Genomic DNA, 72,089 nt, shown 5'->3' on the forward strand with positions numbered 1-72,089 from the left:
GGTACCGGGGCCTGGAGTTCAACAAGCGTGGGGTTTTTTGAAAGCCGGAGGGCCATCTGCCGATCCAGGGCCCCGCTGGCTGCTTAAACCCAAACTAAAATTAGAAGTCCAATTACAAGGCATTCCTTGTAAAATGGAGCTAGACTCTGGCTCTGCAGTCTTGATTATTTCCAAAGAGATATTTAAACTTGTTTTCAGCCGGAGCAAGCAGTGGGTTAAATTGAGGCCCTCCAGCATCTTGTTAACTGATTTCCAAAATGCCCCAGTAAAAGTTAAGGGGGAGGCCACCCTTTCTGTGCAGTTTAAGAGGTTTCAGGGGCACTTGGATGTTATTGTAGTTGAAGGCCATAGGACCAGTTTAGTCAGGTTGGACTGGTTTGAGCCATTGGGCATCGTAATATCTGGCATCCACAGATTGCAGGGAAACAACATCGAATCTGTCTGCAAAGAGTTTGCAGACAGATTCAATAGTAAGCTGGGAAGGTACACAGGGCCCCCCATTTTATTTAAATTAAACCCCAGTGTATTACCCATTAGAATCAAACCCTGGAGAGTCCCCTTTGCACTCAAGCACAAAATAGAAAAGGAGCTAGACAAATTAGTAGAACAGGGGGTCCTGCAGCCGACAGATGGGGGAGAGTGGGAGACCCCAATAGTCACCCCCCTCAAAGCTAATGGGGAGATCTGTATCTGCGCCGATTACAAATGCACCCTAAATAAGGCCCTAAACCAGCACGCTTACCCAGTCCCCACGGTCAGCCACGTTCTCGCTTCCCTCCAAGGCGGTGCCATCTTTGCTAAACTAGACCTCGCGCAAGCGTACCAGCAGCTGCCAGTCACCATGGAGACAACAGCAGCAGCACAAACAATTATAACGCATAAGGGAGCTTTCAGAGTTAACCGCCTGCAGTTTGGAGTAAGTGTAGCGCCTGGGATTTTTCAGGAGGTAATGGAGCAAACACTTAAGGGCATCCAGGGGGTATGCCCTTATTTTGATGATGTCCTCATTGCTGGAGAAACAGAGGAAGTGTTAGCAGACAGACATAGGGCAGTATTACAGAGGCTTCGCTCTGCAGGTCTCAAACTAAAAAGAGACAAATGCAGCATAGGGGTTACATCCACAGAATTTTTGGGGTTCAGGATCAATGCCAGCGGGATTCATCCCACAGAATCCAAAGTGAAGGCCATTAAGATGGCCCCCACTCCCAAGAACAGGGCGGAACTGCAAGCCTTTCTGGGATCATTAAACTTTTACCACTCCTTCCTACCCCACAAAGCAGCCATAGCTGAACCCCTGCATAGACTCCTAGATAAAAAAGCTACATGGAAATGGACCAAGGTCCATGACAAAAGCTTCCAGGACCTAAAGGCTCTACTGTCCAACAGGTCCACGGTCACCCATTTCATAGAAACCAAGCCTATCTGCATTGCTTGCAATGCTTCACCATATGGAGTGGGAGCAGTGCTAAGCCATCTGGAAGGAAATGGTACTCAGGTCCCCATAGCTTACTACTCTAGAACTATGCACAGATAGACAAGGAAGCCCTGGCAATAGTGGCTGGGGTCAAAAAATTCCACGACTATCTGTATGGTAGGGAGTTCACTGAGTTCACAGACCATAAGCCTCTATTAGGCTTATTCACCACTGACAAGCAAACCCCACAAATACTCTCCCCTAAGATGCTCAGATGGTCCATATTCCTATCAGCTTATAATTTTAAACTGATTCATAAGCCAGGGAAAGAAATGGGCCATGCAGATGGGTTAAGTAGGTTACCCCTAGCAAACATAGAACCAGATCCGGTGCCAGCTGCACAGATACTGGCAATCCAAGAGCTGCTGGAATGCCCTCTCCATGCTAAAGACATTGCAGCAGAGACAGCCTCAGACAAAATCCTGAGCAGAGTTCAGTCTTGGGTATTCACAGGGTGGCAGGATAAAAATCCAGGCCCAGAATTCCAAGCATATTTTGTAAGGAGACATGAATTGTCTGCACATAAAGGATGCCTGTTGTGGGGTAGTAGGGCTATTATACCATCAACACTAAGACATAGGGTGCTGCAGTCTCTACATGAAGGGCACCCTGGCATAGTTTGCATGAAGGCTTTAGCAAGGAGCTACCTTTGGTGGCCAGGGTTAGATAAGGCAGTGGAAGAGCAGGTACAGGGATGCTACACTTGCCAAAGGTCCAGACCGGAGATGCCCCAAGCACCTGTCCACAAATGGGAGGCAACACATACACCCTGGTCCAGGATCCATATAGATTGCGCTGGTCCATTTCAAGGACAGCTTTTCCTAATAGTGGTAGACAGCCACTCAAAATGGCTGGAGGTAGTGCCAGTCCCAAATATGACCACGGCCAGAACAATCCAAGTGCTCAGGAGACTTTTTGCCACACATGGTCTGCCTGACGTTGTGGTATCAGATAACGGGGCTCAATTTACCGCTGCTGAATTTCAGGCCTTCATGAGAGCAAACTTGCTTAGATATGCCACATCCACACCCTTCCACCCATCGACCAATGGACAAGCGGAAAGGATGGTGAGAACAACCAAAGATGCACTCAGGCGCATTATCGTCAGTGATCGGCACCACAGGTTGGCAGAATTCCTATTATCACAACACACCACACCTTGCACAGCCACGAGGAAGAGTCCTGCGGAACTCCATTGGGGCAGATGCCTCATCACCAAACTGGACAGGCTTCACCCCAACAGAGTGGCTTTGGAGGCCATACAACCCAAAACCCCAAGAGAACTACACCCGGGTGACTTGGTTTGGGCCAGAAACTATGGTCTGGGACACTTGTGGATTTCGGGGGGGGGTGGTTGACAAAACTGGGCCCTTATCTTACGTAATAGGGGTGGAGGGGGGTCGTCAGGTCAGAAGGCACATAGACCAAGTAAGGAAAAGAGTTCCAGAATGGTCAACAAGCAACCACGGGGAAAATTACCCCTCATCGAGTTTCCAAGCTGGCACACAAGCTAGCTCACAATCCCCCTACCAGCACCACCAACAACCACGTCTGAGCCCGAGGAGGACCAGGAGTGCCCTGATCAACCTGGACAGCAACCCTCCTCTTTCTGAGCTTGGCTGATTGTTTGCAAATGTTTCATTTTTGACTATGTAACTTCATCAATGCATGGCACGTTTCAGATAATAAAATGTTTTTAAGCAAACAACCAGGCTCAGGGAGCGCCAAGGATTCACATTAGGGTGCTTTATTTAAAAGATTCAAAGGGGTTAATTTAAAAATTGCATGCTTTGAAGAAAGACAGAGAATTATCTTTCTCTGTCTTGTAACATAATATAGTATCAGGAGATGGGGTTATCCAATGAAATTAATGGGGAGTTTGCTCTGAATACAGAACAGAAACACTTTCTTCAGACTATGATGAGTTAACCTATAGAGTTGGGGACAGATAGGGGACAGCTATCATCTTAGGCATCTTTTTTAAAAAGTTTAGTCATGTTAAGGCAGGGATGAGCAATCAATCCATGACTGAAGCCACTGAAATTCAACAGCAAGATGGAGAAATTAGCATGATTGTCCAACCATGTAAGGCATTGTTTTAATGTATACCTACATTCTTCCCTCCTGACACTTCCATAAAAAAGATGCAGGCTTTTTCTGCCTTTAGCCATCAGATTTTCTCATATAATACCCTGAAGAGCTTGCAAATGCTGTTCTCCACACAGCAGATGCTTTGCTGTGTGCACTGACCTCGGAATGGATGATCGGGTTGCATCATAAAAAATTCAGCATCCGATTGTGAGAATTTCATAGTTGTAGAGCATCTGCTCCCAGTGATAACCAAATCAATGTATGGAAATCCTCAAAGAAATACAACATCAAAAGATGGAGGCTTTCTATCTCTTATAAATGGAACAACTTCTCCTTTTTTGTCTTTTACAGCTGAAAGCAACAAAGGTTTTAAAAATAAATATTTTTAGATTCAAGGGGGTGTATATCATTAAAAAAAACAGAAGATACTGTTTTAAACTGACCCAATATTAAGTCAAACCACTTGTCAGACACACAGCTATTTTGGTGAGAAGCCAATGATATCTTATTCACACTATATGCTTCAGCACTGCATTATAATTGAAACCTCTATCATTATACTAAGTGTGGTAGAGATGACACAAAGGAAAGGTCCCTGTACTATGACCCTAATCCTAACTCTTCAATCATTGATGATCCTAATTCAAATGCCCCAAACTCAATAACTTTCCTTGAATTTAAGCACCATCCTTCCTTGGTTCACTTGATTGATTGATTGATTGATTGATTGATTGATTGATTGATTGATTGATTGATTGATTCTTTTGATTGGAGAACATGAGCAGGAGGATGTTCTGGGCTTCATGCCCTCTTGGAACCTTCCCTGAGTGAAATCTCTGTCAAAATACTGTCTGTGGAGATGACACAAAGGAAAGGTCCCTGTACTATGACCCTAATCCTAACTCTTCAATCATTGATGATCCTAATTCAAATGCCCCAAACTCAATAACTTTCCTTGAATTTAAGCACCATCCTTCCTTGGTTCACTTGATTGATTGATTGATTGATTGATTGATTCTTTTGATTGGAGAACATGAGCAGGAGGATGTTCTGGGCTTCATGCCCTCTTGGAACCTTCCCTGAGTGAAATCTCTGTCAAAATACTGTCTGTGGAGAAGACACAAAGGAAAGGTCTCTGTGCTCTGATCCTAATCGTAACTCTTGCATTCTCTATGCTGCCCTTGTGGCAGAAACCCATCATAAAGATAAGATCCTCCATTGTCATTGTGCCTTATGTTCCCCTAATAGGCATGAAAGGCTATAATTCCCAGCAGTGTTCTTCTCCATCAGCTAATCGAGACTAACTTCATTAAATGAAATTAATATTCAGGCAAAATAAAGGGGAATACTGAGGTTCACCCTGAGTTCAGACCGCATTCTATTCCCTTAAATCAGATTAATAAAATTCAACTATTGATAGCAGATAACATGCTATGCTGACCCAATGACTCCATATTATGGCTCAAAAATACCAGGACAATGGCTGGTTCCCACAATACCTGATCTATAAAATAACCAGCCCACTCTAGTTTAGTCTCAGATGTGTCACACGCCCCACCTGAATACTTGGAAGAAAGTACCTCTATATTATAGAGCTTATTATCTGGAAATTAAGGTGGATGTAGTTACCTAATTTCTTGAAGATGTAAATTATTCAACTTTTAATAAAGTTCTCCTTAGCAGTCAAGATATAATCCTCTCCTGTTTGACTTCTTTTTTCTTGTTATAATGATAATTTCTTGTTCTATTTATATATAATAATTTCTTCCAAACTTTCATCCCCATGCTTTATTTGGTATAAAGTGGATTATGAAAGCTTGTCAGAGGTTTAGGATTGACAATGAGGCATCAATTAAAGTTCAGGTCTGCACAGGAAGTTTTTTTCATCACAGCCTCTGATGTTCCCACAGTCTCTAATCAACCTTAAGGTATCAATGGCTTGTTTTTATTTCTGAAACATTTATGATGGTATCTGACCTCCCAACTCATCTTGTCCTTTCTAAACATAGGTGGATGATTAAACAAAAGCTTTCTTTCTTTTTATACACCCAGCTTTTATTTTCAGTAAAGTAGGAACAATAATGGGCAAGGTTTAAATGCTGCTTTGCCCCAAAGTAGAATTTTTCCAACAAAAGAAAAAACTTCCTCTTTTCTTTTGATCAGGCAGACCAATTTTCAGAGGATTGGGGATCACAACTCACTCTCCCTAATAGGTGGAACATCATCATCATCATCATAAGTTGAAAGGGACCTTGGAGATCATCTAGTCCAACCTCCTGCTAAGGCAGGAAACCCTATACCATTTCAGACAAATGGCTGTCCAGTCTCTTCTTAAAAACTTCCAGTGTTGGAGCATTCACCACTTCTGGAGGCAGGTTGTTCCACTGGTTAGTTGTTCTAACTGTCAGGAAGTTTCTCCTTAGTTCTAGGTTGCTTCTCTCCTTGACTAGTTTCCATCCATTGCTTGTTGTCCTGCTTTCAGGTGCTTTGGAGAATAGCTTGGGTCCCTCTTCTTTGTGGCAGCCCCTGAGATATTGGAACACTGCTATCATGTCACCCCTCATCCTTCTCTTCATTAAACTACACATACCCAATTCCAGCAACCGTTCCCTATATGTTTTAGCCTCCAGTCCCCCAATCATCTTTGTTGCTCTTCTCTGTACCCTTTCTAGAGTCTCGACATCTTTTTTACATCGTGGTGACCAAAACTGGATGCAGTATTCCAGGTGTGGCCTTACAAAGGCATTGTAAAGTGGTATTAGTACTTCACATTATGTCATCATACTATCATCAAAAAGGTAATGATCTCACAAGAAGAGGTGGCACCTGTTTGGGGGAGAGGGTTGGGTTTTAAAAGAAGTGGTGTGGTAGAATGTAATCTGGATTCCCAACCGGGAGGGAGTGCATTCCAGAAAAACAAAAGACAACAAAGTTTAAATAGTTTCTGTGGAGAAAGAGAGCTAAGACGACTCCTCCATAGGAGTTCTCATAGTGTATGTTTAATAGTGCAATTAATTTGCCTTAATTTAGTAAGATTTATATCTATATGTGAGGAATAATAAAGAAAGCTGCTCAGAAGAACCTCAACATGTCTTTCTTGGGTTTTAGAGCCTGACTAGAGGGAAGCCTCTGAGAAGGTCAGCCACTCTTAAGTTCTAACTTAAACCCCCCTCCCCTAAAACTTGGAAAGGTTTACTACATAAATTTGTCAATGAAAATGGACAAACTTCAGTGACTAGATATTACAGTATATCAGTTTAGAGGAAGATTGTTTAGAAATGGAAATTACAGCAATTTGCTTCCTATACTAGCACGGACTTGTATGCCCTCAGGGGAGCCCCCCTCTCCTGGGTGCGACCCGCCTCCTTAAACACTTTCAACCTCGATGACGGGCCCGAGTTTTGGGACCCTGAGAGATGGCTGGGCAGGGGCAGGGGCCGTCAACATAAATTTAATAGAAGGCCTCTGATCATTTTTTTATCTAAATTTTTTACAGGGTTAGGGAGAGGGGTGGGTGATAAGGGTTGTCTGGCTTTGGGGGGTGGCCAATCAACCATGGCTCAGGCCAGACTTGGGTCCGACCGCCCGGGGGGAGAACGGGGTGTGGTTGTCTCCGGGGCTCATGAGCGGGTCGTGGGATTACCGATTCCCACGACGGGGAATGGCAGCAGGTGGATAGACAGAGGGCCGTATCGTTACCGGGAGGGCCGTCTCCGCTATTTGCAAGCGGTGAGGCGCTCCGACCCTCTGCCTCTTCCTCGAGGTTCCGGGGGCGAGGATGTGCAGCCTCCTGAGCTCCGGCTGGTGTACCTGAATGCCAGGTCCGTGGTTAACAAAGCTCCCCTCGTCAGGGATTTAGTTGAGGGTGAGCACGCGGACCTGGCTTGCATCACGGAGACTTGGTTGGGCCCAGAGGGTGGGGTCCCTTTGGTTGACCTCTGCCCACCAGGCTTCCGGGTGCTACATCGGCCACGAGCTCATGGTAGGGGTGGGGGTGTGGCGGTGACTATGAGGGAGACCTTATGTCCGCGGGAGACCACCGTTCCTCAGATAGTCGGGTGTGAGTCTCTCTTTGTGAGATTTGGTTCTGAGGCGCAGTTGGGCTTGCTGATGGTGTACATTTCGCCTAGTCGCACAGCGGCAGCCCTGCCCGAGCTGCTCGATATCCTCTCGGGGTTGGTGGTTGAGTTTCCCAAACTTATTGTTTTGGGAGACTTCAATCTACCATCCCTGGGAGGCTCATCTGAGCTAGCTCAGGAGTTCATGGCTTCCATGACGGCCATGGACCTGACGCAAGTAATTTTTGAACCTACTCATGAGGGAGGCCACACCCTTGACCTGATTTTTTTATCTGGACGGTGGTTGGATGATCTTGGTGGGGGCTCTCCATTTATTATGCCCCTGTCATGGACCGATCATCATCTCCTGTGGCTGGTCTTCCGTTTTGCCACCCCCCACCGTGGGGGTACGGAGCCAATTAGATGGTACCGCCCCAGACGCTTAATGGATCCTGATAGATTCCAAGAGGCGCTGGGGTCCCCACCTGCCTCCACTGCTCACAACTCGGCGGATGCCTTAGTGGAAGCCTGGGAAAGGGCAGCCACTGAGGCACTTGACCGGGTTGTACCCTTGCGGCCCCTGACCCGGTGCAGATCCCAGCGAGCTCCATGGTTCTCCTCGGAGCTCCGGGAGATGAAGTGTCGGAAACGGGGCCTAGAGAGTTGTTGGAGGTCTAGCCGATCCGAACCCGACCGGTTGCGGTTAAGAACCCATATTAGGTCTTATCTCGCAGCGATGAGGGTGGCGAGGTGTAATTACTTCTCCACCCTCATCGCGTCCGCAGATAATCGCCCGGCCGCCCTGTTTAGGGTGACTCGCTCACTTCTTAATCAGGAGGTGAGGGAGGATCCCTTGCAGGGTCGTGCCGAGGAATTTAGTCAACATCTGTCGGATAAAATCGCTCGGATTCGGACCGGTTTGGACTCCAGCTGGGCAGAGTCTGGCGATAAGGACACGGGTGGTCTTGTCAATGTTATCTGGGAAGAGTTTGATGCTGTGACCCCTGATGAAGTGGACAGGATTATGGGGAGGCTGAGCTCTACCACATGTTTATTGGACCCGTGCCCTTCCTGGCTGGTTTATGCAGCTAGGGAGAGGACACGAGGCTGGCTCCAGGCGGTTATATCTGCTTCTTTGAGTGAGGGTTATTTCCCCACCGTCTTGAAGGAGGCGGTGGTGAGACCTCTCCTCAAGAAGCCTGCCTTGGACCCAGCTGTATTGAACAACTTTCGTCCAGTCTTCAACCTTCGCTTTCTTGCGAAGGTTGTTGAGAGTGTGGTGGCGCATCAGCTCCCTCTGGTCCTGGATGAAGCGGATTATTTGGACCCCTACCAATCGGGTTTCAGGCCCGGGTACAGCACGGAGACGGCATTGGTCGCTCTGGTGAATGATCTCTGGAGGGCTCGGGATAGGGGATATTCCTCTGTCCTAGTCCTATTAGACCTCTCGGCGGCTTTCGATACCATCGACCATGGTATCTTGCTGCGGCGTCTCAGGGGATTGGGAGTGGGAGGCACAGTTCTTCAGTGGTTCTCCTCCTATCTCCTGGGACGCTCGCAGTCGGTGTTGGCAGGGGGGCAGAGATCGGCCCCTAGGTCTCTCGTTTGTGGAGTTCCTCAGGGGTCGGTTCTCTCGCCTCTCCTGTTCAACATCTATATGAAACCGCTGGGTGAGATCATTCGTGGTTTTGGAGTTGGGTATCATCAATACGCCGATGATACCCAACTTTTCTTTTCTACCCCAAACCACCCCAGTGATGCCCTCGCTGTGATGTCTCGTTGCCTGGAGGCGGTTCGGGTCTGGATGGGGAGGAACAGACTTCAACTCAACCCTGACAAGACTGAGTGGCTGTACATTCCGGCATCCCAGGACATTCAAAATGTTCCATCTCTTTCTATGGGGGGTGAGCTTTTACCCCCCGTGGATAGGGCGCGCAACTTGGGAGTCCTCCTAGATTCACGGCTTACTCTGGAAGACCACATAGTGGCCGTGACTAGGGGGGCTTTCGCCCAGGTTCGCCTGGTGCGCCAGTTGCGGCCCTATCTGGACCGGGATGCTCTGTGTACGGTCACTCATGCGCTCGTGACCTCTCGCCTTGACTACTGTAACGCTCTCTACATGGGGCTTCCCTTGAAGTCCACTCGGAGGCTCCAACTGGTACAGAATGCGGCCGCGAGAGTTGTCCTGGGAGTTTCCCGGTACTCCCATGTTACACCTTTGCTCCGCGAGCTGCATTGGCTACCAGTTGTCTTCCGGGTGAGGTTCAAGGTCCTAGTCATGATCTTTAAGTCCTTACATGGCATGGGTCCGGGTTACCTCAGGGACCACCTGCTGCCGGCGTCAACTTCCCTCTGCCCAGTACGTGCCCACAGAGAGGGCCTCCTCAGGGTGCCTCCGGTCAGGGAATGTCAACTGGTGGCCCCCAGGGGGAGGGCCTTCTCTGTGGGCGCTCCGGCATTATGGAACCAACTGCCGGTTGAGCTCCGGATGGCATCAGACCTCCGATCCTTCCGTCGCGGGTTGAAGACCCATTTGTTTGAATTGGCTGGTCTGGCCTGATGGGGGATTATGGGTTTTTAAATTGATTTTTAGTATTTATCATTGTTGTTTTTAATCGGGCACTGGTTTAATTTCCTTTTAACTTTTGTATTGTTATTTATATATGCCCTGTGAACCGCCCTGAGTCCCTAGGGAGAAGGGCGGTATAGAAATCAAATAAAACTAAACTAAACTAAACTAAACTAAAAGCATCCCTGCCCCTGAGCTAGAGACAAAATGTGTTCATTTTGGTACTATTATTTTATTGGATTTATATACCACCCTTTCCCGAAGGACTCAAGACTCTATATCTAGAGTTTGTGTACAGTACAGTAAGGATGTGTAATGACAAAAAGTACTACTACTATATTCTAACTGTATTTCCTTTGCCCATAAAAAGTTCCTCTAAGATATTCTTGTTGCACTGTTTTTCTGTATGTAAGAGAAGCTGAGAGAAATAAAGAAGCAGAGCGAGGGATTGGCGTCAGTGTTCCCAGCTGATTTTATCAGCTGATCTAAGTCCTCCATCCACCTCCACAGAAGACATGAGAGAAAGGAAAAAATACACATGAAGTGGAACCTTCAGGACTTTTCTGGGAAGTCCACTTCCATTACAGCTTCTCACTATGATAATCATAAGAACCTATGCTTGAATGTTCCTGTTTTAGTTTTCTCTTGCTGTCCCCCTTTCCTTTTGTGCCATGTCTTTATAATGTCACCCTAAATATCAGAACTGTCTGATTTTATTACTCCATAAACTGTATTGAGATCCTTTCAGAATGAGCAGGGAATATCAATGCTTTATGGCAGGTCGAAAAAAGCAGATAGAAAAGTGTATGCACAAAGAATCTGTCTTGGGGGAGCATCCTATTCTTTCAGTTAGGTCTGGATCATGCATCTTTTCTCACTGAGTTTCAAATCAGGGGTCCTGATGAAGTTACCCAGTTAGGGTAATTAAATGTTGCAAGAAAACAAGCCAGCTCAGAGAGCACCAAGGACCCATCATTCCAACCCTGAGCTACAAATATTCACCTTCATTGGTACTCCAGGGTCAGCTGGGGCTGGGGTCTGATGGTCGAATTAATATTCTGCTGTTCAAGACATTGCCACTCACTCACTTTTTGTCTCCTTTTCAGGCCAAAGGAAATAAATAAAGGTGGCCATCCAATCTCTTTAATGAATGAACAGTGGCAGCAGAGTGTACAAAGGGGAAGATTGGAACATCACCCTATCTGCTAATAGGTTCCCCACACTAGTATGGATCTCAGATGTGCTCCAACATTTTTTCCCCTTGACATTATATCTGTCCATTGCTGTCCAAACTGAACACCAGCATTCTGGAATTGTTTGGTTGCTTTAGGAAAAATCCAACTTAATTCTGAAAATATCACATGCTTAGTAATCCTACCAACATCTATCTGGCACAGCTTTGGAGGGAGCTCATGGAAAATCCAGCAGCAACTTCTGGGGCCCATAAATAGCTGCTGCTGAAAGAAGGGGAGAATGGGGAATCCTTGAATATATTTATAAGCCCTTGCATTGAATTTAGACCTTTATCACTGACAGTGAGTGATCTTATTCTGTCGTGCTTTGGTTTGTTTTTTCCTTTCATCCTTAACAGGTTAATCTGTCCTCCTCTTCAGTGTGACAAACACATTCCACTTCCCAGAAGTTCTAATATTTCAATATAGTTCTCCTAAAATCAAGCCATTCAGACCAGAATTAAATCCTGATTTGTGATCATTCAACTGACAGACTGCCATAATCTGAGGTTTCATTTCTCTTCATCACAGATGATGTTTAGTTTAGCAGAAGGCATTCAGATTGCTCTTTGGATTACCTGTCACCTAGGCTCATAGACTCATAATCTTCGAAGAGTTCTAATTTATCCTGCATAGTGGACCTGTAAATAATTTCTTCTATGGAAATGAGCAGTGGAACTCAATTACTTTGAGGCAATATAGTAGAAATGAAAATTAAACCAGCTAGAAGGTGCTATAAATTCTACTAAATGTGATCCCATATGACTCTTTGCAACTTTTGCCCAGATATTTGTTTCATTTAACCAGGACTTTATTAGCTAAAGGAGAAGAATACTGCTGGAAATTATAACCTTTCATGCCTGTTCATATGATACCATGACAATTAAGGCTGCTATCCCTACAGTGGGACTTGGTTTCTACTAACAAGGACAGCTTGTAGACAACTACAGTATAGGAGAAGTTTCTGAATAGCAGATACCTTTGCCTATTTCCCAGAACAGCCTCCCCTTTGAGATACAGAGGGCCTCTATCCTGTTTCCCTTTTGGAAGGCCATTTTTTTCAGATATTGGATCAGGATGGGAGATGAGACCAGCATTTCTGTCTATGAGAGGTTAATATTATAGCATTTTATGATGCATATTTTTTTAAAAAAATTATTTTATTATTTTTTATTTGCCAGAGGGCTATTTTATCAAATGTGGTATCTAATATGGTGGTCATATAAATCTAATAAATATTTGTATACATACATGCATACACAGAGTACCTCATGCCTTGTTTGAAGACAATATTGGAAGAGCTGTCCACATGGAATTTAGCTCAGAACTATATTTGATTGTAATCCAATACGTATTTAATTGAGGAACAGCTTAGTTAACATATAAGCTTACAGTGTTTCATAATTAACTAATTCTACTATGGGTTTAGGGATGCGGTGGCTCAGTGGGTTAGGACGCTGAGCCTGTCGATCGGAAGGTCGGCAGTTTGGTGGGTCAAATCCCAAGTGCTGCATAGCAGAGTGAGCACCTGTTACTCGTCCCAGCTTCTGCCAACCTAGCAGTTCGAAAGCACATAAAAATGCAAGTAGAAAAATAGGGACCACTACAGTGGGAAGGTAACAGCGTTCCATGTGCCTTTGGTGTCCAGTCATGCCGGCCACATGACCACAGAGACATCCTCAGACAAGCACTGGCTCTTCGGCTTTGAAACGGAGATTAGCACCGGCCCCTAGAGTCGGAAACGACTAGCATGCATGTGCAGGGGAACCTTTACCTTTACCTTTTACTATGGGTTTATATTTCTCAAGATTAATAAATTATTACAAGAAATTTATTTATTTATTTCTGATGGCTTTACTAATGGAAACTATTGGAAGCTAATTTATATCTTACTGTGGATTAATATTATTTATGTGTGGAGAACAGCATTGCCAAAAAATTTAAACCAACAAAACATTCTGAAGAATTTTCATTCGTTGAAATATTTTTGAAAAATTCTGTCTTCAGTCTTAGTTGCCTTTTTAAATTAACAAAATAGTTCTTAATGTGTTACTCCATTTACACAATCATTTGGGGGGAAGCATTAAATATAATTGTAAATAATTGTATGTACAATTATGTATTTCTCCTCAAATTTGCAAATGTATTTTTTATTTATTTTCATTCTGCCCTTATTATTTTTTTAAAATAACACAAAGCATCAAACATACTTAATACTCCTTCCTTCTCTCATTTTCCCCACAACAGCAACAACCCTGTGAGGTCAGTTGGGCTGAGAAAGAGTGACTTCCGAAGGTCATCTAGCTGGCTTTCATGCATAAGGCATGGCTAAAATTTATAGTCTCCTAGTTTCTAGCCTGGTCCCTTCAACACTAGACCATACTGGCTATTTTATTTTATTTTATATTTTATATTATTTTATTTATACTCCCTAGCTGCTTTTAGCACTAGATTTTGTGTTGTTTTCTTTCATAATGTTCTGTTTCATTTTATTTTTAATACTTTGTTGACATACCATTTGGTTTAATAAAAAATCTGCTAAGAAAGTGAGATATCCTATTAAATAAACACAATCATACAACATAACATCAGGAAAAAAAATGCTTGATTTTCCTGCTTCTGCTGCTTTGTTTCTTGCCCCACGGTAGCTCTGTAGCTGTGTGCCAACAATCAAATGCCTGATTATGTGTATGAATAGTATTTCAAGGAACTGCCACTGAATTAAAATTCAGGGAGAGGTGAAGTTTTATTACAAAGCCCACATTCATATTCAAGCTATGTTAATTCTCTTCTGCTAAGGTTCATTGGATTCAGTCACTTAAGAACAAAGGAGCACAAGGGAAAAAAATCCACAAAGCTGTAATACTGAGAGAGAAAGAAAGACAAAACACCGAATACATTTTCTACAGCCCTAAAACATTTTTCAGACACTGTTCTCCAATAGGTTGTTACGAAAGATTCAGATATTAATCAAAACAGAATGGATGAACAGCAGTGTTTTTGTGAAATGCAGCTGGAAGGTAATGAAAGAACTAGAATAAAGACATTACTTTTGCTCACTGGGCTTGGAGGAAATGGGGAGAATCAACCATCCACAGACCTCTAGTAGGTCCATATATACAAAAAACACAGCCTGTGAATCATAGAACCTCTAACCAACAGCCCAGCCAATTCTATTTAGGTTCTGTGGGTCTGATTATCCTTCAGTCAAAAGGATATTAAAGTTCCAATAAAACTGGAGACACATAGCTGGGTCACTCAGGACAAGACACAGTTTGGCAGGGATCATTAATTTCATCCAGCAGATCCCTTCTTATAATCATAAATGTATATCTATATATACCAGATTTCTTTTCAGCTCCCAAATGCTAATGTTTGATTATATTCCACTCTCATGCAAAATGTCACAGCATCACGACTGTAATAAAAGGTTGTTTTTGTTATTCTTATAGTTGTTAATGTATACAGAGATTCAGAAGAATTACAATGAGTTTTTATTTATAGCAATTTTTGCAGCTATGGTATATATCAGTACAATTATTAAGCTATTATATTTAAAAGGGAACATTCTGGGAAGGTGATTATTTTACTTAATGCAGTGCACATAACATGGTCATTACAAATGTGTATTTATTTTGCATTTTTATCCTCTCTTTTGTCTCAGAACATACGGCATCTTACATAGGATTTCCCCCTCACTTTATTCTCACAACAGGAGCCTGCTGAGGGACTGGTCCAAAAGCCACACGGGAACTGCATAGGCAAAACAGAACATGAAGTTGGATCAATCCAGTTATAATCAACACACTTGTACAGAGAGGGCAAATATAATATGTTGCTGATTTGAGTTGTGATTGAGATGTATTGTTTACCTTCAGTATTGTGGGTTTTTGTTTTTGTAACTGTTGGTTTTTAATCTTTGCATGACACCCGGAGTCACTACTGTAACATGAATGGTTATGATAAATTAGAGAGAGAGAGAGAGAGAGAGAGAGAGAGAGAGAGAGAGAGAGAGAGAGAGAGAGAGAGAGAGAGAGAGAGAGAGAGAGAGAGAGAGAGAGAGAGAGAGAGAGAGTTAAATAGATGAGGGAGGGAGGGAGGGAGGGAGAAAAAGAGAGAGGCGGACAGGCAGGCAGGCAAAACTTAAGAGGCTAGACCCTTTGCTGGAGAATGATGATACCTAGCTGGATAATAGAGAAGGGGAGGAAGACTGCTGGAATTAAATGGCCAATAGATTTAAATAATTAAACAAGATGCATCCGGCATTAAGAAGGTTAGATTCCTTCCAGAAAAGGGAAGAACAAAAGGAGACAACTGTGTCATCAATACAAAATATTGGTGCCACTACTACACCAATATAATAGGAGTACAAACTGCTTCTCCTCACAGGATCTCCTTGGATGGATCAACTCTGACTGGAGTAAGGATGTGGGAAGTGCCTATGCGCCAAGCCACATAGGGCTTTATCAGTCAAAACTAGCACTTGTACCCAAAAATCTACTGACAACCAATGCATGATGTGAAGAATAAACATAATGAGTCTGACATGCCTAACGTCTGTTAATATGCAAGCTGGTATATTTGGCACCAACTGTAGTTTCCAAGTGATCTTCCAAAACAAAACCATGGAGAATGCATTACAGACATTAATTGAACAACTGAACAAACCATGAATTATTGATGTCAAATACGTGGGTTCAACTTAAAAATCAAAGAGCAGGTATGCTAGGAAAACCTTACCTGCAAGACATACGTTGACACTACAAGAGCAATGTAAGGAACAAATTCATTTTGCTCAATGTATTCAACACAGGCCTGCAGAAGTTATAGAAAGAGGCAAAGGAAAATATTAGTGGGGTACTGGAAATGTCAAAGATGGAAAAATCCATGTGACTTGAAGAATAAATTATCACAATAGCAAAAAAAAACCCACTGAGGATGAACACTTTAGGCAACAAGAAGGATGTACCAATAATGTCAAATATGTATCATCCACTGAGAGAAGACAAAGAATATTTAGTCAAGAATGTCAATAACAAAGGAAAATAACCAAGTAAAGGTTAATGAGAGATGCTTTTAAGATGATTAGCAAAATCAAGAAAAATGTACTGCTAAAGTAGGTGTATTCAGTCATTAGGTAAAGGTAAAGTTTCCCCCGCACATGCGTGCTAGTCATTTCCAACTCTAGGGGATGGTGCTCATCTCCGTTTCAAAGCCGAAGAGCCAGCGCTTGTCTGAGGACGTCTCCATGGTCATGTGGCCGGCATGACTAGATGCCAAAGGCACACGGAACGCTGTTACCTTCCCACCGTAGTGGTCCCTATTTTTCTACTTGCATTTTTATGTGCTTTCAAACTGCTAGGTTGGCAGAAGCTGGGATGAGTAACAGGTGCTCACTCTGCTACACGGCACTCGGGATTTGACCTGCCAAACTGCCGACCTTCTGATCGACAGGCTCAGCGTCCTAACCCACTGAGTCACCGCGTCCCTCTATTCAGTCGTTAATAAGATCTAATAGAGGCAAATGAAGTTAAAGGAGAATAGAAACACTATACTGAGACATCTTACAAATGATATCATAGACTGACAGAAGTGTTTGCAGAGAGATAATATATTTTGGAACTGAGAAAATTAACAACTGACTTCTCAAATATCAGCTATCAAATAGAAAAGTACCAAGCATATATGTGCTTTGTTTATTAAGGCTTCAGGTGAAGTGACAGTTAAACTGTTAACATCTCCATGTCAAGATTCTGTGATTTGGAGGTTGGAAAAGTTCAGGGAGATGCTCTCTGGAAAAGCAGATACAAGTGAATATGCAAATTATTGAGTCATTACATTAATGACTCAAGCAACCAAAGTTTTGTTTAAGATCTTAGAAGAACAGAGTCATACCTGAACAAAGAAACATCTAATGAAGAGGCAGGTTTCAGAAAGTATAGTGAAGCATGAGATCAAGATAGCTCATACAAAGATGGAATAGTGAAGAATATAAGAAAAGAATATAAGTAGGGAGTTTAATTTTTTGAATAAAGCACAGCCCTTGTGTAGGTCATGCCAGAACATGGACAGTATTAAGCCTATGGGTCTGTCCGAATACTTATTATTCCTTTGAGGCATATTTACAATTATCAAGAAACTACAGTAAGAATTGAAACTAGAAAAATGGAGTTCAGAATAGGGAATGAAATGAGGGGAAAATGCATACTGTTCCCATCTTTGTCTACAATCTTATATTGGCTGTATCAAAGATTGGTAAAATTGGAAGAGATGACAGCTGAAATTGAAGTAGAAGGCTCAGTGTGAAGACTTTGAGTTGTAGAGACAAAAGCACTTTGCAAGCTAAAAGTAAATTTAGAAGTGCTAATTATGAAAGCAGTTAAATAAAGTATCTTAGTTAATAAAGCATCTTAGTTAATGCTAAATATTTAAAAGAGAAACTTGATGACAACTAGACAATGAGAAGAAGGTGAGATTAAGAATAAATAAAGATGGAAATGAGCTGGAGAAGATAATTAAATATAAACAAATGCCATCACTCAGTTCCTTTTTTCATACTTTCTCTTCTTGTAGTCATTCTACTTTTAATTTTTTTCCTTCCATGTCCTATTCCTGAGATGCACTCTTGACATAAATATCTCAGTATCTCAATTATCTCATTATCTCAACTTTTAATCATAAATAATCAAAATAAATTATTCTTTGCCCCATATACAAACAGGCATACTAAAGCTTAAACTATGCATTCATTTTATAAGCAGTTACTTAACCCATAGTAACTCTTTTTATTCATTTTTGGGACTCCAAAATGCCCCAGTTAGTTTTTCTGATAGTTTCACATCTTGTTCCCATCTATCAATGTAATGTAATAGCACAATTCATTCCTCTATTCATTAATTCATTTACCCTCTTATATTATAAATTACAATCTCACACATTATATAAATATAATGGGGCAAGATCAGAGATATTTACCTCTGACCATCATGGCTTTGATTATCAAAACTTTCTTGTAATGCTTTCAGGTATCAGCCCTACAAGGAATGCTAAATTAGGGAACAGTCAGATTATAATAACAAAACCTTGAAATCCTGTCAGAGTTTCTCTCTGGCCTGTTTTATACCAAACAGAATCAAAGTAAGGATATTCTGAGTTGCTTTCTCACCCTTTTCTTTTCCAGGTTTAAGTTAATATTTATGTAATCATTTTTGCATTCCTTCTTCAAGGTTATCTCTGTACATCTCTATATTAAGTGACTTTCAGACAGCCACTCTCTCTTAATCCAACCTATTTCACAAGGTCATTATCATGGGGGTAAAATTGTTGGAAGTATTATTATTGAGTTCTGAGGTCAAAAAGGTAAGACAAATAAGTTTTTTTTAAAAAAATAAGTAAAACTAAACAGCTTCCTTGAATGATGATTAGAATCTAGAAACTCACATACTTCATGAATGGACTAAAAACAATCCTGTTTGCCAAGGTTGAGGGAAATAGAAGAATTGGAAGACAATATATAGATTAGATTAATGCTGTCAAGGAGATTACAAAATTGTCCTTGGAGGAACTACAAGTTATTTCTAGAAACAGTTAAGATGTTGAGTCCATGCAGCGGTCTGTCCCAGTGGTATGTAATTTACTACAGTGAGTAACAGGTTAAATTCATTGGCCTAAATTTGTCAAGAAAACTGCAGGGACATGTCCAGATGCTCACCTGGAGTCAGGATTGACTTGAAGACACAACTTAATGATAGTTTTTACCATTATAAATTTTATATTCATTTGTGTAATCTAAAATGTAACTCACAAATATGAAAATACAAAAAGTCATTCTTATCTCAAGCAATTAATTCTGTGGATCTCATATCTCTCTCTCTCTCTCTCTCTCTCTCTCTCTCTCTCTCTCTCTCTCTCTCTCTCTCTCTCTCACACACACACACACACACACACACACACACACACACACACACACACAAATCAGCAAATAATTGGAAATTGCTTTTCTTTTAACTGAACAGCTGCTTTGGGAATGCTAACTGCTAGAGCCAAAATTGGAAAAAGCTGGTACAATTTCTCTAAACAGGTTAGTGTAAAAATAGATCTCACTATCTTAAAAATTCATTGGGAAAGGTGAGGATGAGGGAATACATGGGATGTAAATGGGAAAAAGAAATGTGTATGTATTATACCAATGTGATAGACTCAACAAATCACTGGAGAGGATCCAAGCAAGCACATATTTTCAAAGCTAGATTACTCTAGTGCCTGGTCTCTTACCCCCACACATTCATTTCAAGGTTACATAGATCTTCTGGAGAATGTTAGTACAAACATAAACACATGGAAAACGAGCCTGAATTTCAAAGGGCATTCCTTTACAATAAAATGAGAGCCAGTTTGGTTTAGTGGTGAAGGAATCAGGCTAGAAACCTGTGTGTGTGTTCTAGTTGCACCCTAGACATGAAAGCAACTGAGTGACTTTGGGCCAGTCACTCTCTTAGCCTACAACATGAAACTCAAGTGACAAAATGATGCATTAATTCATGTTACAACCAATGGTCACACTTGGTTAATCCAAGACTTGATTGGAAAAAAGCCAATCCTATCACTAGAAAAAAAATACTTTACAACTTTTTTTTAAGATAAAGGAGCACAACACATATATCCTTCAAAGAGTGAAAACAATTCATGAGCAATCTTTGAAATGTAACTGAGCAACTTTGATATGCAGAAGGTCCCAAGCTTCAAACTATTGTTCTAAATCAGGGGTGTCAAACTGCTGGGCCACGGGCCAAATGCATCATGCGGAAGCCATGCCCACCCCATTGCTGGCAATGGCAAAACAGTCCTAATGTGTCACATGACATCATGTGACGTTGTGAGTTTGACATGTCTGTTCTAAATCAATGTGCCTGAGTTAGTTGCACAAAGAGAGAAAGAGAGATAAGACAGCAGCAACCAGACATTCTTGAGTCTGATGTTTCTTACATAAGATGTAAATGTTTTTCAAGAAGTGTAGAAGAATTAACAGGGTGCTGTTTACCGCTATAAACAGAAAAGTCAATACCATTGTCAAGAATTTCAGAAGCTGTACTACTATGTATATAAAATACATTTTGTTCAAAGTTTTCACAACATTCTCTACTGTTTTTATTTATTCAGTGGTGCTCAAAATCCTAAGGAAGTGGGTGGACCAAGGGGGCCCTTAAGTTGACTTTTCTGCTGGACCAGCTATCACAAATAAGAAGAAAAAAACCATTAAAACAATGCAACAAATACAAAGAGGAATACCCTTTTCAATGACCTGGAAAGCCATGAAAGATCAGGCAGAAGTGATTGGAGCCACAGTTGACAACATCTACATGTTGTGCCATTGTGCTTAAGAGAGTCAACTGGCAATAGAGTATGTCACCATCACTTTATACCATACTGTGATCATTTATTCATACATTACAGGTGAATTGTCCAACTTGAACATAGATAAAGATTAAAGTTAGGAACTAAAATATATCAAGTGAAAATAGATATTATAGATATCTTGGGGCATGGACTTCTACGTGCTCAGGTGACACCGAATTGCTGACAAATGATAGACATCTGTTACAAGTTATAGAAAAGAAAAGAAGAATGAATAACATAGTCATAATTACCTGAGCTTGAAAATTAATGATATTTACCAGAGCCAGAACAAGAACACCAAAAAGATTATTTCTGTTTGTAAATTACGTTTCTAAGTTTGAAACTCAGAGAGAACATGAGTGTGAATACCAGGGCTTTTTCTTTGTCATAGAATGAATGGAATGGCATTCCAGCACCATTTTTTGAACAGAAGAACTTGTTCCTTCTAAGCTGCCAGCATGAGTACAGGTATGGCTACAGAACAATTTTGCAGACACCCAGCAGCCTGATCCAGGCTCTGGAGGCCTGGAAAAGGAATCTGCCGCCTGGATCTATGGCTGCAGAGTGATTTCGCACCCTGCACCCCCCCCAGCCTGCGCTCTGGAGGCCTTTTCTAAGCCTCCGGAGCCCAGATCCATGGCTGTGGAGTGATTTTGCAGCCCCCATGTGGCCTGATCCGTGCTCTGGAGCCTGGAAAATGCCTCTGGAGCCCAGATCCATGGCTTAGAAAAGGCCTCCAGAGCCGGATCGGGCCACTGGGGGCCCACAAAATCACTCCACGGCCATGGATCCAGGCTCAGGAAGCTTGGAAAGGGCCTCCATAGCCCAGATCAGGCCACAGGGGGCCCACAAAATTTCTCCACAGCCATAAATCTGGCTCCGGAGGTCTTTTACAGGCATCTGGAGCTCAGATCAGGCTGCTGGGGGACCACAAAATCGCTCCACGGCCATGGATCTGCGCTCCAGAGGCTTGGAAAAGGCCTCCAGAGCCCAGATCGGGGGTGCAAAATTGCTCCACAGCCATAGATCTGGGTGGCAGAGGACTTCTCCAGACCTCCAGAGCCCAGATCAGGCCGCGAGGGGTCTGTGGATGCATCCCCTGGCCTCAGGTCAGAGCAGCAGCAGGAACCAGGCAGAGATGAGACAGACCTTTTCCAGGTGAGTGATCTGCACCTCAGAAGCTCCCTAAAGCGGTTTCTTTCCCCACCTCCCCCCTGCTCCGTAAAGGGCTTTCTACTGGACCCAGAGCTGTGTGTAAGTTCCAGCACTTTTTTTTTTACAAAAAAAATATATGTGTGTAGGCATCTCAAATTTAGGGATACTATCAGTGGTTCTATTTTCCCATTCCAAATATCTTCTGTTCACCTTTAATCCTGTGATACAGTTTTGCAAAGTCTGGAGGCAACGCACTTGTCAAAAGAAAACTCCACTTTTTATTAACATTTATTAACATTTCAAGGAGCAGTGTTTGAAGCCAATTATGCTTTATGGATTAATTTCACAAATGGCCCATATTTTTTGCCAGTTAAACTGGAATGGCGCCCTTTGAAAGGCAGCCATTACCTTTGAAATGCAGAAATATCTGTGAAAGTTTCTGTTGCTTCATTCAATATTTGATTTATTTGGGAGTTTTCAGGTGCCCGAGAGAAGGAGCATAACATATCATGAATGAGATACCATAAACAATGAAAAACTTTGGAGAATTGCAAGCAAAGAACAAGAATCTCAGTTCCTGCAAAATTTGTCATTACTTAATTATGTACCCTGGCAATCAGGAGAGTCTAGAAACAAATTCAACAATGTCAAAATGGTAGGCATAGCTGGGTGTTGCACGCATCACATATTAAAATTTTGTTATAATTGAGCCACAGGTATGCAATGCCCTGTTAGTAGTATCTAGGCATTGTCAGTTACTTCTTGGACACCCATTCACACCTGCTCTTTTGCATGTTCATTTCTCATGGTTTTTCTCTCTTAGTTTACTACTAACACAGAGGCTGACGTCCATTTCCCTCTCTCTCACTGCAGTGACAACTCTTCCTTTAAGTAGGACTCCTCTCAGGAAAGAGGAATCATTGCTTACTCAGCCACTAAAGTGATTTAATCAGGCATATATTAAACCAAGATATAAAAAAGATGTGGTATAGGGTTTCCTGCTTGAGCAGTGGGTTGGACTAGAAGACCTCCAAGGTCCCTTCCAACTCTGTTATTCTGTTAAAGGTTGGAAAACTTTCATCCATAGGATAAGATAGAGTCTATGCATCAGACTCACTATAGCCTTCATGGAATCTCTTCCCCACCTCCTTGAAAAATGAAGATCCTCTCCCTTTCCTGATGTCCAACTCCTCTGGCTGAATGATTCCATATTCTTCTATTCCATGGAATAAGGCAGGACTTTTCAGCCAGTGGTATGGGTACCATCTGTGGTACATTGGCATCTGGTAGGTGGTACACGACCATCCTAGAAAAGTGGTAGCAGGGGAGGGGAATGAGCTGAACTGGTGGCAGCACCGCACAAGCCTGAGCGAGAGACAGGTGAAGCTGCAGGGCTGTCAGGGCTCACTAGAAGCGCCAGGATCAGTGCCAGGCTCCAGCTGGAGCTCAGCGCTGATCCCAGCATATCTGCTGAGCCCAGAAGAAGCGCCGATGTCAGAATCCATTTATATCGCATTCATAAATGTATGTTTAAAATACTGTGCCTTCCCTGGAATGTTGCAGCATCTCCAGGGTCTTGTGATTTCCATTCAGATGCTTGGCAACTGATTCATATTTATGACGGTCACAGTGTCCCAGGGTCATGTGAAGTGACCAAACCCTGCTGCAACCACCCAGCAGAGAGGGGGGGGAATAAAAACCAAACACCCCACCCCACCCCTGCTGCCAATCCTCAATAGAAATGCTCACAACAATGAAAACCTCGGACAGGAGGAAGAGCGCCGCTGGGCGGGCAGGCAGCTGTCTTGCTCAGCTGTGGCTTGGGAGGCACTTTTTTCAGTGCCATTGTAACTTTGAAGTGAGTGACTAAGAGAACTGTTGTAAGTCGAGAACTACTTGTACTTCACTTTTTTCCTTTTGGGGGGGGGGGTTCCTGAAGTTTTTGACACCTTGCTAGGAGACTGGTGGTACTCGGATATTGCCATATCCTAAAAGTGTTACAATGGGTGAAAAGGTTGAAAGGCCCTGGAATAAGGGACTGCCTTTTCCCTCATGTATGGGAAAAAATAAATAATCTGTTGCATTGGATTGTCTGAGTATTCAAGCTGAAACACTGACCAGACTAAACAGCCTGCTCTGCAAGAATTACTGAAAGAGCTGCACTTACAGTAGCTTTAGCTTGCACTTTTGCACATCTGAGAACACATAGGTGCAAGCTTAATCAGCTGATTCAGAGCCTGAGCTAAGTAAGGTCCTGAGGCAGCAACATATGAGTAATTAAGAAAAGGAAAGGAAGGAAGGAAATTAGCCGAACTGATAGTAAAGACTGTGAAAGGAAACTGCAGGTTGAGTGTTCTATTTGCTTTAAATTCGTTAGGTGAGTCAGCTGAATGGACTGAAACCTGATCTCCTCAGTATTATTTTAGAATGAGCATTTTTCCTATCTAAAAAGTAAGCTTTTGTGTTGTATCAGAAACTGCCCATGTGTGCAACTGGTGGCAGAGAACATGGATAGAACTTGGGGCATCGTAGGCTCAATGCACTGATGCAGCTACCTATGTTTTGCATAGCCCATCTTTCTAGTTATCTGCACAGGGACTTTTAAGTTGACAAATACAACCTAGTATTTTTCCATTGTGCTGTACTACAACTTAAAGTACACACACACACCCCAGATGATAGCTGGGGGAAAAATATTACAATTCACTCTACCTGGAAGGTACATAATAAGAGAAACTTAATATTTATAGTGTGTGTTATAAAACATGCACATATACATGCTCGCTCTTGCTGTAATGCAAAATAAATCTCATACCAGTTCTTACATCAATTTATTTCCAAAACTATATTTGTTAACTTTGGGGAACATCAGAATTATCAACTGAACCAGATTTCACATTTCTTTAGGTATTTAACTGGGAGAATGCTTCATGAAGATTACTTCAAAGTAAGGAGGAAAGAAAAACTGAAAATGCAAAGAGGTCACCTTTTCTGAAACAGCAGCCTAGTATTTAAAGATGAGAGCACTAAAAATAAGGGAGCCTACAAAGCTAGGTGCTGAATAGGAAATGGAGGTAAAAACCCAGGGGTTAGCATGCTTAATAAATGGAAAGAGAGATTTCTGCATATCTCTGTTGAAAGCTCTGTAAGTAGATTTACTGTTGCCCTTTAGGAAGCAAATAACCTCTAATGGTTATCCTGAAGAACAGGTGCCAAGTAGAGAAGACAATACAAGGCTGGGTATAGCAAGGATTTAATTTGCTCCTCCATTTGTAGGATGCTAGGTTGGACCAGGAGGAATAGGTTTTCACTATATTTCAATCTGGTAAGCCACATTGTATAAATGTCAGTCCCGCCATTATAAATTTAAGCCCATTACCGACATTTCGTTATGATCAAAGGATTCAGAGTATTGTATACAGTTTGTAAAGGGAAGGGTCTAAATAACAAATCTATGTCTCCCTTCTGTGCATTTAATTATAAAATGCAGATTTCCTGTAAAGATTTTGGAGACACTCTTTTGTAACTTGCAATGGCATTAAGTTAATATAAAGATTGCTTGGTGCAATCTTTATTAACATGCCTGCAAGTTGTTTTTAATAGGTAGACTACTGTCAACCCAGCTTGTTAAATGTTACTGCTTTTGTTAAACCCCATTGAAATGCAGATAAGCAAACATTCACATTTTAAGATTGGAGAAAACCTAAAAAGGGTGAGGGTGGATAAAATGTATTTCATTATTTGGGAGCCACATAAAATATCATCTCCTTAGACTTATTTGTGGCAGAAGTGGCTGGATCTGCAGAATGCTATAAAACAATGATATTTCATTTAAGGAATATTTTATGGTGACTCCTGTTAATCTTTTGAAAATGTTTGGAGAATATTAAAGTATGTGCATGATAAAATACTATTATGTGGGATTTGAAGATATCAAACCCTGCTGTGCCGGAATATAGTATATCAGTAAGCATATAAGGAGCCTTGGTGGAGCAGTGGGCTAATGCCTCCTTAAGTAACACCAGCTGCCTGCAATTAGTGCAGGTTCGAGTCCCACCAGGCTCAAGGTTGACTCAGCCTTCCATCCTTCCGAGGTAGGTAAAATGAGGACCCAGATTGTTGGGGGCAATTAAACTGACTTTGTAATAATGCCGCTTGGGGGGGGGCGAAAGCCCTAATAAGCAGGCATATACATAGAATGAAGGCTACTGCTAAGCTTTTAAGCCGCCCTGAGTCTTCGGAGAAGGGCGGGATATAAATGGAATTAAAATAAAAAAAATATTGTCTTTGTAATTAGTAAGGGAACTATCAATCAAATGATTCTTAAGTCATGGCAATGGAAAATCATACAATGCTTGTGATTTTGTCTTGTGTCAGAAATATTCAGCATGACCATGGGAGTATTAATTTCCTTCCCACCAGATAAGATGGGCCAAATGTTCATCTAATCCAGCTTCCAGATGTCTCTCAGAGGTAAGCCCTCTCTTCTTCATTTGCTCTACTGACAAGTATTTAGACGCATCTCATAGTATTATACTCTAGAAATGGCATATATTTAAGGAACATAACAAATCAACACATGCTATGATCATTTATAAAATTATTTTTATAATAATTCATATTGCTTTATTGATTCACCAAAGAAAGAAAGAAAAACTACTAGACATAGTAGACCACAAGACATATCTTGACCAATGGATCTCAATGGAAAGTGATACAATAAAGGGATATTTAACGACATGTTAAATGTGGTTGGCAGGCATTCAGCAAGCTAAGCATAATTTTCAATAACAACCTCTGCTATGTCTGAAGAGATAAGTTTTTGATCAATGTGTGCTACCTGCTCTATCATATGCCAGTGAAACATGGACACTAACCTCACAATAGATACAAAAGCTACAAGTGATGCAAAGAGCCAAGGAAATATACACGCTCGGTATTACAAAACAAGATAGAAAGATCTGCATGTGGATTAGAGAACAAATAAAAGTATACGATATCATTGAGAGTAAAAGAACTGAAATGGAAATGGGCTGGTCAAATAGCAAGAAGAACTGATGGCAGGTGGACCAAGGCAGTCATAGACTAGATCCCACTTGATAAAAAGCATCCACAAAAGAACCCAAAAACAAGATGAATCAATGACATCAGCAAGTATTGCAGGCCCAATTGGCAAAAGAAAATTCAGGACCGTATTGGTTGAGAATGTGGAAGAAGCCTTCATCCTGCAGTGGAAAGAAAGAAGAAAGGAGAAAGGAGAAGAGAGAAGGAGTAGGAGAGAAGAAGAAGAAGAAGAAGAAGAAGAAGAAGAAGAAGAAGAAGAAGAAGAAGAAGAAGAAGAAGAAGAAGAAGAAGAAGAAGAAGAAGAAGAAGAAGAAGAAGAAGAAAGAAAGAAAGAAAGAAAGAAAGAAAGAAAGAAAGAAAGAAAGAAAGAAAGAAAGAAAGAAAGAAAGAAAGAAAGAAAGAAAGAAAGAAAGAAAGAAAGAAAGAAAGAAAGAAAGAAAGAAAGATTATTATTATTTTCTAGGCAAGGTTTTTCAAAAGTGATTTGCCATTGCCTCCTTCCTAGGACTGGGAGAATATGAGTGGCCCAAAGTCATCCAGCTACCTTTGTGCCCAAGGGAGGACTAGTCTCCTAGTTTCTAGCCTGATTCTTTAACCATTACACCAAACTATACTCAAATTTTAGTCTCCTTTTGTTTGAGCTCAACTCTTGGTGACTGCATGGACGTACTTGTGTAGTTATAAAGTACTATGGAATAGAGAAGTGGGTTAATACTGACTTCTTCAAAGGCTTTTTTATTATTCCCCAGTCTTAGTATTTACTGGAGATCTCTAATCTGAGCACTAACCAGCTGGCAACATATATTTATCTCCCCAGCTTGACCAAGTACCATTGCCTAGCTATAATAAGTTAACAGTGATTTTGGAAAATTCAGTGGAAATCTTTTAAAAAGCAGAAGTGAGATAGGGAAATTGTGAGATCAAAGGTGAACAAAAGCAAAGCAGAGATTATGGTTGACAGGACAAGTTTGATGAGATAATACAGTTTCAGAATGATCTGATGTACTGTATGATATGAAGAAAGGAGACAGAAGCCAAAACATCCTCTTCTTTCAAAGCAGGGTCTGAGTTCATACACCTGTTCATGATTGGGAGCTGCCCAGAGTGGGCAGCTATACAAATGTTTTAAATAAATAAAATAAAATGCAGGGAAGCTGATTGGAAGGAAATGTAAATAGGAACAGAAGGGGAAGAAATGGAAGCAGTGGTATATTTCGTTTTCTTGGGCTCCAAGATTACTGCAGATGGCAATTGCAGCCATGACATTAAAAGATGCTTGCTCCTTAAAAGGAAAGCTATGGCAAACCTACACAGCATATTAAAAAGCAGAAACACCACCTTACTGACAAAGATCCATATAGCGAAAGTTATGGTTTTGCCTGTAGTAATGTATGGCTGTGAGAGTTGGACCATAAGGGAAGACTGAGCATTGAAGAATTGATGCTTTCAAATTGTGGTTGGAGAAGACTCTTGAGAGTCCCTTGGACTGCAGGGAGATCAAACCAATCAATCCTAAAAATAAACAAGACTTTTCTTTGGAAGGAGCAATATTGAAGTTGAAGCTCAAATACTCTGGCCACCAAATGAGAAGAGGGAACTCATTGGAAAAGGTCCTGATGTTGGCAAAGATTAAAAACCAAAGGAGAAGGAGACGGCAGAGGATGAGATGGTTACATAGTATCATCACACAATGAGCATGAATTTGGGCCAACTCCAGGAGACAGTGGAGGACTGAGGGGCAGGGATTTGGTGTGCTATGTATGGTCTATGGGGTTGTGAAGAGTCAGACATGACTTAGTGACTGGCAAGAACAACAAAAATAAAAATCCCAATCCGGATCAGCCCTTTCTTTGACAACAAAAGTTACAAAAAAAGAAAATGATTCTTTTCTTCAAAATTGAATGGCTCACTATCCTTCTCTAACTACTCCACAGTGCAGACTTGTTGAGGGCAGTAAACAGTAATAAAGTACACTTATGCACAACAATAGGTATCACACATAGATCCCACTGAGTGCCCTGTCCTCTGCAATTAAGTGAAAAGGTCAATTGCAAGTCAATTCATCTCACACTTCAATAGCAAACCACCACAGAGATTCACTAGTAACAGAGATTCAGAGGCGTGTGCCAAAATTCATCCCCCAAAGTTTCATTCCAGTCATGATTTTCAAGTTCTAGGTGATGCTCTTGGAATATATTTACCCATCTAGCCCAACCTTTCCAAGGCTGGGTCTATCTAAACATTGGGATACAATTCCCCATCATTCTTCAACTAGGAGGCTGCTCAAGTCAGCCGTTTAGAGCAGATTCTTTAGACTTTAGGCAAAATGTCATTTTGTCTCTTTTGTAAAATGCTTTACCTGGAGCAACCAAGAATTACATCTATGCTGTTCCATTGCATCTATGCTGTTCTATCTATATTAGAAATGTTGTAGGGTCTCCTGCTTGGACAGGGGGTTGGACTAGATGACTTAAAAGGTCCCTTCCAACTCTGTTATTCTATTCTATTCTATTCTATTCTATTCTATTCTATTCTATTCTATTCTATTCTATTCTATTCTATTCTATTCTATTCTATTTAAAAGGTATTTACTCTGTTGTCAAGCTGTGGGGTGAAGTCCTGTTGCATGGTAGAATTGTCCCTTTTATATATACTTGGTGGGGATGTTTTTATCATTATTCATCTTAGAAATCTAGGAACCTAAGGGATAAGATAGCTTCAGAATAAGTCTGATTCTTGCAAAGACTTCAGTTTAATCCTGCAGTGCTACCTGACATTGCCTAAGGAAGCCAACAGAGACAATTTGTTTCCCAGTACAGAATGCCTGGGGGGTGAGTTAATCCATTCCCCCAGATTATCATTTGTGGGGAGGAGCAGGAGGAAGAAAACAGAAATAGAGCCATTCATAAATTACCCAAATAATTACCTTCGATCTAACACAATGAACAATTTACAGAGTGATTGCAAGACTGGCATCAGTTGCCCATTCATGGGAAAATGAAAGGCAACAATGGGGGAGTATTTGAGAAACAAATAGTTCTCCATTGTGGTAGTAGCATCTTTTGTATTGCATTCATTTCTTCAGCATCTTTGGATAGGAAATTGTCAGCCAACTTTCAACAAATAGCAGCCTTTAAATGGAGGAAAGAGGAAAAGTGAATCTCCTGATTTGCTTCCAAGCAACTTGCTGTAAAATTGCAAGCCGGCCAACGCTTTTCACTCAATTGTAAAGAGCAAAACAAAAAGAGCAATTAAAGTCATAGATCTTGAGCTGTTTGTCCTGCAAGCCATACTGGCTCATAGTTGCTTTTGTATAACAAGATTGTCATGCCAGGGAAAATCAATGAGAGACCCTTGGGGGCAAAAAAATATGATTCTGTATGCACAAAACACTTCTTCAAGTCCCCCACCCACCCATGAAGCATGCAGAAACACACTAATAAAAAAGAAAGTTTTTCTTCTTTTCTTTGAAAAGCTTCTTGGCTTAGTCCTGAAATATGAGCTATCAAATAATATTGCTTGACAAACGAATGAAAGATTAAAACTGGAGAACAGAATTTCCTTTTTAGCCTGGAGTTCTTTTACTCTTCCTATTATAAACCTCTCTTCAATGTATCCAGCTATTTGCTTTCTGCACTCTTACTCTTTGAAGTAGAAGCTACACCCAGTGCCAGCCCAGGAACTGAATTAGGAGAGGGATGGGCAAAGCACAACATTCTTCTGATGTCATCATTTTTGAAGCTTGGAAGAGGTCTTGACCACTTTTCCAATTGGTGAGCCTGTGCAAACATCAACCTTTTAGTCTCATTTGGGATTTTTACAGATGTTGAACACCCCATTTCTAAATATCGCAGTGGTATCTTAAATTTCAGGAAAAAACAAGACGAGGGCCAAATGTGAAGGTTTGTGAAGAAAATGTCTATTGTATTTATCTCTTATATTATCCCTAACTAAATTGGAGTGTATACAGTGAGGGAAGTCAGCTCCCCAGAGAATATTAATATATATTAAAAGGGCAGAAAAATATATTTCCTAAAAAGATATTGAAGAACCAGGAAAGCATGCCCAGTTTTCTTAATAGTCCCAGGTCTCCTTCCCCCAAGCAGAAAACCAGTTCTATGGACATGCAAATGTAAAACACCAGGAAAGTTGGAGCTGGAAGCTTAGGAAGGCAGAGACCTAAAATCTACATACCCCAGCCCCAGGAAAGCAGGATATGACCTTTGGACATACTAGGATTGACCCACAACCATCAAGAATACCAGAAAGGCACACACAGATTCAGGTCAGAATATGTGACACAGGAAATACAAAGCCTGAAACAGGAAATAACTCCAAACAAAAGACTCCAAGGGGTATAAAACCCACTCCCTACATGTGCTCAGTCTTTTTTCTGCTGGAACCATTTTTCTGTCTGGCTTTCCTCTGCAATAAACGATAACCTTCTTCCTAAAGCAGTCACCATGTTGTTTATCCCCAGCTTAGATGGAACCATGATGAAGATTTTTCTTCCTACAACAGGTAATCCTCACTTTATAACCATTCAATTAGGGACCAAAGTTACAAGAGCATTGAAAAAAGTGACTTATGACTGATCCTCACACTCATGACTGTCACAGCATCCCCACAGTCACATGATCAAAATTAATATGTTTGGCAAACAGCATGTATTATGAAAGTTGCAACATCCCAGGGTCATGTAAGCACCAGTGTCTGACACCAAAGTCAATGGGATAAGCTAGGTTCACTTAACAACCATAACTGCAGCAATTTGCTTAACAATTCTGGTAGAAAAGGCCATAAAATTGGGCAAGACTCACTTAACAACTTCTTTGCTTAGCTATTGGAATTCTGGTCCAAATTGTTGTTATAAATTGAGGACTACCTGTATATTCTTCTAATGATTTCCTACATTAATCACCTTGTGCAAAAGGGATGGGCTGAGAGAAACTGACCTAAGGTCATCCATTGAGCTTTCATGGCTGAGAGTAGACTTGACTCGGGATCTCCTAAATCCCACACCAATACTTTAACCAAGTATATTTGGCTGGGAAATTCTAGAAATTGAAATCCTGACATTTCAAGGTTGTCAAGGTTGAGAAACACTTTCTTAACCTCTACATTACACTATAGCTCTTTTATCACATTGACTGTCCCTGGGATTGGCAGTCCAAACAGTAGGCTACCATTTGGCAGCATATGAGTTAATAAATCAGTCGTGAGACACGTTCAACTACATACAACTAGGACAAAACTGACCTTGACACATTTTTCATAGGAATGGAAAGTGCATTTTCAGCTTCCAGGATTGTTAAAACAAGAAGCAGCAGAGGGCACAGGAAGACTTTTATTAAATTAGGTAACAGTTGCCCCTCAAATCACTTTTTAACATTAATTAATAGAGTCAAATCCTCTCTCTCCCCATAATCTCATTTTTAAAGGGAAAGTTATCTATAACAGAAGTCATTAGCAATAGATTTGCCTAAATCCCCAATTATATTATTCATCATCTGGGTAAATTTGAAGCTGTTGATGTTCCATAAACCCAAGATAATCCCTATTTTCTGCTTCTGTTTACTTTTGGCATTGCAGGACTGATTTTGATCCTTCATCTTTCTGAGTTCAGCCAGTGTGGTCTAGTATTAGAATAATATGAGGAATTAATTTCCTTTCCTACATGTGTTCTGATTTGCTTTGGCAGACTATGCTCTGAGGGGGCATTTGGGACTATTAATCTGTTTTTTCTCTCATTCTCAGGGCAGCTGGACTTTCACCCCCAACTATCAAAAGGCAAGTTATTTTTACTCTATGAAAAGATGCAATGGTATATCCATTAAAAGTATTATCATCAATTATACATTTGCTTTTATCCCACAAACTCCTCAGCTTACTTAGATCTTTTCCCTGTCATGTGGAACTGGGATACCTGTTGTTGCTGAAAAAACAAAGTGCTATGGACACTTGCTATGTGCCAGGTAAAATAATGCCATGGGACAATGAGGTTTGATTCTCAAGACCACATTCTGATTACACGGGATAGGTAGAACGTGATGCACCCATTTTAGATTTTCACATGCTCATCAGAAATTAAAAAGGGATAGAAAACTTGCCACCTCTAAACCCCTAATATTTTGTTCTATGTGTGCATTTTCAACAACCAAGGAAAGGTTGGCTGCCTCAGTACTGGATGCTTTGTGTTTGGCTATTGTACGAATCAGTTCTGCTGATTGCCCAGTAGAGAAGAATAGATCTTTACCCCACAAGGACCCACAAGTAGGACCCAACTGCCAATCCAAAGTCAGCAGTGATTTTGTTGGGGAACTGACTAACTGCTATATGGCAAAGTAACTGATTAAACTGAGTAAAGGGATCAGAGAAATCACAGTCAAGACCTCAATATTCTTAGTCTCAGGGAACTTTATGCTGAGGTTGCTTTAACAGATGCAGCTTGGGGTTTCATATTCTCCATGTCATGTCACAGGTGTTTTCAGAACCTCTCCAGAAGTAGATCATATTCTCCATCTGGCTTTTGTCAAAAAAAAATTTTTTTATTGAAGTGTTTTACATTACATTTTATCTTTAACAATCCCTCCCCCTCCCTCCGCCCACCCCTTCCTAGCCCTCCCTAGCCCTCCCCCCCCTTCCACCCTCCACCCTCCCCGACTTCCCAGAGCTAAATACAAGGTATAAAAGCAAAAAACAATCATAAACAACCATATGCTAACAACAATAAACTATTAAGTCTATCGCACTCTAGCTCATATGAAATGACTACAAGCAATACTAATATTACATAAAAAAAAGAAAAAAAAACTTATTCAAATGCTAAGTGAAACTTTTTAGTCCCATATTTGTTCTGGATATAATCAATCCACTTTTTCCACTCCATAATATAACGTTGTTGCGAATGATCTTTCAAATAAGCTGAAATCTTTGCCATTTCCGCCAGGTCAGAAACTTTTAGAGTCCATTCTTCTATAGTCGGGAGTTCCTCCTACTTTTGTCAAAATTTTCTTGTATTGCTATAAATTGTCTTGAGGGGTGAAAAGTAGAGCAGCTTTGCTAGATCCTTAGAGAATCAATGCCAGTTAGAAGATGGTTCATGGATCCAATTCAAATAGCAACTGAGCTACAAAGTCCATAGTTCAACAATTACAGCAACCTCTTTGTGTGCTGAAGACCCTTGCCTCAGCCACAGGCTGAAGAGAACAAACACTTCATTGATTCTCTGGAAAACTGCTACCAGTCTGTAGAGAATATACCAAGCCAGAGAAACTATCTACAAAAGGCCATTTCTATTGCTTCTATGCATCTGGTCCAAGGATCTATTTCTGCTGGACCAAATTCAGAAATCCCAAGTAAAAGGACTAGAAAAGGTAAATTTGACTGAGATTTCTGGCAAGTTGTCCCTATTCAGAATAGACAACAGTAATCTAGGAAGCATGTTTATATTTACTCATGGGCAATGGGCTTTGGTTTTCACAGAATTAGCTAATTCAGATCCATTCCAGGAGATACCATAGATGTTTATGTGTGTGTTGTCTCTGTCCCAGTTTCCTAGAGTTGGACTCTTCAAACTCTGAACTTGAGCAAGCTTTTTCTGATCACTCAGCCTTTTGAAAACTGGACAGCTTTGTTCTTGGGTCTGCCTTTGAAGATAGGTGCTGTGGAATTTGTTAGCACAAGAAGAACTTTTCTTTTTAAAGTAAGGGAATTAAGAATATAAAAATTAGATTCTGCCAGTTGCATTGGGCTGTTCTTTGATTTGACAGAGGTGTTGAGTTTCTTTATTGTAATCTTCCTCAACTTGGCACCTGCCTTGTGCCTCTCTGACTGGAATGATGGGAGATTAGTCCAACAGTTCTGCAGGCACCCTGTTGGGGAGAAATGGGGAAATTCACACAGATAAAAGCAAGAAGGGGAGAGGTGTTCCTTTTACCTGTCATCTATGAATACAGTTAGAGGTTTTCACACAAAAAAGGTGGGAGAGAGAGAGAGAGAGAGAGAGAGAGAGAGAGAGAGAGAGAGAGAGAGAGAGAGAGAGAGAGAGAGAGAGAGAGAGAGAGAGAGAAGGCAGAGCAGAAATCAGTTTAAAGCTGTTTTTCTTCCTCTGAGCTGAAACGTGGTTCTCAAAAGGTCCATTTGCTACTAGATTTCCATAATGCGAACAAGGAAAGCAGCAGCCAAAAAAGATGTTTTTTTTCTTTTTTTAAAAAAATGGCAAGCATTGGAATATCATGCTCTTCAGGAATATCTGTAGGGTGTAGCGGAGGGGGAGTTAAGATGGAGTTGCAACACTACTATCAAAGTTCCATCCATTTTTTTTCCTGTGCAGGGCAGATGAAAAGCAGACAGAGCATCACCAGATGCCCTGGTAGTGCAGTAGTTATACTACTGCAGTAGTGCAGTAGTATTGCAGGCAAACTACCCACAGCCTGGTGTTCAATCCTTACAGGGCTCAAGGTTGACTCAGCCTTCCATCCTTCTTAACTCAGTAAAATGAGGACCCAGATTGTTGGGGACATATGCTGACATTTGTAAACCTCCCAGAAACTGCTGTAGAGCATTATACAGTGGTATTAGTCTAAGTGCTATTGCTATTGTGACTGACATTTTGACTTTTTTATATAACAGCAGAAGTAGGGAAGGTAGAATGCTGTTCCCAGGGATCTCGTACTGTGTAATAGTCCACGGCACACCACGCTTTCAGCAGCCCACCGACAGCCCTCCTTGATTCGTTCATGTTATCTAGCACTACATCATGACCCTCCCCATCCATACCACCAAAAGTCCTTGCTTGGGACACCTAACTTTTCCCACTTCATGAGCTAAAAGTTCCTGAAGATACAATGGTAATCAGGACTGTCAGCATTAAGTGATGTGATCACATGACATCACGCTTTATGATATTACTTAAAGGTGGAAAAGCTGGTCTCAACTGCCATTCTAACCTGAAGACTATCTGTACACACAGATAGGGGGCCCATAATCTCAGTTTTAAGTTCCTAAATAGCCCTGTTCTGACCCAGCTCCACAAACACAACAGACACACCAAATAGTCTCTAACGTTCCTTTATTTCAGGAACACCAGCAGTTTCACACAGCCTCCAAACAACAGAGCTCGCTCCCTTTTCCCCTTTTCCTCCCAATACCCAGAGTTACTCTCAGTCTCACCATGCTTGCAGCCAAAAGTTCTTCAAGCAAGCTGGCTATTGTTTACCATAAGACACACCCATGCTCAGAAGGCACTCCGACTTCTAGCATCACAGGATCTGCAGAAAAACTCTAGCAAAATTCCAAGAAGTGTCAGGAGTTCCAAGTACAAGTGGCTGACCAGCAGGAAGACGAATAGTTATTTGCCACACCTATTTGTCTCCACCCCTGCCTTTTAAGCACAACTGAGGGTAGGGCTACATTAGCAGCGATGACTCTTCTGCCCTGAAGACCACCCCATAGCCTCTGCTGTTCTCCTCTTCTCAGCTTCCACCACACCCACGCATCAATTACTGGCCCCATGTGATCTTCCTCTCCTGACTCACTTGCAGCGAAGCATGGAGGTCTCAACCTTTCCATCTGAGGCTGGTGGAAGGCCCAGGCTCCGCCTCTGTCCCTGGCTGTGACATCTCCATTCCTTCATCGGAGCTTCAAGATGGCCCTGATGCTGAGCCCGGCACCCATTCCTGTGCTTCCTCATCTGAATCGGTTGCTGAGTCCTCTGGTGACCAACAGGCCACAACAAGCCCTTTGGTGGATATCATTAGGGCCTGGTGATTTGGTAATGTTCAATTTTCCAATAAGATCTAGCACATCTTCTCTTGTCACCTCCCTGTGACTCAGTTCATCTGATTCCCTTCTTGGGAAGAGGAACTTCCTCAATTTTTCTCCTGGGAAGATGGAGACAAAGCATTTGTTCAGCTTCCCCACTATTTCCTTTACTCCTCTTAGCATAACTTTAACTCCTTCATCCTAAGGGACCAACAGCCTCTCTAGCTAGCTTCTAATATATCTGAAAACAATAATAGCAATAGCACTTAGACTTATATACCACTTCATAGTGCTTTACAGTCCTGTCTAAATGGTTTACAGTCAGCATATCGCTCCCAACGATCTGGTTTCCTCATTTTACCATCAGAAGGATGGAAGGCTGAATCAACCTTGAGTTGGTCAGGACTAAACTTCTGGCAGTGGCAGTTAGCCTGCAATACTGCATTTTAACCACTGTGCCACCAGGGCTCCTTATCTGTCTTCATAAGTTTGGAAATGTGCTACTCAAATGTTTTTATTTTTATCTCCCTCACTGACTCAGTGCACTTCTTTTGCCAGAGTTTGTGCTCCTTTTTGTCTTCTTCTTTGGTTCAGGTTTTCCACTTTTTAAATGATAATTTCTTGGCCCTGAAATCTTCCTGACCCCTGTGTCAGCCCCAGGTTATTCAGCTGACTGCTAGAGCATGAGAAAGTGGAATGGATGCAAAATGCAATCTTCCAGTCACTGTTAGTCCTGGATTTGCAGAAATGAATCTATGTGCCACAAGGATGTTGTCAGTGCCCTGCCATTGAGAAAATCATCCAGTCAGTTTTGAAATTATGTCAGACTAGACCTTTTTGCTTTCTGCACTGATGTTTATCAGCGGGAAATGATTTCGTTCCCATAGTAGATAACCAAAAGGAGAAGAACATATCATATCAGTGTGTTAGTCTTACAATATTGTTCATGTGTGTTTATAAACAATTGCTGCAAACTGTATTCTGAGAGGTCATCCTGCCTTTAGTCATAGTGAAGCAGTTACTTTGGACTGCAGGTATATTAAAGGTGGTAGGAAGTTATTACTGGAGTGGATTGTATGTTGCCAGCTTGCCAGGCACTGACTAAATTGTGGGGAATAACATAGATGTATGACCACTTGCAATAAGATTCAATTAGCAGCCCTGTAAGCCTAGGTATATAAAGTAAGAGGAAAAAGTATCTTCAGGGCACCCTCAATGCTTTTATCTCCAGTGGTGTGGGACAGACTAGCTAGCTAATTATTACTGCCTGGAGAGAAAGAGAAAAAGAAAAAGAAAGAATTATCTTTAGTTTCCCTTCTGGGAAGTAATTAGTAGTACTTATTGAGGTTTATGGCATATTGATAGTTAAACTATATTATGCCATAAGACACTGCTAGAGGAGGAATCAGCTTCCCACAAATCCAACTCGAAACACACAATAAATCTTCAAAAACCAGCTTGAGAACCTTGTTGTGAGCTCTTTTGTTATGAACAATTGATGCACTGTTATATTCCCTTAACCAGTGGTGGGATTCAAATATGTGAGCAACCAGTTGTCTGTGTGGATGTTGCTTCCGGAAGTCCATTTTGGGCCTGGGCAACAAAAAAAAAATTAGCTACTGGTTCTAAAGAACTGGTGCGAACTGATTGAATCCCACCACTGCCCTTAACCCATTAGAAAGTATAAGAACTCTGATTTAGAATAAATTCTTGAGTCAATCTATTATATATAAATCTGCAAATTGGGACCATAGTAAAAAAAGAAGAAGAAAAATGCCACCAAGGTATAGGTCTGATCTTCACAGCTACCTTTTGACAACATTTCCTCATTCTTTCTCTGTAGCCATTAGGAAGATATGGAAAATATCTGCTAATTAATGCCAGATTTACCCTTCTTCATGTCCAAGCTGTTTTTATTTCCCCTTTCCTTCCATTGCTGGTGCTACCTTCTCACCATCCTTGAAGATTCTTGCCTCCAGGGTTGATCTTCCCATTATGGTGAATGAAGCAGGTGTTGAAGATAGTCATGGTTTGGAAAGGGTACAGTTAGTCTTAGGTGCATATGCTACTCTCTTGGGGAAATGAGGAAGTTGCTCCATCAACAGTGCTTCAGAAGATTTAATTAAGCTTCTCTTTGTTGAATGGCAAGGGCATGTTCTGTACTAAAGGTTACAAAATGATTTAGATTCCCCCCACTTACCTATCCTTTTTTCAAGACGGCTAGCCTATGTTCTTAAAGGCTGAAGCAACCCTCCATCTAAATTCAGGACACCCTTCCTTTAGCAAAGACCCTCTGCAAAGAATCCCTTCAATCTTCCAAGAAAAGTGACTTGCAGCTTCCTTAGTCACCAGGTCTTCAGGTCATGGTGGGGAGCTGGAATGGGAATAGGAATAGGAATAGGAATAGGAATAGAATAGAATAGAATAGAATAGAATAGAATAGAATAGAATAGAATAGAATAGAATAGAATAGAATAGAATAGAATAGAATAGAATAGAATAGAATAGAATAGAATAGAATAGAATAGAATAGAATAGAATAGAATAGAATAGAATAGAATAGAATATGGATTAGATACACAAGGAATTTGTCTCTGGTGCAGAAGTTCACAGTGTAAAGAAGACAACAAAAAAGACAACAAAAACACTTTTTCAACAAAAAGTGGGGGGAAAATGAGTGTGGGAAAAAAGAATATACGGCACCAGTTACCTTCACCATTGCTGAGATAGAGGACTGAATTTAGCCATAGTGAAGTTCAAGCTATGAGAAGCTATAGATGCTCCATTTGGCAAACACTAGCAAAGAATAAGGTTGTGGAACAACTGAACTTGGCAAGAAGTCCACCATAATGAGGTAGGGAAAGGACTGCTTTGAACAGATGGTGTGAAGACATACAGAAATAAAGCATATCATACTCAGTTAATGAAGGTTACGAGCCATACAGGAAATTTAATTTATAAGAACGTTCACATAATAAAGTGTAACAAGTTAAAAAAATTCTGGAATTTTAAAAGGCTATTTCAGGGAATAAAGCTAAACTGTAATTGCTTAATTTATGTCTAAATCTAATATTGCTGGCACATTTCCCCCCCACACACACACACCACGTTTATCTGTTATAGAAGAAGTCCACTCCAATGTACTTTTTATTTCATACCTCCTATCTATTTATTTCTCCATTACTGTTTCTGCTCTGTTTCCACCCATGGATATCTTCCTCATTAGAAAGTTTTGTCCTCTTATTCAAGCCAGTTGCCCTATCAAGAATCACACCGAACAAATTAGGCCTAATAGATGCACTTGTTTAACAGAATAACTAGATTTAATAGATTTGTTTCTGAGCAAGAAAAATTGAAATCAGTGGAAAGGCATTCCAGTTTGCACTTTGCTGTTAGAAAATAAATTAATTAGTAGGTGTTTTCCCTTTAGGTGAAACATAATTAACTATTTGGAAAATTCCCTCTTGAGGGAAGAGATGGAAAATACGTTTCACTTAAGAAAAACAATCTACTTTATTAAGTTAAAATTCAATTCTGGGTTTTCATTGCATGAAACCATCTGAAAGCACACTGTTGATAATTTGCATAGGCTCAGAGATAGTCAAGGAGATGTGGTACTCGCAGATGCAGAGAAGAGGAAAAGTTCTGAAATATTCCCTGAGGAAATTTACCTGGTTCTAAACTTATTTCACTTCCTGCTGTCAAATAAAAACTTTTAATTTTTCCAAACTTTTTGGTCTATTGGTTTTAGCTATGCTTGGGCAAGTTGCTAGGGGATTTAATTCATTGTGGGGAGGAGGGGCTCCATCATTCTTATTTAACCGATGTTATTTATTTCCTGCAAGCTGTTCTATGAGGTCTTCTTTTGGTTGAAGAATATGATACAGAAACACTACAGAAAAAGGAAAAAAAACAGGCTTTTATTTTTATTAGCTATGCCTGCCACTATTGACATCAACTCATCCGGTTGTCAAATCACTATGTTACATTGATAATTTGTTCCCTGATTTTGACTCTGAGCCCTTCCTCACTTTGAGTTACACTGGCATCCACGCATCCTTGAGTCAACGTATTTGTTCAAAATCATTCATTCAATTCATTTATTCATTCATTCCATTTGCATCCCACAACTATTATTTTAATTTGTTTATCCATACTAAATGACTCAATTAAATTATTGACTCTATTGGAAGGCAAAAATAGCCCACAGATATAATATGCCTTGAAGTTGCCACTGACTGGTGTTGGAATAAGAGTAGAAACTGATTTAACATCATTAAAGCTAAAGATAAGACTAGTTTATTCAGGGGCGGGGGGGGGGGAGATAAAAGGCAACATTTTGGAACAAGATGAGAAATTACTGTTGTTGAGTCATGTTTATCCCACTTGGTTTAAGTAAATGTAGGGACATAACTTATGAAAGAGAAAAGACAATTCAGAATTCACAATCAGTCAAGGAAATAATGTTTGTAAACTGACACAAGAAAACATTCCACTATTTTTATTAGTAGAAGTTTTCTTCAGCAGAAAGCGGTCAGACTTCTGAAAAAAAACAGCCTCCCTGAAATTCTTTCCTAAGAAGTCGGGTCGATTTTGCCCCTGATTAATTTCAGATGTGCAATCTTATTGGCCAAGGCTTGGATGGATTTTAATGTTGTACTAAAGAATATTTTGTGCCTGGCTTTTATTCTATTGCAATTTTATTATCATCCTGTATTGATTCAAGTTGTACAAATGTTTTGAGAGATTTCGTGGACAGAAAAGGGATTAACAAATGCTTCCAATAAGTAACAATACATAATATTTTCTCTCTGCAAATTGGAACAGAAGCCCTGATGTTCCTTGCTTTCTTCTTTCAAAAGGCATCAAGCCTAGCACTCCCTACAGACATATGCATGGGAAGAAATAAACACAAACGACTGGATCAAAATCCCAGTGTCAATTGTAATCTTGATTAGTGAGGTGGTACAAAGATTTAGCCTTTCTAAATAATCAAATGTTTTACAGGTAAAAATCAAAGAGAAATTAAAGCTTGGGTTCCTTTGTGCAGCTCAGAAAAAAAAAAGTTGTGGCTGTTGGAGAAATGCACCATTTAGCTTTCAGCTATAGCATCAGGAAGACAGGGATATTACGGTGCAACGGACTGGAGAGGACTAGAATTAGTTCACTCAATTAAGTCATGATTAATTTATGTTGGATCTTGTTCTATTGAGTCTATAAAAACAAAGACTTTGGTTAACTGGCAGTATTTAGTTTAATAAAAGTAAAGTCTTTAAAGATGACTTCAGGAAAGAAAAAAAAACAAGAAGGGGAGAGAAATTGCTCCGCTGCTGACAAAATCAATAGGCTGCAGGATTTCTTTTTAATTTGTGTCAGCAGGCGTTAAAATAACTTTACAGCCTAATAAAAATGGGGTGAAACACTGTCCAAATGCAGAAACAGGCTCTAAAGATCTCGACAGAAGAGCTAATCTGGCAGTTCTGGTCAAGCACGTCCCAAATTACAAATTAAGTTTACAGTGCACAAAAAGTTTCTCCCTGTTCCCAGAGAAGAGTGGAAAGGAAGGTGTTCCACTGGCAGCCAAATCCCATTAAAACAGCTTTCATTACACCTGTGAACAGGCTTTGATTACTCTAACGATCTCAGCAAGATAAATGAAAATCACTCTCTAGGTTTTTAATTGCACCAAACGGGTGAGAGAAAGCCGTGCAGGCTAGATTGCAGATACTCTATGTAAGATAAATGCTTCCTGCCATCAGGAACAATTGATCATCAGATTGTGAACTGTGCCACGAGTGTGTCAAAGGTGTCTGGATTGGAATGGGAGACCGCTTTCACCACCAAAACCAATGGGCAGTGAACTGGGGTCCTTGGCTTTCAATCAATCAAAATAGAGCTGGAAAGGACCTTGGAGGTCTTCTAGTCCAACCCCCTGCTCAAATAGGAGACCCTATACCATTTCAGAGATATGGCAGTCCAGTCTCTTCTTTAGAAAACCCTTCAGTGATGGATCACCCACGAGTTCCGAAGGCAAGCTGTTCCTCAATGTTAGGAAGTTTCTCCTTAATTCCAGGTTGCTTCTCTCTTTGATTAGTTTCCATCCATTATTTCTTATCTTGCCTTCTGATGCTTTGGGGAATAATCTGTTTTCCAAAACATCAGAAGTGCTTTGGAAAATGGATTGTTTTATTAATAAAATATTTTATTTTATTTATTTTTAGAATAGATTCAATAATTATTCAATAATCTATTTATTCTTTCTCTTATCACAACTGACTTTCAAATACAGATGATCAAGCATTGTTATTTTGACAAGTGTGTATATTCTGTCTTTCCTTTATGGGCAGAAATTCCCCATTTTCATTTTTTTATTTTTCGGAGAAATCTTTCATCTCTTTCAAAGAAGAATTTTGATTTTTCATATCCCATCACCCAGCCTTATCATTTATTTGGTACAAATTCCACTTGGACAAAAAATCTCATGCTTGTATGGTTTTATTCTGACTCAAGGATAGATGGAATCTCAGTAATGATGCTCTTTTCCTTAACCTTCCTTATCAGGTCAGCTAACCTCCTATTAAACTTCCACACTAGCTCTCTGGAGGGCTTTAAAAAGATTATCTTACACCCAAGAATATTGGTGCTATTGTTTGGTGGAGTGGCGCTTGTTTAGGCTTTGCTTTTTATATTATTTTATTTTAGTCCTATTTCTTGGAATAGGAATTACAAACTCCAGTGGATCTTCATCCTGGAACAGCATTCACGGTTATGTCAAGGCATGCACAGATTCGTACAGAAATGCTGACACAGTTCAGCATCATAAATCTTCCTAGATAGTCCCCACATGCAGTAACATTATCAAAAGTCAGAAGCAAGAAACTCATCTAGACACAATGAGAAATATTATATATTCATATCTCCCACCAAAGAAATGGGTGTCTACATTGTAAGTGTACTTAGATCTGCAGCACCTCAACACATTTTTTTTTTTAATTCCATTTATATCCCGCCCTTCTCCGAAGACTCAGGGCGGCTTACAAGCTTAGCAGTAGCCTTCATTCTATGTATATGCCTGCTTATTAGGGCTTTCACACACACACCCAAGCGGCATTATTACAAAGTCAGCTTAATTGCCCCCAACAATCTGGGTCCTCATTTTACCTACCTTGGAAGGATGGAAGGCTGAGTCAACCTTGAGCCTGGTGGGACTCGAACCTGCACTAATTGCAGGCAGCTGGTGTTACTTAAGGAGGCATTAGCCCACTGCTCCACCAAGGCTCTGATGTGCCAACAGCCACCAAGGCTGTTGATGTGCCAACAATGGATAACATAACATTTCTTGAGCAACCTGCATAGCATTTCTTGAGCAACCCAACTCCCCTACCAATTTCCACTTTTATTTAGGTAAAGGTAAAGGTTCCCCCGCACATGTGTGCTAGTCGTTTCCGACTCTAGGGGCCGGTGCTCATCTCCGTTTCAAAGCCGAAGAGCCAGCGCTTGTCCAAGGACGTCTCCGTGGTCATGTGGCTGGCATGACTAGACGCCAAAGGCGCACGGAACGCTGTTACCTTCCCACCGTAGCGGTCCCTATTTTTCTACTTGCATTTTTACGTGCTTTCGAACTGCTAGGTTGGCAGAAGCTGGGACGAGTAACAGGTGCTCACTCTGTTACGCGGCACTCGGGATTCAACCCGCCAAACTGCCGACCTTCTGATCGACAAGCTCAGCATCCTAACCCACTGTTCATAAGTCCCATTCTTTGAAGCGGTACTCAGTGCACTTAACAATCTACTACCTGATGTGATCACCTGCTTGTGAGGACAGCAGGACCGACAGCTGAAAAATAAACCAACAGATGACAAACTGGGAATAGTCTTTGGCAATGCATAAAGGAAAAAAGGAGAGTTATGGTTTCTGGAGTAGCAGAAGAGGATGAGAAGATAGCCATTCCTGTGTCCATTTTTGAAACATTGGAAAGAGTAGCTGTCTCTGGTTCTTCACATCAGAAAGCTTCCAAAGTTTTCAGCTACTTCATTCATTGCTTATTCTTGAATGCCTTTCAATTTGGGACCAATTCAGGAAGACCAAACAGATAGCTTCTACCTTACCAACTTAATCCAAATGTCAGCTGCAAACCCTCTTATATATAAATTGGCTTTCAGCTTCATCACATGAAACAGAAGTAGTTTACTTGACATTTATGTCTCAATAAAGGCAATCAGTGCTTACATACAGGTGCCTCAGACTTTTGACTGCTGGCTCACAGTCGTCCCTACTTCCATCCTGTCTCTTTTTCCCTCTCCTTTCTTTCTTAATTCCTTTCTACTTGATCATCTTTCTTCCACAACATGTCTACTGATCAAGGGAGCTGGGTTACCAAAAAGAGATTGTTGTCCCAGTCAATTCCTTCCCAGAAGTTACATTAAACTATAAACAGCCACAATCCTCCCTAGATAGGCTAAATTATCTTAAACCAATCCATTTAGCTCAAGATATGGTAAGCTGCCAAGCAGTACACTTCCTGCTCTGGTACACTGTAAAGAATCTTATGTTATATTACCAAACAACAGTCTCAATAATAGCCCCATTTTGCATACCTAGTTCTCCAGAAAATGAAATCTAGAGGACAACTGAATTCAGAAGTGAACAAGCAAGTTGCTTCATTAAACACATCTCTCAAACAATAACCACCAAGCTACATATATTTACTGTCTTTTTGGCCAGTGAAGAAGAAGCTAGTCATGACAACAAGCCTTATCAGTTCTGTGGTTCATGGAGTCTACTAACTTCTTGATCAAAATGGGTAGGAAGGAAATCTTCATTTCCTAATGATTATACGTATAATGATTCCCTTTGATCTAGTTAATGTGATTGTATATTGCCAGAATCATTGGTAAAAATATTTGTCTGGGGTAGTGGCTGATTGCTTAAGCATTCACATTAATATGTTTGATCTATTCATATATGGAACTCAGTGGATGCATTTACATATCTTGCTAAATTATGTCCAAAAAATATTAACCTTTAGGTTCTTTTGTCTTACTGTTTTATGGTACAATTCAGCCCATTGCCTAATTTATAATCCAATAGATTGTGTGAACTCAGAAAACAGATTAATCAATAATCAATCTAAGAAGGTTGTGTGTACCTGAGTGCAGCTAGTGTGTAACATAGTTGTAAATACATTTAATCTCTTGGCTGGAATAATGGAGACCTAGCATAAAACCTAGGAGTTGGCAAATTACAGTTCAGGAACCACAGCTAATTCCATGCATCAGCTGAACTCCTAAGGAAAGGATCAAGATCCAGGAGTAGGGTGGCCTGGGCTATGGCAGCCTATCAGTAGCTATAATGGGCCACCATTATCCAACAGCTGTTGCATTCCTTGGCTTGCAGACCTGCAATCCACACTAGTGAAGAAGGGGTGGGGCCTGGCCCTTTAGAGAATAGCTTTGCCAAGTTGTGATCTAGTCCATACTTGTTCATTGAACTCATTAAGAAACTGAATCAATCACTACCTCTCAACCCAATCTACTTAACAGGTCATTCTTGGGATAAAATGAGAAATACTACTTTCATAAGCAACCTCAAGTTCCCAGATATATAAATTTAATATAAAACACTACCAAATTCCATTACCAAATGTTCTAACACTCCTAGCATATTCCACCCGTTCAAAAAATGGACATAGCGTGTTTACCAGGGCCATGTTCCCACTTTAGAATCAAGAAGTGCAAAATCAGATATTTTAATTTGCTGGGAATGTCAGAATTATTGGATCTTGCCTTCCTTAGTTAACAAGACACAAAGGCAAGAAAAAGCAGACCCCAAGGTATGAGTCTGACTTCTAAAAGCTGTTCCTTTGTTTGCTATCCCCAGCTGCCTTTTGCAATTAAACCTGCTGCTTTGCCCCTAAGGGCAAATAGTTGAAGTCCACAAGTCCAGAGGCTGAATTAAGCCTGTGGTCTTCTTCAAAGAATGGAGTGACTAAATGGAGTTGAGTGAAAATAAAATGGAAGACTGAGTTGATACCAAATGCTTGGCGTGCAATCCACATTTTATTTAATTCACTTCTTTACTTTCCCCTGTCTTCCTCTTTCTTTTTAAAGAATTTCATAACTATTTATTTTTTTGTCCTGTGAGCAAAAAATAATGGACAGAAATGTCTGAGAGGATGGAGGAATCAGTATACTGCTAACAAAAGTGAAAGGACAGGTAAGATAGCTAGACATTTTTCCACCAAAACAAAGAGGATGCAAAGGATTTTAATAAGATTTCAAAGGTAAGGAGATAATCATATTGGATTAATTTGCACACTGGGTCTGAATTTGAAAATGGAAGACTAGGCTATTCGGTGAAGGATCATTTGTTTTTCATTCAAATAGTCTTAGATTCAACAAAACTCAGTATATGCATGTATAAAAGAGCATGAATGCATGCATTTGGCCCCCTTGAGTGTGCAAATGGATGCATGCATCAATGCATCAGTACATGAGTGCATGCATCAGGTTCTCATGAGGGGGATCTAAAACCTTCATCCACGTCTCTACTGTTCCCTCTTAAAACTCCTGGGAAAAGCCTATTTAATCATGTTATTACTAGTCATCCTACTCCAGAGACTGCTGAGGAGAGCCATATTAGTCTATAGGAGGGTTGTTCAAACTTGGCCCTTTTATGATTTGTGGACTTCAACTCCCAGAATTCTGGGAGTTGAAGTCCACAAGTCATAAAAGGGCCAAGTTTGAAGAACCCTGGTCTATAGCTGCAAAAAATCAGAAGTCTGGTAGCATTTTATTAAAAGGCATAAGCTTTTGTGAGCTGGAGATCACTTCATCGGATCCATATAGTGGCTAGCAACATTTATGAAGTAAGTTGGGAATTCATTAGGAACCAATCACTTATAAGAGCTAAAGAGACCCAATAAATTTTTCACTTATATATCTGCTTTTAAGGTATTATCATTATAGACTATTCATGCAGAATATTTTACTGTGTTCACCTACCTTCGCTTTTTAGATAACTTTATATCTTCATTCTATTATGGTATTACAGGTCTTTCCTTATATATTAACATTATTACATCATATTTTTAATATATTTTAAATATGGTTTTAATATTAATCATAATCTACTTGGTAGCTCCCTGTGGATTTTGAGGTCTACAGGATTTTAAAGCTCTATGCTACACCTTTAATCTTTAGTTATCCTGTTCATAGTTGTTGTACATAGATGTAGTTTTAAATGCTATTTAATGCTGGATTGAATTAACAGGATAACAGAATAGCAGAGTTGGAAGGGTGATTGGAGGTCTTCTAGTCAAACCCCCTGCACAAGCAGGAGACTCTATATCATTCCAGACAAGTGACTGGCCAGTCTCTTCTTAAAAGCCTCCAGTGATGGAGCACTCACAACTTCTGAAGGCCAAATGTTCCATTGGTTAATTGTTCTCACTGTTAGGAAATTTCTCCTTAGTTCTAAGTTGCTTGTTGCCTTGATTAGTTTCCATCCATAGTTTCTGAGGTAAACAGGATGCATGGGCATCCTGTTCAAACTATGATGATGCCAAAATGATGAAGTTTGCATTTTGGCTTCAATGTGTAAACTCAAACTTTTCACACCTGGGTCTTAACATCGGAAACAAGTATGTTTTGGTTTGCCTTGTGATATCATAACGCACATTTCCTCATTTTCTCCTGTCCCTTATTCTCCTCCTAAGAAAAGAACAAGCCACTACAAAGGACACTGAAGACCCATCATCATGACCCCCCAAAATCTTATTCAAAGTTTAATGTAACAGAATAACAGTGTTGAAAGGTCCCTTGGAGGTCTTCTAGTCCCACCCCCTGCAGGAAACTCTGTACCATTTCAGACAAATGGTTGACCAATCTCTTCTTAAAAACCTCCAGTGTTGGAGCATCCACAACTTGTTTTTAGTGATTATCTTTCTGTCTTTCAAGAAGAAAGGGTGAAAAACAGCATTTAATATATATATCAAAATCCCTTGGAAGTCAAATTCTGTTACTGTACTACACCCTCCGATACTCTTTGATTCACTCCATTGCAGTATTTGCTTAACATCAGCTAAACATATAGTTTTCTGGATGGATAATCCCACCAGCATAAGAAATTCAAGCTACAAAATCTGTTCTCTACAGATTTCCTACAGATCATTTAATAACCAACCATTCAATAAGTGTTCCACATTTAGCTGTTCTCACAGAGAATCCATTCTTCATGATACCTGGCTACCTTCATCAAATATTTTGGAGTAAAGAACAACCCCTGAGTAGATAACAGGAGTATCCAAAGTGTTATTATCACTATTTTAAAGGAATTTAAATAAATTTCAAGCATTTATTTTCCACCTCCAAATGAGAAGGCATTTGCATGCAGCTGAACAAAGAGATATGCTATTAGCTGATAAATAATTCCACCACTGAAGACTGCAGGGAATAATGTTTGTGTTTTATGCTAATTATGTCTTGGGGCCCTTACTAAGCAAAGGGGAGGAGGATGAGAGTGTCAGAATAAGAAAGTTAACAATAAAACATTTGGAGTCAAGATTCATAGAACTAACTCCTTTTGCTGTGTCTTGAAGATCACTCCATTTGGTGAGGTGTTGCAACTTTAATTTATGAACTCATTGCCAATTATGATGACAATCATCATAATAAGACAATCAACCCACAAGAGATAAAATTGCTGCAAGCTACTCTCAAGCAATATGCACAGATGTGCCTACTTCATTACTGTTGCCACTAGAAATTGGGGAGAGGGAGCAATTGTGACAATTAAAAACCCCCAAGAACCAGTCATTTCATCTGACAACCCTATTTTTCTCAAAACTATAAAGCTACCATCTCTTACAGGTGTGCAGAAGTTCTAGAGGAATCCTGGCTAACTGATAACAAAACACACATAGTAGCCACTGGAAGTTATCCTCCAAAGAAAGTCATTTCTGAATAAGATATTGTCAAGCTCAGCAAATACTGTAAATGACTATACAATGGCCAATGCAAATGTTATTTTTTAAAAAATCATAGCTTTATCTTTTTTTATCCTTAAAAGAAGACAACTTCATGTAAATAAAAAGATTTCTAGAATTATTTAAAGTGACATTCTTTGAAACCTGTCAGAGTATACAAATATGACTATTACTATCCATACAATTACTATTCATACATTACTATTCATACTATTCATTTTTTAAGTATAGAATAGAACAGAACAGAATAACAGAGTTGGAAGGGACCTTGGACGTCTTCTAGTCTGTTTTTGACAAACCCATGTTGGCTTTTGCTTATGACTTTGTTTGCTTCTAGGTATTCGCTGATTAGTTGCTTGATTATCTTTTCCAGAATGGACAGGCTGATAGGTCTGTAGTTTCCTGGATCCATTTTTTTCCTTTTTTTTTAGATGGTAACTATATCAGCTCTTTTCCAGTCCTCTGGTAGTTCCCCAGTGCTCCAGGATCTTGGAAAGATATAGTTCAGTGGTTCTGAGATCACATCTGCCAATTCCTTCAGAACCTTGAGGTATAATCCAAATGATCCTGGTGATTTGAACTCATCTAGGATGGACAGGTGCTCACTTACCATTTTCTTGTCTATCTTAACTTGTGCTTCTAATCTGTTTTCTATGGTACTGTTTTTGATAGGATGGACTGTTTTTTCCCTTTGTGTAAAGACAGAGGCAAAAAATGAGTTAAATAGTTCTCCCTGTTGCTTGTCACCTTCTTGCCATTTTCTCCCACTAATGGACCAATCATTTCCTTAACTTTTTTCTTGTTTTTTACATGTTGAAAGAAGCTTTTTTTTGTTATTTTTGACTTTTGTTGCAAGCCTTAGTTCATTTTGAGCCTTAGCTTTTCTCACTTCATCTTTGCAGGCTCGGGCTATTTGCTGATATTCTGCCTTGGTTATGTGCCCCTCTTTCCACTTTTTATACTTGTCCTTTTTGTCTTTCAATTTATCAGTTCTTTATGCAACCATGCTAGTTTCTTTTGAGAGCTGTTATTTTTCTTCTTCATTGGTATTGTGCTAGACTGGGCTTTTATAATCTCACTTTTCAAAAATTTTCAAGCTTCTTGAGTTGTTTTCCCCTTGAGGATTCTCATCCATGGAATCCTTCCCAGGATCTCTCTAAGTTTATTGAAATTAGCTCTCTTAAAGTCCAAGATTCTAGTTTGATTATATTCTATTGCTTGTGCTTGCATAATGTTGAATTCCAATATTGCATGATCACTCCCCTCCCAAGGTTCCTGTAGCTTCAACACTTTCTATCATTTCATTTCTGTTAGTGAGAATTAAGTCCAATATGGCTGATCCCCTAATTCCCTTCTCTTCTTTTGGGGAGACAAGGTTTTCTGCTAGGTTTGTCAAGAATCTGTTTGATCTTCCACTTGGTGCAGAGTTTGTCTCCCAGTTGATGTCAGGGTAATTGAAGTCCGCATTACTATTGTGATGTGCTTCCTACATACTTTAGTTAACTGACTAGCAAAAAGTTCATCTATTTCCTCTGTTTGGTTGGGTGGCCTATAGTATACACAATATCACTTTTCCCCCCTTTTATATTGACCTAAATGTATTCAAGACAGTCTTCATCATTGTTGTGCTCTATTTCCGTAAAGATGTAGTTATTTTTATAGAGAGAGCAACTCCACTTCCTCTTTTATTTGGTCTGTTCATTTTAAATAATTTAAATCCCTTTAGCTGTTTGTTCCATTTGTGGGTTTCATTCCACCAAGTTTCCGTAATGACAACAATATCATATCTACCCTCATTTACCTGAATTTCTAATTCACCCTGTTTATTTTAACCAACTTGCTTTGCATATCCAATATAAAGTTGTTATACAGGTTATTCTCTTGGTTTGGCATTTATGTTTCACTTTAGCTGCCTTCTGTCTTATAATCCATACTTTTTATTATCCAGTATTTCTCATTCTAATATTTGTGCATTAGGCAAAGTTTGTTTTACATATGTCATTCCTTTATTAACATCTTTTGGTACATTTCATATCCATAGAAGTTGACATTATTATTGAAACTTTTGACATTATAGCTACTCATTTCTGCCCCTATCCTCAGGAGGTGACAGCATGATAGCCACCCTTGGCTATCATGGATGTTAACGTAGGGTCAGTTGGTTTATTCCCAGGATGAGGGAACCACCTTGGAATATCTGTGTGATAGCTGGTATGGAAATTGGAAAAACATCTGAGCATCTAACTTCTATAACACTGATAGAAAATTTACATTGATATAGTCAGTTTAACTCAAGGATGTCTTCACTTTTAAAACATAATGATTGCCCTTTTTTCCATTTTTCCCAGCTCCCCCAAACCTTATTTGAAGATTGATGACCAAGCTGTGCTTAGATAGTCCAAGCATAATTGCATCACAGATTTGAACAAGGCATTGCAAGTTTCACTTTTTATTCCTTTGTGTAAGCATGAGTCACTTTATACTTGCTTAGATTAAAACTCATTTATCAAACTAGGGCCTGTAGATTACAATCAAGGGGACAGAACTCAAAATTTAATGTTTGATCCCATGTCAATATACTGTACATGTACAAAATAGAACAAAATCATATGAGACGAAGTCTTTCAAGGCTTCACCTACTTCCCTGCTCCAAAGTCTAGAAGAATAGCCACATTTTTATTGACTTACAGAACTTAATCAGGGTGAGAATGTATAACTATCTGAGGAAGTACTTTTCCAGAAGGCCAGCCCCATGTCAGAGAAAACATATTTTCAAAGTGAGGTCTTTGGTGCTCTCTGAGTTTGGTTATTTTTTTACAGATGTTTCATTATGTAGTTTGCACTGATGGTGTTACCTAGTTTGGTAATGGAATGCCTACAAGAAAACAATAAAGCTGAGAGAGCAGCAAAGACCCGGCAGTTCAAACCTGAGCTATAAATATTCTCTTCTGTTGATACATCTACAAAGCCCTGACAGATGACACGATTTAATAGAAGACTCAAAACCCAGCCACTCCGCTAGTTCATAACAACTGGATGGAAGCAAAAACAAAAAAAAAATTAATCTCTGATTTAATCTTTCCCTAGGATTTACATCCAAATCTCTTATGGACAACAAATTATTTTTCTCAGCCAAATGCATCAATTGATATAGTCAAATAGAGAAACAAAAGTTTGTAACTTTAACTTTGTGATGAAGAAGATTTATTGGAGCAGGGAGGGGAGGTTCTCATCTCTCCCAGTCTCCCAATAATTAGCTACTTTGTGAAACTGAGTGAGCATATCCTCATTTACTTTACACATATGGAGTTCAAACAAAATATTAAAAACATGCAAGCTATTAGGCTCAATTAATCATCTTCTGCTTTATCATTTGTTTCTGCTTTGTTCTACAGTGCCCAAAAAAGAAATTAGATAAAAGAAATAAATGAAATTAAAGCAAGCCAAGGATGCACATTTAAAACTAAAATAGGATTTCTTCAAAAGGGCGAGAAACATCAGATACTTAATTGTTGTTAATTTGCCAAAGCAAACTCTACTACCGCAGTTACATTCCTCCCAGAATCCTAGAAATCTGATAAACAGTTATATTAAATGTTAAATATAATTAAATGCAACCATTTCCTCTCTTCAGTTGGTTTGACATTCACAATGGGAAAGATAAAGAGGTTGAAGCTGATTTGCCGTTAAAATGTTTTTGTCAAAAAGGATGTTTTTACAACATTTTCTATTAAAATTGGGTAGAAACCTGCATTCTGGGAGCATTTACTGTTTTAACTATTTCCCCACTGGTAGTTTCTATATGCAGAAGGTTAAAGTGTGTGTGTGTGTGTGTGTGTGGGTGGGTGTGTGTGTGTATGTGTATGTGTGGATAGATAGACAGATAGATAGATAGATAGATAGATAGATAGATAGATAGATAGATAGATAGATAGATAGATAGATAGATAGATAGATAGATAGTATTCAGGCATGAAATATTTATATTTCTTCACTTTAGTGGGTTCCTATTCTATTATCTGTCCCCTATTAAAAAAAATGGAAACATTGCATTGTTGGCTTTTGCTTAAATTTATTACCTGTTTGTATGTATGCAGCTACATATGTATGTGTATGTGTGTGAGTGTATATATGTTTATGTATGTGTGTGTGTGTGTTTGTGTGAGTGTGTATGTAATCAAAATAGCATTTGCATTTCTTGGCTTGACTATATCAATATGTAGGTTTCATGCTGTGTTTACTGAACTTTTAATTGTTGTGTATATTAATCTGTGTAATCTACAGATTAATAAATAAAAAATGAAAAGTCTTATTAAAATTCAGTGCATAAGGCATTTAACCAACTCTCCCATAATCCCCCAAAGCATAATTCAAAGCTTTTTTCCTACCTTATTATATTTCCTTTTTATTTCCTTCCAGTTTCTGATCCAGCCCTACCATTAAATGGATAGAGTTGGTTGGTTCAGGCAGCTGATATTAGAATGAAATTGAAAAAGCAGCCACTTGTTCATTATGTAATTTGTTGTCTTTCTGTTTCTTGTACTTCCAGGGAAGAGAATTCCCAAATAGCAGGCCTGATTGTAGCCATTTTACATTTTAATTGGGATGAATAATGGAGAGGCACCATTTGCTGTTTCACTTCAGAGAACCAGTTAAACTGGACTAGATTTGCCTATTTGGAAACTATAAAAGTTATTGAGTCAAAATATAAGAAGATGATTTTAGTATCCTTTAGCATATTAAATACAAATGGAACAACTTTAAAATGATTCCATTCATACTTCTGGCTGTGCCTGGGTATGCGTGATGGGAGACATCAAGTCCAAGGTATTTATAATATAGTTTTCCATTTTATCTCTTATTCTGCTTTAACATCTGTATGAAGTCACTGAGTAAGATCATCTAGAGATGTGTAATAAATTTTTTGACTGATAACATCCAGCCAAAACAACTGAAGTTCAATTGCAAAAAGACAGATTTTGTAACGACTGGTTTATCTGCTCAGATGAATGGGATATAATAAATAATTAATAATAATAATAATAATAATAATAATAATAATAATTAATAATAATAATAATAAGAATAAGAATAAGAATAATAATAATAATAATAATAATAAGAAGAAGAAGAAGAAGAAGAAGAAGAAGAAGAAGAAGAAGAAGAAGAAGAAGAAGAAGAAGAAGAAGAAGAAGAAGAAGAAGAAGAAGAAGAAGAAGAAGAAGAAGAAGAAGAAGAAGAAGAAGTTGGAAGGGACCTTGGAGGTCATCTAGTCCAACCCCCTGCTCAGGCAGGAAACCCTTTACCATTTCAGGCAAATGGCTGTCCAGTCTCTTCTTTAAAACTTCCAGTGTTGGAGCATTCACCACTTCTGGAGGCAGGTTGTTCCACTGGTTAGTTGTTCTAACTGTCAGGAAGTTTCTCCTTAGTTCTAGGTTGCTTCTCTCCTTGACTAGTTTCCATCCGTTGCTTCTTGTCCTACTTTCAGGTGCTTTGGAGAATAGCTTGGGTCCCTCTTCTTTGTGGCAGTCCCTGAGATATTGGAACACTGCTATCATGTCACCCCTCATCCTTCTCTTCATTAAACTACACATACCCAATTCCAGCAACCGTTCCCTATATGTTTTAGCCTCCAGTCCCCCAATCATCTTTGTTGCTCTTCTCTCTACTCTTTCTAGAGTCTCAACATCTTTTTTACATCGTGGTGACCAAAACTGAATGCAGTATTCCAGGTGTGGCCTTACCAAGGCATTGTAAAGTGGTATTAGTACTTCACTTGATCTTGATTCTATCCCTCTGTTAATGCAACCTAACACTGTGTTGGCTTTTTTGGCAGCTGCAGCACACTGCTGGCTCATATTGAAGTGATTGTCTACTAGGACTCTGAGATCCCTCTCACAGTTACTACTATTGAGCAAGGTACCACCTATGCTATACCTGTGCATTTGATTTTTCCTGCCTAAATGTAGAACCTTACTTTTTTCACCATTGAATTTCATTTTGTTAGATAGCGCCCAGTGTTCGAGCCTGTCCAGATCCTCCTGTATTTTAAGCCTATCTTCTGGAGTATTGGCCATTCCTGCCAGCTTGGTGTCGTCTGCAAATTTGATGAGTTCCCCATCTATCCCCTCATCCAAATTGTTGATGAACATGTTGAAGAGCACTGGGCTCAGAACACAGCCCTGGGACACCCCACTACACACTTCCTTCCATGTAGATGCAGTTCCATTGAGGACCACGCGCTGAGTATGGCCTGTCAGCCAGCTACGAATCCATCTGGTGGTGATGCTATCTAACCCACATTTTTCTATCTTATCAAGTAGTAGTTTGTGATCTACTTTATCAAATGCCTTACTGAAGTCCAAATAAATTATATCTACAGCACTCCTCTGGTCCACTAATTTTGTCACTTGGTCAAAGAATGTAATAAGATTTGTCTGGCATGATCTGTTTTTGACAAACCCATGTTGACTTTTAGTGATGACTTTGTTTGCATCAAGGTGTTCGCTGATTTGTTGTTTGTTTATCTTTTTCAGAATCTTCCCAGGTATTGAGGTCAGGCTGACAGGTCTGTAGTTTCCTAGATCTATTTTTTCCCTTTTTTGAAGATGGGAACTACATCAGCACTCTTCCAGTCCTCTGGTAGTTCTCCAGTGCTCCAGGATTTGACTCAGTCTGTCATATACAGTCATCCCCACATAAGGATGTTTGCAGCTTGGAGGTAATTCTGCATCTCTGCTTGACATTAGAAGCATAAGTGACTTTTATGATATGAAATATGTTTACCAGTTTAGACAAGTTGTGAGCCATTATCAGCTCTACTTGATAGCCTCAAAAAATAGTAAAATCCATACTCTAAATAGCTTCTTGTTTTGATTAATGCAGTGTCCTATATGTGGAGCTGACCATGAAACTGGTTTGGAAACTTCAATTAATATACATGATGTGGAAAAAGTAGGGGGCTATGTCATGTCCATATTTTCATGATCTTCAGGTGTTTACTATTCACTTTTGATCACAGTTTAAGATGCTGGCTTTAAGTGACAAAGGCATTGATATCTTGGAATCAGAGTATCTGAAGAAATATCTCTTCCTTCCAAACTCTTAAGATTATCTACAAAACGTCTGTTCTAAGTAGCATCCCAGATTGAAGCATAGCAAGTAGCTACCAAGGCCTTTTCAAATGACTGCCCCACAACTAGGGGATGCCCTCCCCAGTGAGATATCCCTGCCATTGTCTTTATATATTTGTCAGTACCAAAGCCTTGGTGGAGCAGTGGGCTAATGCCTCCTTAAGTAACACCAGCTGCCTGCAATTAGTGCAGGTTCGCATCCCACCAGGCTGAAGGTTGACTCAGCCTTCCATCCTTCCGAGGTAGGTAAAATGAGGACCCAGATTGTTGGGGGCAATTAAGCTGACTTTGTAATAATGCCGCTTGGGGTGTGTGTGAAAGCCCTAATAAGCAGGCATATACATAGAATGAAGGCTACTGCTAAGCTTGTAAGCCGCCCTGAGTCTTCGGAGAAGGGCGGGATATAAATGGAATTAAAATTTAAAAAAAATTCTACAAGTCCTTTAATAATCATGCCACTAGATTAACTTTCTATTGATGTTTTTTCATTATTTCTTTGTTATTAATTCCTTATTTTATCCTGAATGTTTTACAAAATGTTTTAATTTATGTTTCAATTGTAATTGCTGTTATTTGTTGTAACTTTCCTTGAGGTGTTGTTTTTTTAACAACACAGTAGAAGAAGGAAGATTGATGAAAATCAGACCGATGAGAATCAGGACCTTTAGGTTGATTACAAGATCTGCTAGTAGTGTTTATGTAGTCTTATAGTAAACAGTGAAGAAAGCTACCATTATTGACAACTAAGAGTGGTGGCTCCTGTTATTGTGCTTCAGCACAAACTGAAATGTCTCTAATGATATTTGGTGAGGTCTCAGAGAGGGTGAAGACCCTCTATGGATACAAATCATTTCAGAAATAAGTAATCTTTGAAGAAGAAGCATATGGTCTTTTTTCCACAGCCAGAGATGAAGGTCACATTGTTTTCTGCAGAGGGGAGCTACCTGAGACTGCACACAAACCCTAAATTCCTTTCTTGGGGACTGCAACTCCACCTTTACCTGTGCTGCCAAATATGGAAGCACAATTACCAAAAGAATTGGCAGCATAATTTCACTTTATTTTTAGGCGGAAAATACAGTTAAAATACCTCTGTGAGCCATGAAATAGGCTTAAAAGGTAAAGGTTCCCCCGCACGTGCGTGCTAGTCGTTTCCAACTCTAGGGGCCGGTGCTCATCTCCGTTTCAAAGCCGAAGAGCCAGCGCTCATCCGAGGATGTGGTCATGTGGCCGGCATGACTAGACGCCAAAGGCGCACGGAACGCTGTTACCTTCCCACCGTAGTGGTCCCTACTTTTCTATTTGCATTTTTACGTGCTTTCGAACTGCTAGGTTGGCAGAAGCTGGGACGAGTAGCAGGCGCTCACTCTGCTACGCGGCACTCGGGATTCGACCCGCCAAACTGCCGACCTTCTGATCGACAAGCTCAGTGTCCTAACCCACTGAGCCACCGCATCCCTAGAAATAGGCTTAGCCCATTTAAAAAGCAAAGCAAAAAAAAAAAGCTTGTCTCGATTCCTACCAAACTTGAAGCAAAATGAAAATCCAATGTGGTCTTATTTATTTTGCACTATTTCCCCATCTTGTAGGCATCTTCTGCTTGCTGTAACCTTACCAAATGAAAACTTAAATGTAGCCTCTGGTCACTAGATGATTACCCAACTCTGACCAACTGTATAACTAGTTACCTCAGTGGAGTCAGTCCCTGGAAGACCTTCTTTTTGACAGCTTGAACCCTCATGTTCTCTAGCTTTTATCCAAAACTTGAATTTGATAATGGGGGATCAAGGTCCAAGGTCTGAGATATTTTAGCCTGTTGAGACCGGATGTTCCTCAAGGTAGGAACCTGTCTTTCTGTCTTCATGTTTCCCTATACAGTACTATGAAAGATGCTGTCATCATATTTTTCATGCTTAGAATTCAGTTCATGCTTGACTGCCAGTGGTTGGCAACAAGAAAGGAAGGGAAGGACCTCAGGTGAATTTATTAAGCTGCTTCTTTTTTGCATAGTGAATGAATGTGGTGCCCCAATAGAAGCTTAATAATGCCATAAAATTAGACACAACTCTGCCCAGAGGTACTGAACAGTATTATAAAATCACCAGGGAGTCAAAACTGATGCCTCTTAACTGCCTGACACAAGACCCTCAATACATTAATTGCAGACTATTATATATTCAATTGAGACTACTGCATAACTTATACCACTGTATACACTTCCCTTGCTTCTTCATTTTAGGATGATGCAATACATGACGTTCCTCTCACCAGCTTTATATTAGCTGTCAGTAATACTGTAAACTTAATAAACTAATCCCCCCCTTTACCCATACATTGCAGTCTGCCTGACTTAAATATATTAATAGTAAATCTCTTCTTGCAACTGAAATTATTTTCTTGAATGGTGAAATAACTATATTTTGTCACTGAGTACAGGTAATTGATGGCATAGCCATGAAATGGCAAGTTCCCCAAGAAGCTGCCTTTCCTTAAGATGCTTCCATAATGTTTGACAAGAATAAGCCAACATCTGCAACTGGAAGATAATACAATCAACATTCCTAAATTAATGGTCAGACATTGTTCTGAACTTGAGTATACACCAAGAGTAGCCAGAGGCAGAACTTTCAGCACCACAGACAGAGCAATGGAAGCTACTAATTTTGGGGGTTCTCTGAACTTGACTGTTTTCTTGCAGATGTTTAGGTAACATCATCAGTGAAAGGAGAGTGGTTTGGTGCTATTTTCTGTTTATCTGGGTGTTGTTACTGGAAGGGATGTATTCCTCAAGGCTTCCTTCCTTCTTAGGTTTTAGTCTGTGTTTTGAAATGTTATTTAAAAGCAGTTTATCTCTACTGGTGGCTGATTTGTCTGAATGTAATACTTCCAGGAATTCCCTAGGATTTTTGGATTTGGCTTGATCTACAATTTTAACGGTTTTCCAACTGAAGTTGTGTATTGCAAGATTAGGGAGTTCTCATCATGTCTTCTGACTTCAGTTGATGTCCATGGATGCAGTCTTGCCAATCTTTTACCTGTATGTCTTACATAAAGTTTGTTACAGTTCTTACACTGTGTGTTGTGGATGACTCCTTTTTTATTGCTTGGTTACAGGTTTTTTGGTTTATTTAAGTTGTTTAGAAGGATTTTGTTGGTTTTCCTGCTATAGACATGCCAAGTGGTTGTGGTTGTATGTTGCTTGTCTTGGAGATGTTTATGATGTACTGGAGTCTTATCCTTTTTGTAGATTATAATGGTAGAGTTTCAGTGAATTGTTGTACAGAACTAGAGACATGACCTTGAAGGAAATAGGCAAGAACCATTGAATAAGCAAAGAAGACAGAAGTATTCCTTAAGTCACAGAAATAAGGTAGTATTCAGAACAGACTCAGACAGAACCTCTTTGATTCATTGGGCTCTAATCAGGAGGGGAGGTAAAGCATCATCAGTGTAGTTAGGCACTTTTTGATTAAGCATGGCTATTGGTTATGTTGGAAGATTTTTATCCTGTATTGTCTTTTTAGTATTCCAATTTACTGCTTTGTGTTGTTCTTTTCTGAATACGGCATCTTACTTAGTTCCCCTTCTGGGCAGTTGGATTATTGCTTTGATAGTAAAATGCTTGGGTGGTGTAAAGTTTCTTTTTTTATATAAACTCAGCTCTCTAATTTGCCATTGTTTCCTCTGCCAAAAGGAAATCCAGGAAGCATAGCATGTTGCTGCTTTCTTCTTCTCTTGTAATTTTTATTCTTTTAAAGAGGTTGTTGATTGCCTTTCATAATTTCTTTCCTGAAAAAAAGTTATTTCACTCATCAGTAATACAACTCACATAGAAGCTTAAAATTTTGGCTTATAAAAATGAATTTCTGGAAGAGACTAGACCCTAGAATCCCCCAATCATCTGGGGGCAGATATTATTTATGTTTCAATTTCATTCAATCTCATGCTCAGTCTTCAAAAGCTACCAGGGATGTCTGCAGGGAGATTTTTAAAAAGTCAAGATGGAAGCTACAGGGACATGATCATAGCCATTCCTCTTCTTTGCCTTCAGTTGCACAGTAGAAGTTACTATTTCAATTTTCTGCTCCTGTTCATCCTGCGGACACTCCAGAAAACCACCTTATTTACATTTTTCCCATGGTACTGCCCTTTTAACTGTTTCACATTTTTCCATTCCAGTCATTTTTATATTCCTTTATTTGGCATCATTTTCTTTCTTTTATCTTTCTGTGTCTCTTGTGCATAGCTTCATTTCAACATTTCTTCCCTATCCTTTGACTTTTCTATAAATTAAGCAGATAAATGTCAGTTCCTTATTATAAAAGTAATTTTCTTATTCAATCTTCTGTGTTAGAATATTTGAGCATTACCACTGTGGAAATGTTGTTGCCTTTCTTCTCATAGGTGGTAGAATTCTTGCCACAGTGCACCATGATTCAAATGTAAAAATCTTGTTATTCTATCATGTAACATTAAACATTACTTTTACTATGATTAATTATATTTTTATAATTATAATTAATAATTATCTTTACTACAAATCACAATGTGATGCAATTAGATGGGAAGTGGTATAGAAATATAAACACATACAACATATATAGTATGTGGCTTGAATGAAAAGTGTTGTCCATATCTATAAACTTATAGACAGCTATCTTATGCATGAGACTCTTAAGTGGCTTATGTGGCTTCTACAACCTTCCAGAGATACAGAAAACCCACTGTGATATCCACAAAACCCCACAAACATTGCATGTCCCACCCTCAGTGCTACAACATCCCACAGACTCTACATTTGATGGGTTCATTTCCATTCTGGCCCATTATCCGTGTGAAAAGTCAGCTCTTCATAGTCTTCTGAAAAGTTAATAAGGTGGAGGCCTTCCAAATCTCTAACAAGAGGGGATAGATATTTTAAAATAAAACAGGAAAATATTTCTTCAAGTTAATTCTCCTGCTACCTGTATTTACTCCTCCACATAAAGGTAAAGGTAAAGGTTCCCCTGCACATGCGTGCTAGTCGTTTCCAACTCTAGGGGCCGGTGCTCATCTCTGTTTCAAAGCCGAAGAGCCAGCGCTTGTCCAAGGACGTCTCCGTGGTATTTGCTTCACACTTCTGCCAATGATTGAGAAGTTTCTTAAAACTGTAAGGAATTCCCTTAAAACTATAAAGAGTTACCCTCTGGTAAGATGAGTGGTCAATAAATTTTATAAATAAATAAATAAATTCCATGCTTCAACACACACTTACTCTGTCTTGTCTTTTTACGGAATAAATAAAGAATATAGAATAACAAAGTTGGAAGAAACCTCAGAGGTCTTCTAGTCCAAGCCACTGCTCAGTCAGGAGACCCTATGCTATTCCAGACAAATGGCTGTCCAAACTCTTCTTAGAATCCTCCAGTGGTGGAGTACCCACAAGTTCTGAAAGTAAGCCATTCTACTGGTTAATTGTTCTGTCAGGAAATTTCTCCTTAGTTCTAGGTTAGATCTCTCTTTGATAATCTTTCATCCACTGCTTCTTGTTCTGCCTTCAGGTACTTTGGAGAATAGGTCAACACCCTCTTTTCTGTAGCAGCCCCTCAGATATTGGAAGACTGCTATCATGTCACTCCTAGTCCTTTTCTTCAATAGACTAGATAGATCCTGTTCCTGCAACTGTTCATCATATGTTTTAGCCTCCAGCCTCATAATCCTGTTTGTTTCTTTTTATTGAACCTTAATTATTTAATGTTCATAAAAAGACAAGAGGGAATCAACAGTAAAATACAATTGAGTGATTAAGGAACCTCGCAGTCCTTTTACCTCTTCATTTGAGTCAAAAATATACCCACAAATATATTCTTCAATTTAGGTAAAAGACCGAGGCTGCAGGGCACCAAGTTAGATTGAATGGCAATTAAGGTAAGAAAATGAGGTCTAACTTTGTAGTTGCCTCTTAGGTGGCTCATGAAGTGTGTGGCCTAATGTTCCTTCTTGCGCTTCCAAACTCTGTTTAATCATTGTTTCAAAGTTTTGAATTTTGAAATGCAGCACTCTAAGTTGATGCTGGTGCCAGGTTCAAGAAATCCATTGGACAATGCCATCTGCATCCCCCCAAAAAGTAATCATGAGTTTTCTTGTCAAACCTTGGGTTTTGTTATTTTTTTCTATAGGTGAAGCTCTGTGTGATATTCAGTGGAATGATGCTTTGTTTCTGAGATACAATGATGACTCCATGTTTTGTTGGCTGTGAAGAAATTCCTCACTTTCCTTCTTGTAGAATAACAACCACTGTTGGCAAATTTCAACTCTTAAAACTTCCATCTTTGCTGACAGCATACAAGGAACCCATCTTGCACCAACCTTCCAATATTGTTATCTACGAGTTTCTGTAAAATATTTTTTCACCCAGTACTCACATCAATGCAGCTGTCACCATAAAGAATCTGCATTTGGTGATGAATTTCAGTTGATGGGGAGACTCCTTCCATGCTCAAAAAATTAATCATGATGTGTTGCTTAAACTTCACTAATGAATATTCACTACAGGCTTCCATTTCACAAACAATAGCAAGACAATCATTTTTTTCACAGCAACTTTCCATCAACTGAAGTGAAAGAATAGATGCTAAAGAATGCATCAGAGCTTTTAGCACATCAGTACTGACATTTGTTGATGGCTAATAACTCTGGAGACATTTCTTTTCATTCACCCTCATCTCAGACATGCAAAGCAACAGTTTTTAAGATTAGTTCAAAATAAAAGTCAAAACTGGTATCTCTGCTAATCAGGGAAGATGGCAAAAGATTAACAGATGGCAAAGAAAATGCATCAAATAATTGTGAAGAGTTAGTTGAAGGATCAGATTTCCAGATTAAGCCTGGTAAAACCAACACAAATATCTACTCTGAATACGTTTAAATCTTCATTTTCAGATGTATAACATCCTGGGGTACTAAAACAATTTGTTGGTGTTTATTCAGGGCTTTTTTTCTCATAGAACGCTCAGAACGGAGTTCTGGCACCTTTTTTGGATGGAACCTTGTAGGGTAGGCAAGGCGGGTTGTATGACATGTGTGAGTTCCAGCACCTTTTTCTTTTACAAAAAAAGCACTGTGTTTATTCATTAGCGTTCAGAATTCCTGGAGATTGAGTGAAGCAGCAGATGACTTAAAGTGAACAAACATCCCCATATTCAAAAAGAAGAAAGGAAAGATTCAGTGAATTTCAGAGGAATCAATATGACATTAATTTGTAAGAAATTCTAGAGAGGTTCATAAGCACCTTAAAAGCAATGAATTTACTACCAGAGGTCAGCATGGATTAGTAAAAAATAAACTTCATTTGACCAGTCTTATTTTAAATTGCCTAAATTCCTTTAGCATATTGGAGATTATTGAATAATGTATCTTGATTTCACCAACGCATTCATCAAAGCCCTCCATTATATTATATGGGTTGGATGACATATCTGTTAGGGAGATCCTCAGTTTAATTGAAAACCTTTTTCAAAAGGTTCTTATCACTGATTCCTCATCAAGCTTAAATAAAGAATTAGAAAGGATATCCTGGGATAAATCATAAGTTCATTATTCTTCAGCATTTTTATTAATCACCTGGAACAGGTAAAAAAGTAACAAAAAATAACTGCAATGGTCACCAAGCTTGAAATTAAGTCCTAGGAATATATATATATTAATGGGACTGAGTATGTTTAACCTTGAGAAAACAGTAAAAAATACAATCTTTTTCAAATACTTATATGGTATACTACAGAAAAGGGCCTCTATCATCCCAGACTAAGGATATCAAATAATGATATTAAATTAAATGAAAACAGATTCCAGTTGAATGTTAAGAAAACCAGTGCTAAGAAACCATTCATCAAGACTCATGGTAGCTGAAATATTCCTACCTCATTTCTGTGGCTTATTAGAAAGTGAGAGCAGGAATGCAGAGAATGTAAACAAATATGTCAAAGGTGCTTTGTTCTTCAAAAGGCAACTGGACTGTGTTTTTTTTCTTTGAGGAAGAAGAAGAAAACATTTTGCTTCTCATCCAAGAAGCTTCATCAGTTCTGATGGCGGGGGGGAAGGTGGGGGGGAGGAAGGATAGGTACTGATAGTTGAGACTGGATGGTGAATGGAAGGATAGGTTCTGGTAGGATGATGGGAAGGAGATGGAGGGATGCAATCATCTTCAAAGAAAAGAACAGTCCAGTTGTCTTTTAAAGAAAAAAGCACTTTTACGACAACTATGACCTGGATGACTGAGAATCTCCACAGACATTTAAAGAAGTATCTGTCATCAGTGGACACTATGATGGCTAAAGTTAACCAAAACGCAAATACGCTCTTCTGGAAGGGAGAATATGCAAGACAGCATGAAGATTTTAACATCTTATTGGATATTAATTCTGAAAGATTTTTTGCTCAATCAGAATTGTCAACTATATTATTTTGCTCCCATTTTCTGGGCAGACAAAAAAGGATGAATGAAACAAATGCATTTACAATTAAACTAGAATGGGAAGTCAAAAAATATCCTGGAGGACACAATTAAAACCAAGAATCTCACTGATCACTCTTGTGTAGAAATGATGTTACATGAGCATAATCAGAGGGATCCATGACTGTTCATGATGTTCTGTCCCATCTGTAGCTTCTTTTTTTTTAAAAAAAAAACAAGTTTTATTGGTTTTTCAGTTAAAATCTACATATTTAGAAAGCATCATGATGACTGGGTAATCAGAGATTCAGTAACAGAGTTTTCAGAACATAATTCAGGTGACATTATCAAAACATCCTTCTCAATTTCCCTTAACATTTCATACAACCAGTTTAAACTAATAAATTTCTAGAAATAGCATGGTCAGTTGAAAAATTTGTCAATTCAATTTCATTGAGATACATCTATGTTGTTGTTGTTGTTGTTGTTAGTTGCGAAGTCGTGTCCGACCCATCGCGACCCTATGGACAATGTTCCTCCAGGCTTTCCTGTCCTCTACCATCTTCTGGAGTCCATTTAAGCTCACGCCTACTGCTTCAGTGACTCCATCCAGCCACCTCATTCTCTGTCGTCCCCTTCTTCTATTGCCCTCAATCTTTCCAAGCATTAGGCTCTTCTCCAGTGAGTCCTTCCTCCTCATTAGGTGGCCAAAGTATTTGAGTTTTAGCTTCAGGATCTGGCCTTCTAAAGAGCAGTCAGGGTTGATCTCCTCTAGGACTGACCGGTTTGATCGCCTTGCAGTCCAAGGGACTCGCAGGAGTCTTCTCCAGCACCAGAGTTCAAAGGCCTCAATTCTTTTGCGCTCAGCCTTTCTTATGGTCCAACTTTCACTGCCATACATTGCAACTGGGAAGACCATAGCCTTGACTATACGCACTTTTGTTGACAGGGTGATGTCTCTGCTTTTTAGTGTGCTGTCTAGATTTGCCATGGCTTTCCTCCCCAGGAGCAAGCGTCTTTTAATTTCTTGGCTGCAGTCCCCATCTGCAGTGATCTTGGAGCCCAGGAAAATAAAATCTGTCACTACCTCCATTTCTTCCCCATCTATTTGCCAGGAATTGAGAGGGCCGGATGCCATGATCTTGGTTTTCTTAATGTTTAGTTTCAACCCAACTTTTGCACTCTCCTTCTTCACTCGCAACAAGAGACTCTTCAGTTCCTCTTCACTTTCTGCCATTAGAGTGGTATCATCTGCATATCTTAGGTTGTTGATATTTCTTCCAGCAATCTTAATTCCAACTTTTGACTCCTCTAGCCCTGCCTTTCTCATGATGTGCTCTGCATATAAGTTAAATAGGCAAGGCGACAGTATACAGCCTTGCCGGACACCTTTCCCAATTTGGAACCAATCAGTGGTTCCGTGTCCAGTTCTCACTGTTGCTTCTTGGCCCGCATATAGGTTTCTCAAGAGACAAATAAGATGTTCTGGTACTCCCATCTCTTTAAGAACTTGCCACAGTTTGTTATGATCCACACAATCAAAGGCTTTAGCATAGTCAATGAAGCAGAAGTAGATGTTTTTCTGGAACTCTCTAGCTTTCTCCATGATCCAGCGTATGTTGGCTATTTGATCTCTAGTTCCTCTGCCTCTTCGAAATCCTGCCTGTACTTCTGGTAGTTCTCGATCCACATACTGCTGGAGTCTAGCTTGTAGGATTTTAAGCATAACTTTACTAGCATGAGAAATGAGTGCAATGGTGCGATAGTTTGAACATTCTTTGGCACTGCCTTTCTTTGGAATTGGAATGTAAACTGATCTTTTCCAATCCTGTGGCCACTGTTGAGTTTTCCAAATTTGCTGGCAAATTGAGTGTAGCACTTTTACTGCATCGTCTTTTAAGATTTTGAATAGCTCAGCTGGAATACTGTCACCTCCACTAGCTTTGTTGTTGCTCAGCTTTTCTAAGGCCCACTTCACTTCACATTCTAGGATGTCTGGCTCGAGGTCAGTGACCACCTCATTGTGATTATCAGGGACGTTAAGCTCATTCTTGTATAGTTCTTCTGTGTAATTTTGCCATCTCTTCTTAATCTCTTCTGCCTCTGTTAGGTCCCTGCCATTTTGGTCCTTTATCATGCCCATTTTTGCATTGAACGTTCCCTTCATCTCTCCAATTTTCTTGAAAAGATCTATGTCCTGTTATTAAAGTTTTCCTAATTTTAATTTTAATTATATTATTCAAATTTAGCCTTTAACATCCCAAATAATATTCACAACCCAAATTTCCCTTATTTCATTACAGCAAAAACTATAGCATCTAACATGTACACAGTGGCTGAGTAGCTTTGTTCTACCTAATAAACATTGTCTGTTTCACATCACACGTTACTGACAGGACCACAGCCTATGTTTATCAATCCACAACTATTTATACACAACCAGATTCTGTTTTAAATTTTAGCTAATTCTTAATTCTTAAATAGAATAATCAAACCTCTTTTAACATCAAACGTGGGATCTATAAACCAAATTTCCATTATGTCAGTGCACAAATTATAATGTCTAAAATAAGCCTAATAGATACATAAACACATTCTAGTTCTATCTCATAAATATTTTCTATTTTAGATCCTGATAGGTCACTGATTACTAAAATGATAACCTTTAATGGTTCTCTAAGAACTCACTTTTTAAATCTAACTCTGGCTTTTTTTCTTCTTCTTTTTTTGCCAATCAGGTTTCCAGACCAAGGCCTTTGAATTGCCATATAGGTCTCCCTTCACTCCAATACCTATTATTTGAATTGAAGGAGGCCATCTAGCCATCAGTGGTCCACAAAAACCAAACCATTTGTAATCATTATGTTGTTGCCCTGTTAGTTCTAGTCTCCATCTGTAGCTTCTGAGTGGTCTTCAAGGGCACCTCCATGTGGAGCATGGTGCAATAATCCACAACAAGATGACCAATGTATGAGAGACCATAAGAAGAGAGTGCTAGAAAAGGGAAGAATGCAATTTGGCATATCACCAGATAAATCTGTGCAAAGGCCTTCTGGGTCACAGTTGTCTCCTGCTCTTTGAGTTCAGGAGAACCTTCAAATTGTGCACCACTTCTGTATGAAGAATCTCCAGCACTGGAAGATCCATTCACTCATAGTCACTTATTTTGTAGACTGGCACATAACTTGCCTTCACTGTGGTTGGCAAAGACCAGAAGGCAGGATGCTTTACACTAGAATAAAAGTGCTAGCCAAGTTGTAACCCAAGAGCATTGGGGAAAAAACACCTTAAAAAAATCTTCTCTGATCTGGATTGAAATTGAACCTAGTAAGGAAATTCTACATTCATGGTCAGTTAATTCTCTTCCATTGAATGCAATGATGTGATTTCATTATATTCTGCTGGAAAGAATTAATATTCTTGGATGGAAGCCAAGGAGGAAAGACCATTTCTTGTGACGAATCCACAGGGAGTGCTTTTGTTCCCATGGTCTTATAATTCTCTTATATTCAGAGTAATGGGCCATAATGCCCAATTACATTTTCCATGGTTTAAAAGCAAAAATCCAACAGTATGCCTCAAAGACATTTTCAACTTCTACAGTCTCTAATGCCAAGGTACTACACGCAGTGCTCTACCTACTAAGACCATGCCTCCTGATATAGGAGGCAAGAGGACAACAAAGATGATGAGGGGACTGGAGGCTAAGACATATGAAGAATGGTTGTAGGAATTGGGTATGTCTAGTTTAATGAAAAGAAGGGCTAGGGGTGACATGATAACAGTGTTCCAATATCTCAGGGGTTGCCATAAAGTAAAGGGAGTCAAGCTATTCTCCAAAGCACCTGCAAGTAGGACAAGAAGCAATGGATGGAAACTAGTCAAGGAGAGAAGCAAATTTCCTAACGGTGAGAACAATTAACTAGTGGAATGCTTGTCTTCAGATGTTGTGGGTGCACCATTGCTGGAGGCTTTTAAGAATAGAATTTTGTATATTTATTAATAACAATAAGAATTGTATTTGCCTAGTATCGGAAAACAGGGACTACCGAAAGAAGAGAGGAAACATTTGATGGTGTAATATTGGATCTAGATTGAAGACTTTAATATATATCACTGAATTACTAATGGACCCAGGCAACACGTTATCTATTAAGTATTTGACTGTAAAACTAGAAAATTAATAAAATATTTATAAAAAAAGAATAGACTGGACAGCCACTTGTCTGGAATGGTATACGGTCTCCTGCTTTAGCAGGGGTGTTGTGTAGCCAGTTCTTTGCAGGCAATAAGCGAGACGGAAGGTTCCAAATAGAAACATACTTTATTGGAGTCAGACAGCCGAAGCTTGGCCCATCTCTTGCTGTGGCTGCACACGAACTGGAAAGTCTCAAGGGAAATAATCGATACAGCTGAACCAGTGTCCAGTTCCATCCTGCAAGGAATGCCTTGCAGCTCGACTTGTAGTCAAAGTTTTTGTTTAAGGGGGCGATGATCTCCCATGTGGAAGACACTCCTGTGGCTAGAGCAGAACCCTACTCTATGCTGCCTAGGGGCCCCGCTACCTCTCCTGAAGGGCTCGTCCAGTTGGCAGTCCTTCTGGCGATCTCTACATTTGGCTGCTATGTGGCCAGATTTCCCACAGGCCTGACATGTGGCTGGATTGAATTTGCAGTCCGCCCATTGGTGTTGGATGCCACAGCCCAAACATTGAAGGAAGGGAACTTCCTTGTAAGGCTGTCTCTGTTCCTTGTCTTGGTGTCATTGAATCTTGTCGACTTTTTGGTCAGAGTCGATGTCTTCTCATTGCTCGGTGTCCTCATGGTGTATGGCTTCTTCATGTGGTGTGCTTTTGGTGGGCTGCAATGCCTTCATGGCCCCTGCCGGCAGCTTCGTCCGCCATGACCTCTTTCAAAGCTTCTTGGAGCGAGAGAGTCTCCTTCGTGAAAAGTTTTTGTTGGAGCTCTCTACTCCTGAGTCCACAGACAAGTCAATCTCAAAGTCTTTCTTCCAAGTCCGTGAATTGACAAAGACACAATGCTTGTCTCAATGCCGCAATGAACTCCATGGCTGTCTCGCCAGGTTGTTGTTCTCACTGTTAGAAGGCATGCCTCCACGCTATCACCGACAGCTTTGGTTGAAAATGGTCACCGAGCCATTTCTTCAGGTCCGCGTAAGTAACGGACTCCACCTGGGCTGGTGTGACCAAGTTCTCAGTGATGTCAAACATTGCAAGCCCGCACATGCAGAGGAGTGTTGCGTTCTTCAGACCATCTTTGGCGACTTGATTTGCCCCGAGATAGTTCTCCACCCTCGAAATGTAGGACGATCATCTCTCCAGTTCCATGACATTGAATTCTTCAAGCTTTCTGACCTTCAACATGGTGTGAAGTCTTTGCGGCTCATGTCTTGCGTTGCCTCATGCTGCTGGCTTCTTCATAGGACCTGGGACTGATCCTCAGGGTGGGGTGGTCTCCAGTGTGACTTGCTAGGCAGACTGAGGGGGGGAATGCTGTCACTACCAGGTGCTCACCCCCTTAGTGACTTCAGGATCTTACAAAGAAGTAGCTGGTTCTTTGCAGGCAAGAAGTAAGATGGAAGGTTCCAAACAGAAACATACTTTACTGGAGTCAAGCAGAACAGAACTGAAACAGAGGCTGCTGCACAGCTACTTATACAGTTGACCACTAGGTGGTGGCCAAGAGGTTTAAAGGAACCTGTTCCCACCCCAAATCTACCAATGAAATTCCTGGAGACAACAAGTCTGGCTTGGTCCGTAGCTGTTACACAGACACACCATTGAGTAACCGTTAAGCAGCATTTAAACAGATACATGAATCAGTACAAGCAAAAGCCCCAATACATTATAAGAGGGTTAGAGTATAAGACCTCCAAGGTCCCTTCCATCTCTGTTATTCTATATCTGAAAGAGAAAAGGCAAAAAAAAAAGTGCATCAAAAAGGGGGAAATGAATTCTGTGTCTCGACATGCAGACCCAAAGGTACTTGAAGGCCCTCAAAGAGGCCACACACCAAAACTTGAAAAGGACGTAGTTTCATGCCTCAAGCAGAAGGATTTAGAAACATGTTTCGCTCACTCTGAAAAGCTGATTTTTCCTAATTGTGACACCCTTCTCCCCCAATCTTTGCCTCTCAATGTGATGAGAAGGAAAAGGTTAGATCCTAAAATTTCTGAACATGCTTTGATTCCTGCCGACATCGTAATCAGCCTGGCTCCCTGCCTTTTTAACTCCTCACCTTTTTAATAATTACCAATCACTATACAGTATGAGCAAATGATCAATCAGTTCCCCCGAAGGAAGGAGTGCTTGTTAGAAAGCTATGGAGCACTGGGGCTGGCATCCTTCTCTCTGGACTAGGAGATACTTTGAAAGAAAGGCTAGAGTTGTGTTTTGTTTATTATTCTTGCCTCTGCTGAAATATGTAACAGAGGGCCTGTACCTCATTCTTCCCTCATACTCCCTGCTATTTCTATCTGATAACTCATCTAAAAGTCAATTGTTTCACTGGGGGAGTTTCTGGAGGGAAAATCTGCTACTGTGCAGTTCCAGAATTTCTCTTTGGGTCTTTGGCCTTTTTTTAATACACCTCATTAGTCAGACTGTGGTAACAGTTTGAGCACAAATTCAGAATTCCTGTGTGGAATAGCTGAGAAGCTGCGATGACCTGAAAGTATCCAGACTCTTGAATAATGAAATAAAAATTAGTAGCAT

The sequence above is a fragment of the Vipera berus genome, assembly GCF_964194415.1.
Source record: "Vipera berus genome assembly, chromosome: 1".
In the NCBI taxonomy this organism is placed as follows: Eukaryota; Metazoa; Chordata; class Lepidosauria; order Squamata; family Viperidae; genus Vipera; species Vipera berus.